Source organism: Sturnira hondurensis, unplaced genomic scaffold (genome assembly GCF_014824575.4).
Source record: "Sturnira hondurensis isolate 20B ecotype Veracruz unplaced genomic scaffold, ASM1482457v3 Scaffold0004136, whole genome shotgun sequence".
In the NCBI taxonomy this organism is placed as follows: Eukaryota; Metazoa; Chordata; class Mammalia; order Chiroptera; family Phyllostomidae; genus Sturnira; species Sturnira hondurensis.
The window spans coordinates 30,972,585-31,033,027 of NW_028076767.1; the positions used below are offsets into that span (position 1 = coordinate 30,972,585).

Genomic DNA, 60,443 nt, shown 5'->3' on the forward strand with positions numbered 1-60,443 from the left:
ATCTCTGACTTATCCCTACTCCAGCCACTGAGAAGTACCTTTCACTGGGCGTGACCTTGCTCAAGGCCTCCAGTAGCCCCCCCCCCGCCCCGCAAGGATCACAGGGGTGGGTTACGATGGTCAGGCCCAAGCTCCCAGACCCGACACTGAGGCCTCCGTGGTCCACCCCCAGCCCCGTTCATCACCTTTTCCACTGCGTCCTCCCAACACCCCTGTCCCAGCCAGGCTGATATCCCCTCCTGTCCCTACTTCAGCCCACCCCCCTCTGCCTGTGCTACTGCTTCTGGACCGCCTGCCCCGCCCCCACTCCACACAGCCAGGTCCACTGGGCTCCCCTCCAGGGCGTGTCCCTGGCCATCGCCATCACGTGTCCCTCCCACCTGGGAAGCCTAGATCAGATGTTCCAGTTCGTTCTGTGACAGTAACCACCTTGTGCTGCTCATGTGTACCGTGGGCTGCCAGCCAGACCCCAAGTTCCTTGAAGGCAGGGCCCACTTATCCTTCCCCTGCAGTGGCTATTTTCAAAATAAAAATTGGAACATGTACTCCAACTAGGATATATTTCTGCTTCCTTATACATTTGTGTGAACAGCTTTCAAAAATAAAACGAGTGTCCAAGATACAGCGTACGCTCAGAAACTTCCTAGCAGCGCCATTGGCAGATCTGAGTAATCAACCTCGGCGCTCCCCTCTGAGCCCAGAAGTGGCTCAGAATCCTCCCACAGACAGACAGGGAGGTCGAGGTTGCCGGCCGCTGCTGCCACCGGCACTTGGCCCAGGAGGCAGAACATTTCCGTGCCCCCTGCTGGGAGCTCCCTGAGGGCGGGGCTTGTCTGTGGGGCTCCAATCCTGGGGCCCAGGGCCCTGCCAGGCACACAGTGGGCTGTCAGTGCCTACTTATTGAATGAGTAAGTGAGAAAGTCCGTCACAGTGACAAACAATGGCTCACTCACTTAAGAGATGGGTGGGCAGGCCGACAGCATCAAATCTGCGTCCTACATCTGTGACGAGGCACAAATTACCCTACCTCTCTGAGTGACAGTTTCCACATCCACAAAGGGGAATGCAGGGACCCGCTTTACAGGCTTGTCCTGAGGATCAAATGAATTAGTCACAAGCAGTGCCCAGGACACCGTGGGGACTCAGGAAGTGCTCTCGTTCGGCCTCCCCGTGGAATCGGTCCAGCTGCACGCTACAGAAATACAAGTTACCTGGTTCAGGTGGCAGTGCTCTTACCTGAAGAAGGGGCAACGGTTGGTTGCTGGACAGAGGGAAAGACCAGCTGTGCCCCTGGGTGGGGTCTGGGGGGCGGCAAAACCGCGGTTATGTCGCCGTGGCCCCATCCCTGCCATTGAACGATGACGACAGTGAGAGACCTTCTGTTGGGCCCCTCCATGGTGGGCGCTGTGCTGGGCCCGCGGCGTAACCCGGGCTCTCCACTGCTCACAGCAGCCCCAGATCCCGACAGTGAGGCACGTTGTCCAAGGCCACATGCCTGAGCGGAAAGGCCAGGCCTTGACTGTGAACTGAGTGGAGCTGCCGGGGCAGCCAAGTCACAGATGTCCTGGGTAGCAGCTGAGGACCCTAGAGGGTCAGAGGGTCAGAGGCCTGGTGAGCTAAAGGGCTACAGTCCCTCACACTTGCACCCCACTTAGTCCCACCCCGCCCCTCAGCCCCTTGCCTGGCAGCACAGGCACCAGCCAGAGACCCTGGCCTATAGTGCCCTCACAAGATGTGACATCCTGAAGGGGGCACAGTGTAGGCTTAAACTCCTGCTGTTAGGCCATGTGACCTTGGGCAAGTGACGTCTCTGGGCCTCAGTCTCCTCACCTGTGAGATGGGGAAAACGATATCACTTTGATTTTATTAGCACAAATAAAGTGCTCGCTTAGTGCCTGGCTCAGGGGAAGTGCTAACTACAGGTGAACTATTATATATCCGTCCATGTTATTGGGTATTGCATTATCCGAGGGAGAAGAATGCACCCACCACGGTTCTCAGTGTGATAGAAGGTGAGCTCCACCAAAAGTACCTGCATCCTTCCCGGGCCATGAGCTCAGGTTGGATTGCCCCTGAGACGGTCACTCTAAAAGCTTCCAGTGAGAGAGGAGCTAACATCACCCCACCCGACAAGGAGGCCCAGCCGTCTGCCCCTCACCCTGCACCCGCCCCCTCAGATTCTGCATTTCTCTAAGTGCAGTGGCCCCAGCCACCCACAGCAGAGGCCTCTAGGCAGGGGACACATAAAAAGACAGATCCCAGGGGCCCCCAGCCTACTGAATCTGACTCACCTTCCAAGTCGATTCTGAAGCAAACAACATCAGTAGTATTTTGCTCCTCCTCACTGAGCCAGTTTCTCATCACATCCAGTGCCCACAGTGTGCTAGGCCTGGGGCAAGGGACTTTCCATCCCTCACCTCCTTCAAACCCGTGGGGTGTGTGACAGATAGGGAAACTGAGGCTCAGAGGTGTGCTGTGGGCCCCAGATCACACACGTAAGTTGCGGAACCGGGGTTTGAACCCAGAACTAGCCCGCTTTCCCCTTGCAAAGGTCTACTCTCCCGTTTATTGTGGCTTCCGCCACGCTGGCCCTGGACCCGGGTTTTATTTCGTAATTGCCTGGGGAGAGCTGGCCGGAGATGCAGATGCAGTATCTACACCCACGGGAAGGGGAAGGTCAGCCTCTCAGAGAACAGCCTTACAGGGAGCGCCCGCAGCCTTCGGGCCTGGGGAGACAGTGGGGGTTTGCTGTCGCCGTCAACTGAAACTGGCCATGGGTGACTTAAGCAGCAAAGGAACATATCCAAGGACACTGGGGAGCGCACAGGCTCAGGGAGTCAGAGAACCCAGCTTGGAGGACCTATGGCCTTGACTCCCTGTCTCAGCCCCCTGCCCCGGGGGCATCGACACAGCAGGCTGTCCTGCCGAAACCCAGACTCCATCAGTCCCTGCAGAACTTCTGTCCCCGATGACTCCAGACACTGCCAGAATGGACCCGCGTGCCCCTGCCACCGTAGGCCATGGATTCCCCCAAAGGTCTGTTCCCAGGGCTTGTGATTGGTAGAACCCAAATCACGTGCTCAGGCCCTCATCACAGAGCGTGCTGGTAAACAGGCTCTCCTCAGTCGGAAGCATCATTAGGTGGGGATTCACCCCTCATGGGGAGAGGGTTTGAAACAGGGGGGCAGTAAGAATGCAAATGTCACTGAGACCAGGAATGTGCGAGGAACGACCCACCCGCTACTGAGGGGCCGCTCTGCGCCAGGCCCCAAACTAGGGGCTCGCGTCCATCGGCGCCAATCCCTGTCTCCAGGAATCACAACGCCCAGTTTGCAGATGGGAAAGCTCAGGCCCAGGATCACAAGGTCATGAGTGGTGGGTCATGCCATGGGACCCAGATCTGACCGACACCGGACCGGGGCTCCCGACCACCAAGGCATAAGTTACTGCTCTTTGCTTCCTGTGACCGGAAGTGACCTGCTCAGCCAGAGCGCACACTGGTCCTTTCCTTCCTCCTGCCTGCCTCTCCGCCCAGAGCAGGGCCCCTCAGCACCCCTGGGAGGGAGCCAGGGTTAGTATCACTGCCTCATTTCACAGACGGGGAGCCTGGATATGGGTTGGGGGGAGGTTTGTCAGCGCAGGGCTGGAGTCCCTCCCACCGGACTTCCCTCCCTGGCTTTCTGCCCCACATCTTGGTGGGGGCGCCTGGCTGCCCTTTCAGAGGCCTCTGGGAGAGCTGGGTAGGGCAACTCTTGCTCTTCCTACGTTTGCTTTGCTCATGCGGCAGAAGGCTGTGGAGTCGGGGAGCATGGGATCTGGGGGCGCTTGGGCAGGAGAAGGAAGGCGAAGCGAACTCTAGAATGTATGTTCCAAGGCCCATTTCCCCAGTTGTTTGAGTTGCTTCGCCCAAGTGGCCCACTCCATGGCTGGAGAAAGTGTCCTCCAGGCCCTAAACTCACCCAGAAATATCTCTCCTAAGCCGCTCCCGTCACTGACCTGATACAGGGGGGCTCCTCTAGCTGGGCATCCCCCTGGAGAGTCAACTTCAGAGGAGATTTGATGGAGCCTTCATTATGTCCTAAAACACCTTCCCAGTCTTTTCCATTTTCACACCTGCTGTGCACTCCCTGCTCCGCCCAGTGTGGCTGCTGGGCTTGCAGAGATGACAACTAACAACTACATTCCAGGCAGCGGGAGGAGGAAGCAGAACAAAAAGTTTGCCTCCCATGAGCTGAGCCAGCCTCCCCCAGGACGCCCATCAGGAGGTCCAGGGCGACTTCAGCTGACACAGTCGGGCGGCAAGAACTTACTCACAGGACCACACAGCTGCGCGGGAGGCTGGGAAATGGAGTTTGTGCTAGGCAGTATCGGGGTTCTGTTAGAAAGGAAAAGGGGGAGAACAGCTGGTAGCCGAGCGTCGGTCTCAGCTGCTCATACCAAGATGTGCTTAGATCCCACAAGGAGCCAGCTCGCTGTCACTCCAGTCCCTGCTGAGCCCAGACTCCACAGATGCCCAGCCTGGACACTGGGCACTGTGCACCCCGAGCCAGGCCTCCTCCACCAGCTCCCACACCCAGGAGGCCACATCCGTCCCTTTCCTCACCTCAGGGCCAGGTACCCGGCAACGGGAGACCACCCGTGTGGCCCAGGACCAACCTGAACTGTTCCCCTGTCCTGCATTGCCCGCAGAAAACACAGTCAGGGCCGAGGTCTGGCAGCCTCCGCCCCAACTCCTGCCTTCTGATGGCGCTGGTCTTTTCCCGTGTGACCCCGTGTGACATGCATGCCTCCTATCTCCAAGACCGGTGAGTGTGAGAAACTTGGATTTCCCGAGGCTCTCCTCTGTGGTTGCACCTGACTGACCACGGCGTGAAAGAACACAGAATAGGTCTCCAGACACAGGGGGTCCTCCGCGCCGTTTTGCTTTTGGAACTCTGGACTAGTCACGGTACGCTGGGTCAAGCTGCGGGACAAACCGCCCCAAACCTCAGTGGCTCCCGACATGAAGGCGCTGGTTGCACACTCCAGGGCGCTGTGGCGGGCTGGCAGGGCCCTTCCCGGCTTCTCGCTCCAGGGCCCAGGGCGCTGTGGCAGCTGCCGTCTGCCTCAAAGGCCGTCAGTCAGTAGACTCCGCAGTGGGAGAGGGTCTCAGCCTGGCAATAAAATGCACCAGGCCGAGGGGCAAATGTCACATTTAATACTTTCTTGGTCAGGGCTAGTCACATGACCCTACCCAATCACAGGGAAACACCATCCTACCGCGTATGTGTGAGGGCAGAGCGTGGGAATAATATGGAGAATACACTGATGACGACCTCAGGGTGTCTACCAGGCCACTGTGATCACCTGGGCAGGGGCAGCGGGAACAGCTGTGTCCTGGGGTGGGGGTGGGGACCCACCTGGGGCATGAGGGCGCTGAAGGCAGCTGACATTCCAGAGCCGGGGGTTGTGGTGCCCGACAGCCCTACCCTCCGATCTGGCAGGAGCCTCAGGTTCCATCACCATAAAATCGGGACGGTGTCTCCTGAGGACCTGTGGAACCTTAGTGACAATGACATGAAATAGATGGGTTACATGGGGAATCGTACCTTTGTATTCCAAACAGCCCTCCACAGAAGGCGACTCTTTTCGGTGGAAGAGCCTGCCCCTACTGAGCCCACTGATGAATCTGGGCCGGCAAACTCCAAAGCAGGAGCCGGACAAAGAGAGGCTTGGAAAATGCCAGCTGGAGGGGCTCATTCCCAGACTGCGTGTTTACCGAGGCACAGTGTGTTCCTAAAATGTCTCTGGGGGTGACTGTATTTGGGATGGCTTTGAGGAAGTGGATGGACATTATGGGAGCATTGAAGCCCCCCGCACCTGCCCCCCCCCCAAAACTGGGAAGCGGCAGGAACTGGAGAGCTGCCCCGAGGGGAGCGAGAAGGCAGGCANTCAGGTTCCATCACCATAAAATCGGGACGGTGTCTCCTGAGGACCTGTGGAACCTTAGTGACAATGACATGAAATAGATGGGTTACATGGGGAATCGTACCTTTGTATTCCAAACAGCCCTCCACAGAAGGCGACTCTTTTCGGTGGAAGAGCCTGCCCCTACTGAGCCCACTGATGAATTTGGGCCGGCAAACTCCAAAGCAGGAGCCGGACAAAGAGAGGCTTGGAAAATGCCAGCTGGAGGGGCTCATTCCCAGACTGCGTGTTTACAGAGGCACAGTGTGTTCCTAAAATGTCTCTGGGGGTGACTTTATTTGGGATGGCTTTGAGGAAGTGGATGGACATTATGGGAGCATTGAAGCCCCCCGCACCTGCCCCCCCCCCACCAAAACTGGGAAGCGGCAGGGACTGGGGAGCTGCCCCGAGGGGAGCGAGAAGGCAGGCAGGCGATGGAGAAGCCCTGCCGCCTCCTGCGAGGGTTCTGGGAACAGGGTTAGGCTGTGAAGCTGCGATGGAGGTTTAAGCCCCTGTTCCTCCTCCTGAATCTTGTGTGAACTCCCTCTGTGGACGGAAGGTTCACCCCCGCACCCCGGGCACTGGCATGCAGTCTTGTGTTGTCCATGTCTTGTCAAAGCCAGCCTGTGGATACAGAGGCGCCCTCTGTGCCCTGAGGCCAGGGCGCGGGGACAGCACAGCAGACACCTGGACCAGGGCCTGCCCAGCGGGAGGACAAGCTGCAAAGGCTCGGATTTACTCTCCAGAAGCCTCTAAGAGTCTGACCCAGCATGTGGCACGGGTCCTCTTCTGAGCCGAGAAGTGGGAAGGGGGCGACAGAAAGATAAATGAAATAAATACCTGCAGATCAGGAGGAATCTCTCTAATCTATGCGGGCATACCATTTTGCAGACAAAAGAAACTGAGCCCTGGAGGGGTCAGCTTTCCCGCAGTGACCCAACCAGCTGGGGCAGTTCGGTGCGGGGGAGTGGGGGAGCCACACCTGCCTTCCTGAGCCAGTGGAGCAGAGGTCCCCACCCGCCCCAGGCCTGGGACCTTACTGGTCTGGGTCCATTAGGACCCCAGCTGCACAGTAGAAGGTGATCTCGAATGTAATGTGCTTGAATCATCTCCAAACCATCCCCCCACCCCTGGTCCATGGAAAAATTGTCTTGCACAAAACCAGTCCCTGGTGCCAAAAAGATTGGGGACCGCTGCAGTAGAGGAAGGAAACTGGGGCACAGAGGGGGAAGGCCTTGCCCAAGGTCACACAGCAATTCAGTGGCAGAGCCAGGATGCAAGGGCTTCAGATCCTGCCTCTTCTGGCAGCCAGCCTGGAAAAGCTGCTCAACCCTTCCACGCACTTTCTGTCGGTGCTGGGGGAAGGGGCTGTAGGGAGAGGCAGCACGGTCTTCTGAGGAACCTGTGTGGGCTCAGACACTAAGGGCTAAATCAGTGCCCTTGTACCCAGCTGCGAGCTGCGTTCTGAAAGCTGGCCTGAGCCAGTCCCTTTGAGGACTGAGGTGCTCACGGCGGGAAGCCAAGCCAAGCAGAGTGCTCAGCCTCCTGCACGTGTGGTCTCACGGAGCCCTCGTGTGTCCCTGTGAGCCGGGCACCTCTGCTGCCTTTTATTTTGGCGGGGGGAACGGAGGCCCCAGGACTCACAGCCTGGTGCTCACACTCCCCAGGTGGGTGCTGAAGGCGGGAGGGCCCTGGCTGACCGCCCACAAAGGAGGGAGAGGGGCGCCTGGACGCCTTCCCTGCCGGGGCTGGAGCCACCCCGGCCGGATTCTCCCAGCGGCCAGCGCAGGAAGGCAGGAACAATGGGCAGCCGGCAGCTGCGGGGCTCGCTGGTTCCGGAGGCCGGGCTGTTGGAGACTGAGGACCCCGCCCCCGCCCCCTGCACAGGAGGCTGACAAGATTAACCACTGACATTGTCTGAGCACTTACTGTACGTGAGGACCTGAGTTAAACACCTTAGACNCTAAATCAGTGCCCTTGTACCCAGCTGCGAGCTGCGTTCTGAAAGCTGGCCTGAGCCAGTCCCTTTGAGGACTGAGGTGCTCACGGCGGGAAGCCAAGCCAAGCAGAGTGCTCAGCCTCCTGCACGTGTGGTCTCACGGAGCCCTCGTGTGTCCCTGTGAGCCGGGCACCTCTGCTGCCTTTTATTTTGGCGGGGGGAACGGAGGCCCCAGGACTCACAGCCTGGTGCTCACACTCCCCAGGTGGGTGCTGAAGGCGGGAGGGCCCTGGCTGACCGCCCACAAAGGAGGGAGAGGGGCGCCTGGACGCCTTCCCTGCCTGGGCTGGAGCCACCCCGGCCGGATTCTCCCAGCGGCCAGCGCAGGAAGGCAGGAACAATGGGCAGCCGGCAGCTGCGGGGTCGCTGGTTCCGGAGGCCGGGCTGTTGGAGACTGAGGACCCCGCCCCCGCCCCCTGCACAGGAGGCTGCCCCCGCCCCCGCCCCCTGCACAAGATTAACCACTGACATTGTCTGAGCACTTGCTGTACGTGAGGACCTGAGTTAAACACCTTAGACTGTCTCCTGGAATCCTCCTCACCTTACCCCTATTTTTTTTAAATATATTTTTTACAGACTTTATTTATTTATCTTTAGAGGGGAAGGAGAGCGGGAGAGAAACATCAATGTGTGGTTGCCTTTCATGAGTCCCCTGCTGGAAACTGGCCTGCAGGGAACCGGCCTGCAACCCAGGCATGTGCCCTGACTGGGAATCGAACTGCGGTCCTTTGCTTCGCAGGCCCGCGCTCAATCCACTGAGCTACGCGAGCCAGGGCACCTTACCCCTATTTTTAGCCCTATTTTACAGATGAAGAAATTGACACATAGGAAGTTTAAGTAAAATGCCCAAGGTAAATAAGAGGTGAAAGCCAGATTTGATTCTAAGCAGTATGGCTGCAGTTCTTAACCACTGTGAGCTTTACACAACACACACACATGCACATATACACACGCACTCTCATGCTATATATACCTTCTCACAATTTCTCTTCTTCACTTATATCATTGATAACTTTCTAAGTCATAAATATTGTCCTCAATCGTATCCTTGTTTAAGGTCCTACCAGGCTGGGAAGATTTTGTTCGGGTCTCACAGGAAAGGGACTGGGCCCAGAGCGGGTCTGCCTCAGGCCGCCGGCCTGTAGTGCGTGGGGTCTTGACTTGGTGCGGGAGAGATTCCACAATGCGACGAGTCCAGCTCCCATTATTACAGCCGGGGACAGTGAGGTAAAGGTGGACTTGGGGTAGAAGCAGCAACAGGAGAGAGTCCAGGCCATGCTCTGCTTTGGCTCCTTAGAAACGTGATAGGAAAGGAGAGAGCCAAGGCGGGGCTGCTGTGAGCTCACCGGGAAGTCAGAGAAAAGGGGGCCTTGGAGACAGGATGGGGGGGTCAGTCCATGATGAGCTGCTGCTGCTGCCGCCCACTGCTCTGCTGGCTGAAAGTCTAGTGGGGACCCTTGGAGTCCAGGGGAACGAAAGGTCACTGGCCTGAGAAAGGGGGAGGAAAGGCGTGGGCATGTTCCAGACGGAGCCTGCACTACAGGCTGGTTCTCTCACATCTGCCTACCCTTTCCAAACCACCTGCGTGTCCCATTCCTGAAAGTTCCGAGGACATGCTCCATGGAGAAGTCAAACATTAGTGCGGGGGAAAAGGGCAGTTTAGACTCACAGCTAAGTTCCAATGTCCACTTCCTGGAGACTCATATTGGTCCTTTGAAAGCACAAAAGAAGAGAAGGAAGGTTTTGATGAGGAAGCTAAACCACACATTTTGGTAGGTCCTCTGCCTGCTCACAGAACGGGGAGAGCAGTGAGCAGGGGCAGCTGCTGCAACCCCGCCCACCGCCAGTCAGAGTGCTGCACCGAAGCCTCCACCCACAGAGGATTTCCAGCCACGGCCCAGCTGGTGGGATCTTGCTTGCTGGGTGCCGAGTGGTGACTCGATGGGTCCCAGCTGAGCCGTGAGGGGCATCGCCCTGGAGGCTTCCTCTCTGAGGCTTCTTGCTTACGTCACTGAGCAGCTCAACGGTTAGCACTTTTCTGCTCTGGGATAATAACCATGCTGAAGAGTCCGCCTATCTAAGTGTTCCCTCTTTCACTGCCATTGACTTTGACTTTGCTGCAGAGTTGCTTTTTGTTAAATCCTAAATGATCACTGTGAGCCTTTGTCTGAGTTAATACCGGAACATGGGAGGAAAGACAGAAGGAGCAACTTCGAAGAGGTGACAGCCGCTCTTTCCCTGCGGATAGTTTCATGGCAGAGGGCGAGGACACAAGGACAAGATTCAATTCAATTACAGGACAGGGGCCCCTGTCATTTTAAGGCTTTCTGATTCAGTCCGGGCAACACCCTTGTTCCTGATAAAGACAAAGCACCCGCTGGCCAGGTTCGAGGAGAACTTTTTGCAGAGGAAGCAGCTGTGGTGCCAGGATTGTCCTTCAGGGGCCGCCACACTGGTGCGCTTCCTGCAATGCTGGCAAAGCAGGCCTTGCGGCAAGTCACACGGTTCAAGTTTGCCCCTTGCGGAAGGACCTCCCAGTCCCAATGACTGACCTGCAGCCTTTGTGTCTGACAGCCTCCTGGTACCCCACATTCTGATCTTCTGCCCCCATCGGTTTGAAGCGGCCCTTGCCCTTGGGGAAGTCCTCCCGGGTGGTGTGTTTGCTGCACAGGATCTTGTGGTCCTTGGCTGCAAAGGTCTCATTGCTGGCACGGTGGGAGCAGGTGTTTGCCAGTGGCTGTTCTCACAGTGCACCTCCTGGGCGTCCTCACTCACCGGCTTGCGGCTTTGCACTCGGGTGCATGGGCACAACCTACCACAGCTCTTCAGGCTGGGGCAGGGTCATCTTTATCGCCACACTTCTTCCCCTCTGGGGCCCCAGCAGTAGAGGCCGTCAAACCTCTCAGTCACGGTGCCCACCTTGTACCTGGAGAGACCTCACCCAGTGGATGGAGAATGGAACGCATTCGGCAAGAGCTGGCTGTAGCTGTCAACACTGCTCTGGGGACACTGGGTGGCAGCACCTGGTGGCTGACTGAGCCCCCTGGCCCACCGCCATGTGTCCCCTAATTTAAATTGGTGAACAACAGTGAGGGAACCAAGGGGTGAGCTGGTGGGTGCTTGACCCCGCTGAATCTCCATCACAAACCCTTCCATCACCCGGAAAAGAAGCACCATTGAGAGAAAAGGTGCTTATTATGCAAACGAAGCTTTAAGACAAACCCCGCCCACCACCACTCAGATTGCTGCAACGAAGCCCCCACCCACAGAGGATTTCCAGCCATGGCCCAGCTGGTGGGATCTTGCTTGCTTGGTTGCAGCTTTGAACGCAAGATGTGGAAACACTGTAGGGGAGTTGGGAGGCATCAAACCTGGGAGCGGGGGTGGCGGGAGTTGCTGGTAGCATGGGAAGGGAGATAATGAAATTCCTTTTTCACTCAAGCCAGTTTGAAGTTGTGGTTTTTTTTTGTTTTGTTTCTAAAAGTTAATTGTATAGAGGAAGGGGGGAGGAGGGGAGAGAAACATCAGCTTGTTGTTCCACTTACTTATGCATTCATTGGTTGATTCTTGCATGAGCCCTGACTGGGGATTGAACCCGCAACCTTGGTGTATTGGGACAGTGCTCTAACCAACTGAGCTACCCAGCCAGGGCTTGAGTGGGTTTTCTGTTGCTCACAACCGGAAGAATATGAGTGCTTTGCTGGATTTACTTGATTCTATGGCATCACCAATTCCAAGATGTTTTTTAAAAGAAAAACATTATATGTATTTAATAACTTTTGGATGGAAAAAGCAACCTATCAGGGGTGCCCCTTTAAAAAACTGACACTGGACACTGGTATGTTTTTAGTTGTGGAGTTGTACATCATAATGTCCTTCAGTGATTTGATCTAAATTCTCCACAGTTGGAGTCTAAACTTTCTTTGGCTGAATTTGGCACTTTTCCGTTCTGACTGCGCTGTCCAGGCAGTGGCTGCCTTTGTGTATACTCGGTGACCCCACATGGTCGGGCGGCATCCTTTTAGAAGTTATTTGAAGTCATTTGAAGTGAAACTTGGGATCTGGTAAAATTCCATCAGCCTTTATCCCAGCCACCCAGGCAACTGGACAGCAGACAGTGGCTAAGTCACCCTCGGCCTGCCGGCTGCCACGTTCCCTCCGTGTCAGCTGTGGGGCACATCCTCACTCCAGAAACGTTAAGCTGCGCGGAGGGGGCCTGGTGTGTCAGAACTAGTTATGGTCATAGTTACCTTTTCCCGTGACTCAAGCGCTGGGCTAAGCAGAAGAGAGGTGTGGCATGGGGCAAGTTACATCACCGCTCTGGGACGCAACTGTCACAGTTATAAATGACAATGATACCTCCATAGTTCTTGGGGAGGCTTAATGTGAACGCTTAGCAGAGTGTTAGCATAAAAGAACTGTCCAATAAATACCAGGCATCATTATTCTGATTAGTTCTCACAACCACCCTTTGAGGTCAAAATGATGACCCTACGTTGTGATTCAGGGTGCTGGGATTAAGGACAAGCAGCGCTATGTCCAAGGTCACTCATCCGGAAAGGAGGTGGTGAATCTGGGACTCTGAACCAGGTTTATGGTTTTTAAGCATGATGCCATCTGGACTTCCATCCAGGGTCTGGACTCCTTATCAGAGGTGCGGGGTGGGGTGTGCCAGGGGGACTTGGGGTCCAGTTCTTAGACATGAGTCAGGGCAAATTCATAATCGCCAGCCAAGGTCACTGCCCAGACCACTGTCTTAGCCTGATCTGTGGAATCTTGGGTCTTTGAAAACTCCAGAGAGGGGACACCACGGCCATATACCCAGGAATTGACAGGGCTCCAGCGGGAAGCCCTACTCCCTGACTCCTCACGTGGTCCTCACGGTTCACTGCCTTGCCCTGTAGACATCCCTCCCAGCACCCCACCCTCCAGGAAGCCCTCCTTGACTGCCCTGGCTCAGGGCCCTCCGCCTTGCTCAGTCAGGGTCTCCACACTCGCTGGCATTTCAGACACACCCTTGGAGCCAGGCCAACCTTAGGTTTGAAGCTCCCTCCTGACACTTACGGTGCAGTCCTAGGTTCACACTCCCCCGTGGCTGAGCCTCGGTTTCCTCACTTGTAAAATAGGTCACAGAAGCCCATCTCCTGAGGTCGAGGTGAGGTTTTTGGGGGAGGGCTGCCAGACACGGAGTTAGCCTTCAGGCAGCAGCTGCTTTCTGTCCCTCCCCAGGCCACATAATTATTGTCTTTAATAATCACAAAATAAAATGAGTAATAAGAATAATGCTCAGAGACAATGCAGAGAGTGAAAATTTTCTTTTATTGAACTTCCCAGACAAACACTTGTGACAGTGAAGAGTAATAAACAAAACAATTACAATATCATAGACCAAAAAGGAAAACTGTAATGAATATTTTGTCATATCAATATCTTTTTTGCAAAAGGGAAAAACGACACGTTAAGAAACACTTGCAAAGACTGAGTCCACGAGGCTCAGGGTGTGGCGGGCGTGCGGAAGGGCAGCCCGAGGCCACCAGGGCTGCGCCGCTGCCTCTCTCCACCGCCCGCAGCGCGGCACGGCTTCCTTCACACCGGCTGCTCCCGCACTGGGCCCTGTGGGACGTGGTGCAGCACCGCCTGTGTCTGGGGCTGAGCTGAACTGCCCCACATCATTACCAAACCTGAAACAAATGCCTGCAGCAGAGCCTGGGTGTGCCAGGGGCCAAGGGTACAGAGAAGTTCTCTGGATCAACTGTCACGTGGAACGCAGTGTCTATCACAGGAAAGGTGGTTTTAAAACATGCTGATATCATATTCTTAACAACAACCCCAGTGGTTGGTTGTTTATTTAAATATATTTACTAATTTGAGAGAGAGAGGAAGGGAGAGAGAGGAACATCAACTGGTTGCCTCCCATACGGGCCTTACTGGGAATCGAACCCCCAACCTTCTGGTGTGTGGGATGGTGCTCTAACCAACTGAGCTACACTGGGCAGAGCCCCCGTGATTGTTCAGTACTTAGACTCACAAAAGATTTCTAACTAGAAGAGTCATTTAATCACCGCCGTGGTCAGAATGGCAAGTGTAGTGATCTTTAAAAACACAGGCCACTTTTTGTGGCTTTGTTATTGGACTCCCCCTTGCTGCCTACAGGGGCGGACCTCCCCCGCCCACCCTCAGTACTCGATTGAGCTCAAGTCCTGGTGAGGGTCTTTTTCATAATCAATCATAACACAGTGTCACTGCAGGAAGCCCAACGGGGAGCCACTGCTTCTGAGCTTTAGGCCTGCCTCAGTCAGCACACGCTGTGTGTCTTTAGGGGAGTCACACCCTCTCTGTGCTGCTGATAGGGTGGGACCTCCTTTCCCTGCTTTACTCAGCCTGCAGGACGGAGCTGTCAGGCCTAGGAGAGTGGCGAATGCATGCCTGCCCCACCCCTGGACACCCCAGTTCACCGATGCTGGCGCTGGCCTGGCCAGGCCCTGCTCACCTGCTGTCACCCCTGCTCCGGCTGCCTCGTGATGCCCAGGCCTTTAATGTTCTGTAGGGGCCGCTTACAGGCAGGGGCTGACCTCCAAAGCTCTGGACACCCTCAACTCCCAAGGACCCTGCCATTGGAGTTGTCTCATGGCTGCCACCTTGGCCACCTCTTTCCCTAACACTCCCAGTGTGCAGCTGTTACGGGGACCCCAGAGCCCTGGGGTGCGGCATGAGGTGACATCTTCCAGTCCTGTCCCCTCTGCCGTCTCCTTCCTGAGGGACTGTGCTGCAGCTGAGGCTGGTTAACAGGTGGCATCACTGCCTGCCCGGAACCTCTGCTCTCTTCCCAGTTTTATTTTTAAAAAGATTTTATTTCTTTGTTTTTAGAGAGAGGGGAAGGGAGGGAAGAAAGTGGGGGAGAGAAACATCAATCAGCTGCCTCTTGTGCTCCCCCAACCAGGGACCTGGCCTCAAACTCAGGCATGTTCTCTGACCAGGAATCGAAACCGTGACCTTCCGGTTTGCAGGACGACGCCCAACCACCTAAGCCACAGCGGTCTGCGTTCCCCTCTCGCTTTGACTCACGTGGCGGCTGGGCCCACTGCAGAGCTGAGGGGGCACCACATTGCCAAATGGAAACAGAGGTCACATCCATGTAGCGAAGGGTGCAGAGAGAGTGGAAGCGAGGGGCCCCCAGGGCAGAGCGGATGCAGCAGGCTAGCGCCCGGCTGCGTCTCCTTCCCCCCAGGCTCCCTCCCAGAGGGCGCTGCATTCATCTGAGCAGGCAGGGTCCTTCCGGAGAAAAAGGCTGAGTTACTGCTGCGACACAGTCTTTTATTATTTACTTTAAAGTTGAGATATAATTGGCATATATTGTAGTTATAAAGTTGTTTTTATCGTTAAAGTGGGTTTCTTGCAGACAACATACAGTTGGATCTTGTGTTTTAAAATTATTTTTATCCAGTCCGACAATGGATTTTAATTAGTCTTTATCATTTTTAAGAATATTTTATTGACTATGGTATTACAGTTATCCCACTTTTTTCTCCACTTTATCCCCCTCCACCCTCCACCCCACGACCCTCCAACATTGCCGCCCCCCTTAGTTCATGTCCATGGGCGGTACATGTAAGTTCTTTGGCTTCTGTATCTCCCACACAATTCTTACCCTCCCCCTTGTCTATTTTGTACCTAGCATTTCTGCTTCTTACTCCCTGTACCTTTTCCCCCATTCTATCCCCTCCCCCCATCACCAATAGCCTTCCGTGTGATCTCCATTTCTGTGATTGTGTTCCTGTTCTAATTGTTTGCTTAGTTTGTTTTTGTTTTTTTTTTATAGGTTCAGTTGTCGATAGTTGTGAGTTTATTGTCATTTCACTGTTCATAGTTTTGATCTTCTTCTTCTTAGATAAGTCTCTTTAACACTTCATATAATAAGGGCTTAGTGATGATGAACTCCTTTAACTTGACCTTGTCTGAGAAGCACTTTATCCGTCCTTCCATTCTAAATGAAAGCCTTGCTGGATAGAGCAATCTTGGATGTAGGGCCTTGCCTTTCATGACTTGGAATACTTCTTTCCAGTCCCTTCTTGCCTATAAGGTCTCTTTTGAGAAATCAGCTGACAGTCTTATGGGAACTCCTTTGTAGGTAATTCTCTGCTTTTCTCTTGCTGCTTTTAAGATTCTCCCCATATCTTTAATCTTGGGAAGAGTTTAACTATGATGTGTCTTGGTATGTTTCTCCTTGGATCTAACTTCTCTGGGACTCTCTGAGCTTCCTGGATTTCCTGGAAGTCTATTTCCTTTGCCAGATTGGGGACCTTCTCCTTCATTATTTTTTTCAAGTGTTTTCAATTTCTTGCTCTCCCTCTTCTCCTTCTGGCACCCCTATGATTCAGATGTTGGAATGTTTAAAGTTGTCCCACAGGTTCCTAAGCCTCTCCTCATTTTTTGAATTCCTGTTTCTTTTTTCCGTTCTGGTTGAATGTTTATTTCTTCTTTCTGTTCCAAATTGTCAATTTGAGTCCTGGTTTCTTTCTCTTCACTGTTGATTCCCTGTATATTTTCCTTTATTTCACTTTGCATAGCCTTCACTTCTTCCTCCATTTTGCATATGTACTCAATCATTTCTGTGAGCATCCTTCTTACCAGTGTTTTGAACTTTGCATCAGATAGGTTGTCTATGTCTTTATCCTTTAGTTCTATTTTTGGAGTTTTGTTCTGTTCTTTCATTTGGGTCTTATTTCTTTGCCTTGGTGAACCTGTTATGTTGTAAGGGACAGAGCCTTAGGTATTTGCCAGGGCAGGGCAACCCACTTCACTGTGTTCTGGTCTATATGTGGTGGAGGGGTCAGAGAGGGAACAATGCCTCTTGCTTGGCTCTCACCCTGCTTTCAGTCACTTCCCCTGCTACCCACAAGCAAATTGTGCCCTTTCAGGTGCTGCCCTGGTGCTGATTCCCAGGTGATCGGCTGTGTTCGTTCTAGGACCCGTGGGCTCCTTCAGTGGACTCTTCTGTCCCACTGAGAATTTCTCCCACCACAATAACCCCCACAGGTTTTTATAGCTAGAAGTTTTGAGGCTTTCTTTTCCCACATTGGAGCTGGAACCCTGGGTTGTGTGGTCTGTCTGTGTCCCCAGTTGCTCCTCCTGGTTTATCCACACACAAATGTGGGACCATCCGGTCTGCTGACTGAGGCCTTGTTGTGGGTCTTCTCCCTGCTGGCTGCCGGTCTCCGCCCCTCCTACCGGTCTGGATGAATGTTTCTTCTATATCTCCTTGGTTGCTGGACTTCCATGCAGTTGGATTTTCTGACAGGTTGCTTTTTTTTTAATTGGTTGTTATCCTTTTTTGGTTGTGTGAGGAAACGAAACATATCTAACTACCCCTCCATCTTGGCTGGAAGCTATTTTACTTAGTCTTTAATTGGTGTATTTAGATCATTCATATTTAAAGGTAATTATCGAGCTCGCTGGATTAATACCTACCATGTTTGTAACTTTTTGTATCCATTCCACTTTTTCTTTGTTTTTCTTTTAAATTTTATTTTACCCTCCCCTCTTTCTGACTTATCTGGTTTTAATTTTAAATGATTCCATCTTCTGTCTTCTTAGCATATTGCTTTTTTAAAACTGTTACTGATTTCCATAGTGTGCAGTGTATGTTTACAATTAATCTAAGTCCACTTTCAAATAACACTATTCCACTTAATGGGTAGCGCAGGTGCATCGTACGAGTATTACCAAGTCCCCCTCCGCTCCTTACAGGGTTGCTGCCGTTCATCCCACTTACCGCCGTGCTACCATCCTTCACTTTTGCTGCTGTTACGTTAGACACAGAGTTCTCAATGCGATTGGGTAGGTGTACGAACAACGAGGTTCTTATTTTCCTTCCATCTCGTCCTTCTCTGATACTCTTCTTCACATACAGTAGATCTGTTTCCAATCTGTTTCATTTTCCTTCTCTCTGAAGAACTTTGAACATCTCTTGCAAGGTAGGTCCACTGGCCACAAATTCCTTCAGTTTTTGTTTGACCAAGAAAGACTTTATTACTCCTTCACTTTTGAATAATGTTACCAGACACAAAATTCTAGGCTAGTGGCCTTTTTTCTTTCAGCACTAAAGAAAATTCACTTTAAAACGATTTTATTTATTTATTTAGTAAAATTTATTTATTTATTTATTTTTTAGAGACAGGAGATGGGAAGGAGGAAGAGTGGGAGAGAAACATCAATGTGTGGCTACCTCTTGCACACCTTCAAATGGGGACCCGGCCTGCAACCCAGCATGTGCCCTGACTGGGAATCGAACCAGCGACCCTTTGGTCCACAGGCTGGCACTCAGTCCCCTGAGCCACAGCAGCCAGGGCTCCACGCTCTTCTTCTTGGCGTGCTTTCTGATGCAAAATCCAGTTTAATTTTCATCCTTGTTCTTCTGCAGGTCTCCCCACCACCCCTCCCTTTGGTTGCTCCCAAGATTTTCTTTTGTCTTTGGTTTCCTGAGGTGTGAACGTGATGTGCTTAAGTGTAGATTTTTCGCTATGTATTCTGCTTGCTATTTTCAGAGCTTCCTGGATTTGTGGTGTCTATCATAAATTTTGGAAAACTGTCAGCTATTAGTGTTTCAAGCATTTCTTCTGCTTCTTTTCTCTCTCTTTTTTCTCCTTCTGGTTTTCCCATTCTGTGTATGCTATACCTTCTGTAAATGTCTCACAGTTCATAGGTTTTCTGTCCTAGTTTCTTTTTTTCCCAGCTTTATTGGTATAACTGACATAACACTTAAGACTGACTTTCTTAGTGACTTTCAAGTACAGAACACAGAACTGAGCCCTGGCTGGTGTAGCTCAGTGAATTGAGTGCGGGCCTGCCAACCAGACAATCACGGTTCAATTCCCAGTCAGGGCACATGCCTGGGTTGCAGGCTAGTTCCCAGCAGGGGATGCACAAGAAGCAACCATACATTGATATTTCTCTTCCTCTCTCCTTCCCTTCCCCTCTAAAGATAAATAAAATATTTTTTAAAAAAGAACACAGAACTGACAGCCACATACTGTGATTAGACCCCTGAAGCTGATTCACCTCATAACTGGACGCTCGTGCCCCCTGACCAGTATTTCCCAAGCTCCCCCACTCGGGCTCCAGAATCTACCATCCTACTCTCTGTTTCTACTCTATGTTTGTCTTTCAATACGAACCACTTCAGGATTTTAAAGTCTTCTTGATTTGGGACTCACACAGCTTCTAAAATCTGCAGGTTTGTCCTTGGCTAAATCTGGGAAGCATCCTGCTATTTTTTCTTCAGCATGTTTTCTGCACTCTGTGCATTCTCGTCTCCTTCTGGCCGCCCGAGACTCGGGTGTGGTTTGGTGCCGCCCCAGGGCGCTGGTGTTCTGCTTGTCTGTGTGGACTGTTTCTCTGTGTAGGCCCTACGGATGTCGCCGGCCTCTGACTTCACGTTCACAGCTTCTCTTCTCAGTCATCTCCATTCTGCTACCGTGCCCACCGGTAAGTTTTTTACTTGTTATTATATTTTTGAGTTCTAACACATTCACTTGTCCTTTATTTTTTAAAGGTTTTATTTATTTATTTTTAGAGAGAGAGAGGAAGGGAGGGAGGAAGAGAGAAAGAGAAACATCAATGTGTGGTTGCCTCCCACATGGCCCCCACTGGGAACTGGCCGGCAACCCAGGCACATGCCCTGACTGGGAATCGAACCAGCGACCCCCTGGTTAGCAGCCTGTGCTCAATCCACTGGGCTACATCAGCCAGGGCTCACTTTTCCTTTAAACCTTCTACTTCTTGGCTGAAACTTTCTATTTTTCTGTTTCAAGAGTGTTTATAGTGGCTTGTTGAAGCGTTTAGAAATTTCTTTTAGTTGTCATTCTAACTGCTTTAACATCCTGGTCAGATAACCCCACTGTCTGAGTCGCGTCAATGCTGGCATCTGCCGATTGCCCTCTCACAGCAGGGGCGACGTTCCGGTCTTTGGTATGACAAGTAATACTTGATTTTATTCTCAGCTTTTTGCATATTATGAGACTCTGGCTCATTGTGAAGTCTCCTGTTTTAGCACACACTCCACTTGTTGACGTTCCGAACGCACCCATTCTGGCTCACTTTGATGCTCTGAGAGTTTGAACGTCGATTTGGTCCCCAATTCAGGGCTATTTTGGTGTGCCCTTCTTCTGTGCCACCCCGAGGCCCCTCTGAACCCCTGCAGTATTCCCCATCGTTTAATTCCGGTGCGTTTCACACATCGGTCCCTTGGGGTTGTGCCTTGGTCCTCGCACGCAGCTGAAAGAACCTCTCCCTGCAGCTTCCTCTTCTCTGTGACCCAGCCCCCCACGCTGTAGCTGTGAGCGGATGGGTGCTGCCTCTTTGTCCCCTTTGTGACCTAGTGCAGGGCAAGGACCGTGACAGGGCCCTTCATTCCCCACAGCCCTCTGGGGGGCTGGAAGGAGAGGGGTATCCCCTTTGATCACATCGATGCAAAGTGGAGAGGATGGAATTCTGGACCACAGTTGTCACTGGTAGGGAGGGGACAGCTGCCCACTTCGGAGAATGGCAGGGAGGACCCACGAGGTCCGCACACAGTCTCTGCAGAGCCTGCTGGGGGAGGGAAGCCCCCAGCTCCTTTCGTGGCGTTTGCCTGGGGAAGAGTGAGTGTGGTCACAGAGTCTGTCCTTCATTGCTGTGCTCTTCTCAGCCCTCTGACCCGAGAGACCCGGCTTCCGTTGGCACTTGGTACCCAGCTGTGGTCTGGGGTCACGGCTTCCTGCGGGGCCCAGGCTGGGATATGGGGAGGATCGAAGCCCCTGAAGACTCCGGGCCAGGTGGTCCCTCGAGACCCAAGCTGCCTCGCCAGCCCGCCTTCTTTTTTCCACTATCAGAGTATCCCGATACTTGCTTTGTGTATTTAATCATTTTTTTTTAGTTGTAATAAGTATAAGGAACATGGTGAAATCCATTTACTCCATCTTGTCTGAAAATGGAAGCTACACACACACACACACACACACACTCATGTTTAAATCCAGTTTTCAAGGTACAATTTATGCAATAAAATGTATCCATTTAAAAGGTACCTTTTCACGAGTTGTGACGCATACACATACCCATGTGACCAGAGTCGAGGGAGACAATACTTCCGTCACCCCAAAAGGCTCCCCCGGGCCCCTTCCCAGCCAGCGCCCCGTCCCAGCCTTCAGACAAGCGTGGATCTGATTTCGGTCACTATGGACTAGACTTGTCTTTTCTAGTTTCGGATAAAGAAAGTCGCACATTTGGTGCCATTTGGGAAAAGTCTGCCTCCTTTTACTCAGTTAACCTGAGAGACCCATCGATGTCACTGGCACCCTGACAGCCCCTCCCCTCACTCTGCTGAGCAGCACCCATTATATTTTCGTCTGTGCTCTCATCCGGGCTGTCACCACCCTCAGCTCGTGCCCAACAGACACCAGGAGCCAGCGGCCACAGCCGCCACCCCCCGGCCCCTGCCATGACCCTTGCTACGGTTCTGCTCTCAAAGTCCCCGTTCTTTGAGCCAGGGAGGAAAACAGTTTTTAAAGAGTGTGTAACCCACTGGCCACACCAGTCAGGGCCGAGGGCAGAAAATCTGGATACATCCCTTAGTCCTTCTTTCAGGGCATGGGTAGGATAAGATTTCAGAATAAAAGGGTGGTTTCTTTTCTGAGTTCCTGGATTGATATGCTACATCATATATTTACTCATCGCCTGCTCAGAACAAAGTACATAAAAAAAGGTCATTTTCTTGCCAGAGGATGTTAGGGGGTTGTAACCTTGGTCTTCTATTGCTGCCTCCGTTCAATGAGTTAACGACAGGAATGAGCTCGACGCCTCCACCGTACGTGAGAGTAACTACCAGGTAACAGTCGTACGTGACTAGCACTGCCCTTCAGGTTGAATCCCTGGTGGTTTAGGGTGAGCCAATCCCCTCACCAAACAGTCTGGTCCTCAAGTTCCTCAAGTTCTGTGAGGTTGGTCTTCTGTCCAGTCCCGCACTCGAACCCCGGCTGGAAGAAGTGTGTTACTCCTGGACTGACTTTTTGATGGCGACCACCAGATCAGCGGGAGGCGACCTGACTCTACAGTCTCTGCGGGCGAGTCACATTTACCTGGCATGGCTTCTCTGACTGCCGTCTTCCCAAGATTACACATTCGGACATCTCAAGGCAGCACTAAGTAGCGTTTATGCTGGGAGACAAAGTCAGGTTTCGTTTCCACCAACACGAGGTTGGATACGGTCTTTTTCAAGAGATGACCGAATATTTCCCATTTAGTCCTAAGATAAAGAGTTGGTTGCCAGGTTTCTGGTTATATTGGTTTCTGTACTATCTGTTCAGACACCAGCTCCTTTTAAACTGTGTCTGGTTGGAATTTCTTCATCTAGTTCCACCAAAACAACACATTGCAACAGATGGAAAGCAGAAGTAGAAGCGAGGGTTGTCTTCTATTAGGCCAAGATTAAAGAGACATGCAAAAATGCGAAATGACTCCCCTTCTCTAATATGTTTGTGGAGAAAAGGGATTTGTGGAGAATACAGCTATCAGCTGAGTAAGTGAAATGTCCAAACTGAAAACCACACTTCCAGATTAAAGTGATTTTCCAAATGCTCAGTAAATGACAATCAGGAGGAGAAAAGATAAGATGACGACCCACACAAGGCCACATTATGAAGTTTCCTAAAACTGTAGGTAAGCGGAGACCCTGACAGACTTCAGAGAGGAACATGGGAGACCGAGGGCAAAGGGGCAGCAAACAGCATCGCCCTTCCCGGCACTGGAAGCCACGAGCAGTGAGGCAATGCCTTTGCTCAGGGAAACAGCGACCCACCGAGAGCACTCACCCGGCCAGACTATTGGTCATTTGTGCTGCAGAAGGCATTTTTGACAGCACGTGCTCGAGTGTTATGATGGTCTCACACCAAAGACTCACACCTCCCGTGGCGACGCCACCTTGTGATGGAACTGCCTTGGCCGTCCAGGGAGAGGAGGTTATTTTTTCGCTCCTTGGACCCGGGCTGGCCTTGTGATTTGTTTGGGCCAATGGAATGTGGCAGAAGGGACACTGTGGGCTCCGAGGCCAGGGCTTCAGAGAAGCCCCGAAGCATCTTCTCTCACATTCTTGGAAGCGAGGCCACCATGCTGTGAAGGAGCCTAGGCACGTCTACCGCAGGGTGAGAGGCCACATGGGAAAATGACAAAACGTGACACAGCAAGATGCAGAAATGTAAAGTTCCTAGAGCAGCTTAATGCTATTTTCCACGGGATTGTCTTTTTATTTAGAATTATACATATATTTAGGGTATAAAAATTGTGTTACACTTTGCAAATATTTTCTCTCCATTATGGCTCTATCTTTTAACTTTGTTTATGTTATCTTCTTTTAAAATTTAATTTATTTATCTTTAGAGGGAAAGGGAAGGGGAGACGGAGAGAAACATCAATGCATGGTTGCCTCTCATGCGTCCCCCTTCTGGGAACTGGCCTGCAACCCAGGCACGTGCCCTGACTGGGAATCGAACTGGTGACCCTTGGTTTGCAGGCCCGCGCTCCATCCACTGAGCTATGCCAGCCAGGGCTGTTTATGTTATCTTTTTTATATATTTTTTCTTTTCCATTTTTCAGTGGCCACATCTATGAGTAATTTTCTTTAGGTCACTGAGGTTTTGTTTTGTAAGTCCCTCCACATAAAAGTTCACATTTATCTTATTTTTTTCTTGAAAAAGAAAACAGTGTAAGCCATTGGTGCTGTATGGTAGTGACTGTAAGAAGAGAGAGCTAAGGGTTTAAGACAGTTCTCTTTACAGAGTGGTCTGGAGTGAGGAGAGCCAGGCAAGTTCTGTTCCGACTTTCTCACGGTTCAGCCTGAAGTTACACTGACAAACGTATCCTGAATCTGAGGACTCGCTAGCCCTGGCCAGTCTGGTCAAGGCCTCCATCATCTCTTGCCTAAAAGACCCCAAAGGCCAATTCACTGCTGTCCTGCCTCTTGCCCTGCCCATCTCCCTTACCCATTGCTATGAAGTAAACCACTTCAAAACCGATTTATTAAATCTCATAATTCTGTGGTTTTCTTGAGCTGAGGGGTGTTCCTCTATTCACGCGATATTGCAGGGCAGAATGTCCGGGAGGTGCGCCCAACCTGGCTGGTGCCGGCAGTTGGCCGGGTCCTCGGATGGGGCGTGGGCCTTAGTTCTCTTCTGTGAAGCTTGGGCCCAAGACCTAGTAGTGTTCCTGGAGGAAGCAAGTGGAAGCTGGCAGTCCTCTAAGACCGGGGCTTGGAAGTCCCAGAACCTCCTCCACTGCCTGTTTGCAGTGGTCAGTGCAGCGATGCAGCCGCCAGGCCTCAAGGATCGCTGGGGGCCCTCTTTGGAGACTAGCTACCAAGATCCCTTCAGGCACTTTTCCAGTTTCCAGAGACATCTTTTAAAAACAAATGGGTATCACCACCCCCGCCCCCGCCCCCCCCCCCCCCACGGCTGAAATCCACCAACTGCGTCATTATGCTTACGTACCTGTCAGGTAATGCCCCGCCTTACCCGCCCCCCCCCCAAATCCATCCTTCACACCTCTGCTTTCCCCATACTGGTCTTAGCGTTTCCGCAGCACCTCTCACTCACCACCCCTCGGTGGACTGGAAGGCCTTCACACCTGCTGTTCCGTAGCTCAGAACAGTTTTCCTCCAAGCCTTTGCCGGGCCACTTCTCTCCCCTCTGGGGCAGTGCTTTCGCACTCTGGGCAGCTGCCGTTATTTATCTCTTCCCATGCTGGGTCTCCGCTAGATCGTAAAGTCCTTGCAGGCCGTGAGCGCCTTTCTCCGTCCCATCCCAGACACACCCCCAGCGCCCAGGACAGCACTGATCACCGGGATGGCATACCCTGAATATGTTCTACGGTGAACTGAAAGTACTTCCCTAAATCTTGGGCATGTTCGGCATCAGGACATATAGATGAGCTCATTTCAAAACAGGAAGCACTACAGCGGTAATTAGCAGAGAGACCCAGTAATACACCAGCCCTACATACCTACTGGCAAATACTTCCACCTTCCTAATAAAGCTGACAGCTGTTTTCCTGCGTGGCCTGTGCGGGCAGCTGCTGCAGCAAGCCCAGCCTCTGACGGCCGTGACCAATCCGCCCTGTGCAGGCCTGAAACTCAGGGAACTTGGAGGAACTCATCAGACACACTCTGGGCAGCAGCCAGAGGAATGCTGCCCTTGACATTTCAATTTTAAATCCCCTTTTGGTGTCAGCTGTCCCTCATTAACTCACTGAATTTAATTAGAGGGCTGAACAAGAATCCCTCAACTATGGTTTCTCCATGGGTCCTAAGAAGCCAGTGTAGTCCCAGGCTGTCGGCCAGAGTGAACCCAAAACCACTTTCACCCAGGAAGCAGGTGCGTGTTAAGGGCAGAATTCTTAGATGCGCATCCCACGTGTCAAAGACAAACCTACATCCAAGACACAATTAATAAGGCCTGTTCATAATAAAATTGCAGCAAAACCCCCTTCTGCTCGCACCGCTGTTTCAGCAGGGGTCCCAAGGCGTCAGGGAGCACGTTTTATTACGGAAAAAGGAAACGCGACACACTGTGTCGGTGGGAAAGGTCCCGTTAGGGGGATTTGTGGAGTGTGGGCGAGTCCAGCTGGTATTCAAGTACACTTGGCCGTGGCGGTCGGCTGGGAGGAGCAGGCGAGCAGTTTGGGGAGATTTCAGAAGAGGAAGGGGTGGTGGGTTTTCTGTGGCCAGCCATTTCCTGGACCAAGAAGGGTCGATGCGGGGGTCGATGGGGTGCGTTTCTGTAGTCCAGTTGTCATCGTGGTTTGGGGTGGGTGGGTGTGAGTGGCTGTCGTGGCAGCAAGTTTCTCAGGCAATCACCAACTTCAAATAACTAGTTTTAGGGGTGGAAGTTACCTTAGTTCACCCGGCCACTCGGACAAGGTGAACCCGTGCCTCAGCCCCGACCCCGAGTCCATTCGATGAGTGGGAAAACTCAGAAGCGGAAATGTCGTGTCTTAGAAGTGAGAAGCACAATTAGAAAGTTTTCCTGAACCCTAGGACTATAACCATCATGTTTCTCAGAAAGATTTAAAACAACAAGGAGAAAAAATAAACAACATAAGCCAGTTCTAGCTGGGCCCGCTGACGCCCCCACTATGTCACTAACAGAACCCCGTTCAGGGGCTCAGGGCGTCAGGGCCCCCGAGCCCTTCCCCATCGCTCGTGTACGCAGGGGTCCTCAGCTGATCCAGACCAGCCAGCTCTTCAGATCCAACAGTGGCCAATGAACGCGGGGGAAAAAGGGGGTCAGGGAACACTGAGACTTTGAGGTAGTTCCCGCCCCTACCAGATCACTGGGTGTCCACCTAGCCCACCCTTCTGAGGGTCTTGCCTTCCTCTCTTTAAGTGACTTTAAAATAATGCAAACAGAGGGAAACTGATAACACAGGTAATTCTCCGCCGCACAAATGCATCCAGTGAACGTTGCCAATGATGGCCCTGTGCATACTGGCCGATACAGCCAGTTCCGTGTCTATGAAGCAAATTCATTTCAGCGTTCCTGCTGGGCTTATCATATGGCAGGCCCGCAAATAGCGTTATTTCGTCTTAACACTGACAAAAAGATCAATCCCAGGCTGCCGCCTGTGTGGGGTGTGCACTTTCTCTGGAGACCCGCTTCCTCTCCCACCCCCCACAGATGTGCCCGTTAGGTGGACTGGTGTCTGAACCCTGCCCATCTGTGTGTGGGGGGGTGAGTGTGACCTGCCACGGGAGGGGTCCTGACCCTGCCCCCTGAGCTGCCAGGAGAGGCTCTGGCCACTCTTGACCCTGAACTGGAATAAGCAGGTTGCAAAATAATTATTTTACTTGTTTTCTATCTTTATTGAATGTTACGTATAGCTCACCTTTATTTCAATGTTTAATATTAGAAGTGTTTTGGTTCTTTATTGACAAGTTGGTGGTATTTTTGTGACCGGAAATATGCCACCGGAACTTAACTCTTATTTACACCAATCAGCCTGTGGTAAAACCGGCTCCGTTACACACGGTTTTGCTTCAAGCTTGTTTCCCAGAATCAGCGGACGACGTTTAGTGTTACTGTACATTTACTTGACCTTTGGATTCTCCTTCAAACCAAATAAAACATCTTCCTAGTTCTCTCATTAACGAGTTAAATAAAAATCTTTGACATGTTCATGGTGTATCTGAATCATTTTACTTTCTAAAAAATGTATCCTTTAATATTTGGTGACTGACCACTTTGGCACATTCATTTGACTTTAATTGCAGTCTTCTTAAAGTGATTATAAAGACCATAAAGCAATATGGATAAATACTCTTGATAAAACATTAAGTGAGGAAAAAAAGCAAAACATGAAATTTGTAGTAGGTTGTGGTTGAAACTAAAATTTTTAAGTGTCTAAGGCAAGACTGGAAGGGAAAGAGGAAACACCCGAACTCCGATTTTCCAGGGTGGTAGGGTCCCAGAGTTAAGATTCTGAGTTGCTGTCATTCTGTTACACGTTCAAACTAAGAAGTGCCCCGTATCCGTTTCCTATTGTTACTGTGACAAATTACCTCAAACTCAGTGACTTGAAACAACACGTATGTGTCATCTTACAGTTCTGGAAGTCAGAGTCTAGACAAGTCTCACTGGGCCAGAACCAAAGTGTGGGCAGGGCCACTTTCTTCTGGAGGCCCTAGAACTTGTCAGTTTGTGGGGGCGACCCTCCTCACGAGTCCTCCCACCGGGTGCCACGGACGAAAGTGAATGTGGCCAAGACACGATGTGAACTGCTTGGGGAGAAGTGAGCTGTGGCCAGTTTCTCAGGGGAGACAAAGGCCCCGAGCGCCTTCCTCCATAGCCTTTCATTGGGTTGTAATACACAGGAATACAGGGCGGCAAGGATCAAACAGTAGATAACATTTCAAAGGTATCTGAGGGCTTCAGAGTCTGAGTCAGTGTCTGTCAGGAAGAGTTGCAGAAACTTTGGGAGACATACTCATTTCCTCTCGGACCCTTATCATAGGAATGAAAGCACTCTTAGCAGAGCAGATTTCACAGATTTATCAGCAAGTCTTTGTGATGCCAGGTTTTTCCCCAGGACACGCTCTAGCAAGGCAATGAGCTACACTCTACCCATCAGGTATTCAGGCTCAAGGGGATTAGAGCCAGGAAGTGCTTCTCCCAGAGAACATGGGGACTCAGGCTTTGTCAAAGCGACGGGAGGGGGGGGGGCGGCGGCGGGGTGTGTGTGTGTAGTTCATTGCTCCCTCTTTGTTGCAGGCTCCCCGCCCCCCCCCTCCCCCGTCCTTCCATGATGGCCTCCCAAGTGATCAAGTCTGGCTTAGGTTGCCCCCCTCTGCGAGGGGTCTTACCCGTTATTGACTTCTGACCAAGCTTTGGGGGCAGAGAGAGGAAACTGAGGCAGCGTTTGCTACCAGAGACAAGCTTTGTCTCCTGCTGCTCACATTCCAAAGGTTGTCCCTCGCCCTTAGCCACAAGGGGTTGAGATACAATTCCTAAACTCAGGCAGAGCGGTCTACATTAGTTTTGTTTGTTTCCTCTCCTAGCTTCTAGCATTCCTGGGCTCCACGTTCCTGGCTCCAGCGTGGAGGCCAGCGGCGCAGCATCTGGACGTCTTCTCCTACTTACTCCTCTGATTCATTTAATGACCCTTGTGATTACAGCAAACCCACCCACATACAATCCACGGTAACCCCCGGGCCCTTAACGTGATCACATCTGCAAATTCCCCTCTACCTGTAAGGTGACATAGTCACAGGTTATAAGAATTAGGATGTGGGCAGCTTTGAGGGCCATGGTTCTGCTGGTCACAGACCCTGTTCCTGATCCAGAGGATTTCTCTGACCTTGAAACTCCACGAAAACCAACAGCTTTCCCATGTGTCTGAGTGGTGGTACCACCCTGAGTGCTAAGTGTGACAAGACACTGTAGAAGCTCATTTAAACTCTGTTAACAGGCAACATTATGGTTGAAAAAGTGAAAACCCCTGTTGCTTCTGGGGTGGGCAGAGACTGACCTGGAAAGGGCGTAAGAAAACTTGAGATGGTGATACTCTACCTTCATAAGGTTTTAGAGTACGAAAGTGTAAACTAACACGGAATCCTAAGGATACATATTTAGGGGGCACTGTATGGATGTCTCCCATTTATTCTGAAATGTAATATAAAAAGATGGGCTGATAGAGGGATGGATAAATATGTGATTGGATGTTTACGGTAAAAGGTAGATATGTGTATTCACTGTGAAAATCATGATGACTATTTTTATGAAAGAAGTTTTTGGGAAATATGATACAACCCTGAAATATTACTCTGGTGACTTAAATTAATAAAGGGATAGATCTGGAATATTATTGAGCAAGTCCTTAAACAACCTATTAACAATCAAAGGTTCTTCTCTTCCCGAAGGCCACTCCGGAAACGTCTGCACACGGGTGGGAGCGCCCCTGGTGGTCTCTACAATGACAGGGGGGTCGGGGGGTGTACAGAGCAGGGCCCAGGAGGTGGCTGCCACCACTCAGCCAGTCCATGTGACAAAACGTCACTGAGGGACACCAGTTTAAAACCACATCTTCCCTGCTCTGGCCAGGTGGCTTAGTTGTTTGGAGCGTCGTCCCCTACACCAAAGGCTGTGGGTTTGATCCCTGGTCAGGGCACATGCCTAGGTTGTAGGTTTGGTTACCAGTCAGGACGTGTACGTGTGACATCTCTCTCTGACATTGATGTTTCTTTCTCTCCTTTTCTCACTCTGAAATCAATAAAGATATCCTTGGATGAAGATTAAAAGATAATAATAAAAAACCACTAAAACCATATTGTCTCTTTGTAATTCTTTATTAATTTGCTGGCAACACACTTTCAACTTCTCGGTAACCCCCCCAGATAACCTAGCACAGTGCTTGACCCAGAACATGTATTTAATACACATTCGATGAGGGGTGAGGGGTGCTCCCCGAGGACCCCAGCCTGACCTCAGGCAGCTCCCTCCACGGGCGAAGATGCAAACCCAGGCCACCCCCACCCCCCAGAGACATCAGTGGGGAAGGATGTCCCTGCTGCGGTCCTGCACCCTCGCTGTCACACCTCCAACCCCATCTCCCCCGCACCAAAAGGCAGGGGGGCACCTGAAAGCAACCACCGTCACACCGAGCTGAGAAAAGCCAGCGTAAAGCACTTTTATTGCAATAATAAAACTTGAAACTCATATGTAGTGCAGGAGAGGAGGGTGGGGGTAGGCAGCAGTAATTTCTCTCACCAAATCACTACACAGGACAGCAAAGGAGTGAGAGGGGGAGGAAAAGCGAGGAAACTTTGAGATCGGCAGGGGGAGGTGAGCATCAAAAAACAGGAGATGCCGAAGCTGTGATGACCAGCATCGTTTTCTTAAGACAGCACTCAGGGATTTGTCGTGGTGGCTGGGCTTTCACTGGGTTTTCAGTGTCTACGAACAGCACCTTCGATTTAAACTTTCGACTAAAGTTCTCAAAATTTAGGAAGTGGAGCCTGGATAGCTATGACATTATAAAAGTCCTGAATATCTATTAGAAAAGAACCACAGGGTGGGGAAAAGCCAGGCCACGAAGAAGGCTTCAGAGGTCCCTGCTGGCCGGGACAGATACCTGCAGTGTCCAATGTCGCAGTGAAAACGATTTGCTTTAAAAGGCAGAGGGTTTAAGGGGAGAGTGGGATGGAGCAGTGGGGGCGAGTCCCCCCCACCTCACTCCAGTTTTGGGTAGAGCTCTTGATCCAACCCAGAGACATCTCTCAACCTGGAGACCACTCGGCCCTCCGCAGCGCCCGGATCTGCTATGGCTTCGCAGCGCAGCAGCAAGAATGGTTAATATATAATAGATAAAAATTTCATCCAAAAAATAAAATAAAATAAAGATTCTTGCACCCCCCCACACCAATTCCTAGTCTAAAGTTAACCCATTACTTGTGCTGTTAATACTTGACTAATGCGATTGGAAACCTAGGTCCGAAAGACTGAAACTGAATCTTCACCCCAAAAGGAAACGAAAGAAAGTCAGTGAGGTTGGTGGCGGGTGGTTCAGGCCGACACACAAACGGGGAGGGAGAGGAGCGAAGCTGGGTGACGGAACACATTCAGTCGGGCGGATGTCTATACAGAGTGTAGTGGGACATCAGGAAAGCTCCGCATAGATTCGCGTGTGCGCGTCGGGGGCGGCAGGTCCCTCCATGGCACATCTGCTGGGGACAGAAAACTCGTGAGTTCCAGAGACTCAGGCCTCTTTGTGTGCAGTGGGGACAGCCACAAGGCTGGCTGCCGAGCCACGTCCCTTCCCAACAGCTGTGAGGTCTTCCTTGGACCCAGCCACTTCTGCCCCGGCTGGGGAGGGCCAGCTGGGCAACCCCTTCCTGCTTAAGCTGCTCTTCTTTTTAAAACCCAAGGTTAAGTTTATCCTGCCGAGGACGGCAGGAGGGGCAGTCCACCAAGGCCACCCCTACTGTCACTGGCTGCACATAGGAACTACCTCGAGGCTTTAAAAAACCCTAACACTTGGGTCCCAACCCAGAGACCGTGCCAGCTGCGCCCGGGCCCCAGAAGAGTCTGAAGAGCTCCCCAGGCGCCTTCAGTGCGCAGAGCCCCAGGGTGGTGTCCCCCACGCTGAACAGTCTTTGTGCATCGACCTGAACCTGTAACTGCTCTGGGGCTTGCCTTCAAGACCCTCGCAGGAAGCTCTGAGATCTTTGGCAACGCACAGGGAGGCCTACACCAGGGTACCTCGGAGCCCTTCATTCCCTCTCCTTTGTTCCCCATCCTGCATCCTCCCAGATTTACAGAAGCCTGTTCCCAAATGGGAGTAACTCCAAGGCTCCCTCAAGTACATTTATGTTCAAAGGACTTGGCTTTCAAAGAACAGGAGAGAGGGTGTGGACTAGGTGTACTTAGGGCAGAGGGAGGCTCTCTGAACTGTTGGGAGTTCCCTCCTGGCGGGAACGTCAAATGGAGAAGCCGGAGTCACCAAACCTGAGCACGCCTGCCTGAGCCGGGTGTGCAGGGCTCAAACCTCAGACAGAGAAAATACCTATCAATCAGCAAAGCCCCTCTCCTGAAAGCAGGCCACAGCAGGGCAGGGCTGTGCCACAGCAGACAGCGGGCAGCCACTCAGTGGAGCTTTCAAACAAAAGCACTCTTCCGGCCCCCGGCTCCGCCCTCTGGGTCCAGGGGCAGGAGGGAGCAAACACTGAGGTCCTGGGCCCCTGGAAAGGTGACTCGCGCTCCCACACAAAACATTTTGTGTCACTGGGATATGAAGTTTGGTTTCCCAGAAGAGAAGGTAATGGGAAGGAAAAGTCCAGGAAAGAAAGGCACGAAAGGGCTTCTGGTTGTAGTTCGCCACTGACTGACTGTGATCCCGTCAGGCGCTTTTCTCTGGGTCTCAGTTTCCTCACCTGTCGCACAGGAAGGCTGACTCAGGTCCCTGAGAGTCCTTCCCAGGACTGTCTGAGAGCACCCTCTACACTTCAGTAACACCCTCTGGCCTCGCTTTCCACCCTCTGTACACTGGCCTGCTGGCCCCCACCGCCTGGACTTGCTCCCCAGCGGACAGTGCCCCTCTTACGTCATCCGACAGGCAGAAACCACAGACTACGGGGGAGGGAGGGGCACAAGCCAGGAGAGGCTAAGCAAAGCCATCACCAATCTTACTGCTAAAGATCTAAAATATGGACACTAAAATTCTGGCCTGTGCTTCCAGCTCCCACCTGAGGTTTAGTTTATAAGCTACACACAGAAATGCTTCATTTAAATAGCAGTCACCCTCGGCTACCCCATCCCTGTGAGTACATTCAAGAACATACGGCCCCCTCTCCCACCTAGCCTTTACATTCAAGGTGCACACCGATCACCAAGCCTGCAGGCACACCCACAGAGGGGAGTGGGGGCGGGGACACCTGCAGGCACACCCACAGAGGGGGAGTGGGGGAGGGGGCATCTGCGGCTCTCTCCACCACCCATCGAATGCTGAGCGAGACACAGGGGAGCAGAGGGAGTACAGGCCCCACAGCAGTGAGTTCCTTACCCAAGAACAGGGAGCTCGGGGAGGAGGCTGTTCCTGTCATTCCAGTTTTAGAAGCTCCACGTCAAAGACCAGAGTGGCGTTTGGTGGGATGATGCCCGGGTGCCCAGTGGCACCGTAGGCGTAGTCTGGGGAGATGGTCAGTTTGGCTCTCTGGCCCACACTCATCTGTGAAAAGAACGAGGGAAAAAGAATCAGCTGGATGCACTCAACTGTCTCCGTAAGAAGCTTGAGTGTCCTTTGTCCAGGACGGTCTGAGTAGCACGTACAAGCAACTGTGCAGCTGCCTGGGCACCGGGCGACGCCCCTACCTACGCAGGACGAGGGGGTCGGCAGTCAGGTGAGATGTGCCTGCAATGGCTACAAGGCCCAACAGCAGGGAGAACGCTCTCGAATTCCCCACCAGTCAGGCCCCGAGACTGCCTGCCGAAGTCTACTGACCCGACTCCAGCGGCCAACACTCCAAAGGTGTCGCCACCTTAGTCCTTCAGTGGCTTCCCCCCAGTCAGAGGATGTGGTAAGTGCCATCAGTGCTCTTGACAAAGGAGTGCTGGGAACAAAACTTTGCTTAAAAGACACAGGTGTCAGGACCCAGGACCCCGAGAGAAAGTGGGATCTGGGGCAGTCTCCTTTTCTGCACTCAGTCCTCATGCTTCATAAATACAGAAACACTTCAAAAAGGACAGCATAATTTTACGGAGTACAAAGTAGCATGGTATAAAACCTACCACCTGTGTGAAAAAGAAAAATATTTACATATTTGTACCCGCCTATATAAACCACCTATATAAATTTTCTACAGTGGCCAGGGTGGAGGAAAGATTTTCGATTTAAAAAATGTTTGTACTTTCTTCATTTTCAAATCTAGTGCAGAAATGATTTAAAAATCTATTTTATGAAGAGCGAGCAGGCTCTCTGCTGCATCTCTGCCCTCTAACCACCTCTCTGAAGACCCCACGCGAGCACCCTGGCACTCCGACCCCACCCGAGGACGCGGCGGGCTGCGACGGGGTTTCCCACACAGCGCCGAGGCCACAGCGCTGAAGCCATGCTTCCTGAAGCTCCCTTCGGAGACAGGGACGTGTGAGACCAAGGTGGTAGGGACACTCAAAAAAGCATGTGGCTTAATCTGATAAAATTCACAACTATCATATCCTTTTGCCCAGCAATTCTACTTCCAGAATCTTCTGCTAACAACCCAAACATCCATCATAAGGGGAGACCTGTCAAAGGCACATCTCACTACGGATCGGCCACTAGAAAGAATGCAGTGGCTTTAAATGTGCTAACACGGAAAGAAGCCCGAGCTGCCCAACACACTTCTCTGATAAGCTGCTGAGTCGGCACCTGTGGCAGGATTGCACACCTGTAAACAGGCAACACCAGAACAGTATCAACACAAGGGGAACGGGGTGCAACATGATCCCCCGCCGCCCTTCTGTGCGCTCTGCTGAAGAAACTCTGGTCAGGTGTTTAAACAAAGACGGCCTATGGAGGTCCTGAAGCACCCAGACTCTCACGAATGAGAGCTGTGATTGACCCCCAAGTACACTGGGTCCAGGGGAGACTGGGCGTCAGGCCTTGCCAAGCCTGGAATGTGAAGCAGGCTGATAACACTATCTTGGTGGCAGTTACGGCTCTTGGAACACACAACACAATTACTGTTCCGGGGCTGGAGATGGGCTGCGGTGTGGACAATGGTTGGCATGGGAGATGGGGGCTGGGCTGCAGACCAAGAGCTAGCCAGACGCGGGGGGTGGGGCACAGGATGAGACAGAACGGTGTAGCTGGCAGGGCTTCCAAAGGGAAGTAAACCCTTTTTTTACTTTGTACACAAAGATCCTTTCCTTCCTACACTACCAAGGCTCTGCCCCGCAGGGACAGAAATCCAGACACCCAGGAATGGGGTGCCTTAGAGTTCCTGAAAGGTAAGCAATTTATTTGGTGATAAATCAGTGATTATATAGAAGTGGAGCAATGTGTATTCTAGAGAAATCTTTCTTTTCACTTTGGCAAAGCTCCAATCCTCTTGGGTCAGAGGGAAACAGACTTAACACTGACATGCGGGGCCTAATTATAAAGGCCACGGGGCCTCGGGTCACTGTGATCATCCCTTCAGCTGGTAGGGCTCCGTGGAAGGACAGCATCGGGGTGGGGGTGGGGGGTCTGGCAGCCCTGGGTCCCCTATTGTCCACTGGGAATTCCTTCGCTGGCAAACAAAAGCTGTTTACACAGCGGGGAGGGGAGAGGTGACGAAACAGACTCCAGACAGACAAGATGCCTTTATCCCTGAATGTGACCTCTCAGAAGTGGTCTGACAGAAGGGCCCACAATAACACAGACACAAATGAAAATGACCCCAAGATAACATCTGTCACTCACTGTGTCTCCCTGAAGCCCCAAGTCTAACAATACACTGCTGGCGGGGCTGAGTGGGGACAGGCAGCTTCAGAGGCCACTGGTGGCGGGCGGCTCACAGTGTGATCCCCACCGGTGGCAACTCGGCAGTATGTTAAAGACAGCGCGCACAGCCACTGAACCACTCGCTCCATTACTGGGGCCTCGCCTGTGGCAACGCGGGCTAAGTAAAGCCAAGTCCCCAATTAGTCGCTGCAGCCGGTTTACGATAGCAAAACACTGGAAACGCCCCAAATGGCCACCCATAGGGTGCTGGTCAAATAAATCAGAGCACACCCACCTAAGGAAACACTACGAAGCTGCAAAGAGAGCTTATATTTTATTATTTCATTTTTTTCCTGGTATGTAAAGTGTTTTAAAGACAAGCCCTGGCTGGTGTAGCTCAGTGGATTGAGCGTGGGCCTGCGAACCAGATGATTGCGGTTCGATTCCCAGTCAGGGCACATGCCTGGGTTGCAGGCCAGTTCTCAGCAGGGGACTCACAAGAGGCAACCATACATTGATATTTCTCTCCTCTACTTCCCTTCCCCTCTAAGGATAAATAAATAAAATCTTAAAACAAAAAACACAGATTAGACACAATTTAACAGATAGACACTCAGAAACAAAATAGAACACATGAGAGCATACCTGGGCAACCCCTTCTTCCCAGCCTCGGATCACCTCCTGCTTGCCTAGCATAAACTTAAAGGGCTTGTTTCTGTCCCGGGAGGAATCAAATTTCTTTCCGTCTTCAAGCATCCCTGTGAAAAATGCATTGGAACATGAGCAACAAGGAGTGATGACACAAGGCAAGCCAGAAGCCACCGGCGAGTGTGAGCCCCAGATGCCAGCACCAAAGGCCGTGGCAGGGTGTCCTAGGCCCGAGAAGAGACTTCGGAGTCCGGGGAGGAGTCCCTGTGTCCTCAGCAGGTCTCTAAGGAGTCAGGGTCGTCCCTCTACCCCAGGCTTGTGGCTGCTCTCCCCTGGCTCACAGCAGTCTGCCCTGGGTGGAGAACAGGGGCATGTACACTCTCCTTGCGTGAATTTCCAGTACTCTGTGGACTTCCTCCCGGACTCCCTGCGGGCCCTTCAGGCACACACAGTGGCTGGAAGTCATGCACAGTGTAAGAAACAAAATTCCTTCCTTAATCCGCCTGTCACCTTTTACAGAAATGTGGGCAGTGTTGAAATTGAACTGAGTTGCAGGGCACCACCTGTTGTCACAGAACCAGAGGAGCAGCACTGGAAAGGACACAGAGCTCTCACCAGTGAACCGCTGACAACTCCAGCAGAAATGTGGGCAGTGCTTCCGCCCCCAGTCAGGGACTGAGTTCGGCACTTTCCATATACAAACCTATCAAGCCCCCCCGGGACTGTCCCCTTTTCCCAGATGAAGGAACCGAGGCAGACGGAAGTTAAGTAACTTACTGAAGTAGTAAAGCTGGACTATAAATCCAAAAACCATGTTCATTTTACTATTCCGGTTTCCTGGAAGCCAGACAAACCACCACACACCCTCCACTAGACAGGAGATTTCCAGGGCCAGAGGGGCCAGAGGGTGCGTGCCCAGAGAAAAGAGTTAACAGACACCTGCAACTCCTCGTCCACAAGAGACCGCCAGTGTTGGTTTCTTCAGAGGCCAGCATCAGCCCACTGTGGCCACTGCCACTCAGGTCCTGAAAACCCTGGAACCAGGACCCCAGACAGGGGGTCAGCCAGCTGTTGCCATATAGTTAACAAAAGTTGATTCCACTGGAGGCCAAGGGAGGCACCCACCATGGTTCTGGGCACCACTGAGAATGCCCGGTAAGACACAGGATTTCGTTGTTTGCATTTTTGAGAGGAAGAGGAAAAATTCCAACAAAACCCCGACCTAAAAATGTCAACACTTTGACGTGGGAGGGGGAAGCAGAGATCAAGTGAGAGCTTTATCACAGGCACCAGACTATCTGTGCTTTGGCAAAATAGGAAACAGGGAGGGGGGCGGGGAGCAGGGCCACTGTCCTTACAGGCCAGGAGGGGAGACAGATGTCCTGGGGGCAGGCGCCTGTGACACTGCCTGAAGCCTGGGGCTGAGAGTGGAGGACTGAGGGACAGGAATCTACCCCTGCTAAGTCGGTGCAGAGCCAGGAACTGGCACCCCGGAACCAGCATGTTGGGGTGTACACGAAGCTTGTCTCTTAGCCAGAACAGAATCACTACCCGATTCAAGAAATGACAAATGGCAGGACTTAACAGTTCCTATCAATGAGTAACTGGGAGAAGAACAGGTCTCTACTCCCCATGCTACTCACTGCAGACGCCCCCTTCAGTCCACCTGTGTGAAGCTGTACTTCATACACCGAACTTTAGCATTTAGAGTGAGAGTAGGCAACGAAGAGCTAGGATCCTCAGATTCTTTTTCTGGCCAGACAGCACCTTTCCATCCACCCTCCTGAGACTGCTTGTAACAGAAACGAGGGAACCAATTCCCAGGCTCAGTAACCTGCTCAAGGTCAGAGCCAGTGAGCAGTAGGGTCTGGCTGTAGCAGCAACACTTCATTTGCCAAGGGGGACTGTGAGCTACAAAGGAGACTGAAGACCAGAAATAGCTTCTTCTGGGTCTGCATTCTTTATAGAGCAGACCTTGAGCAGGGCTCTGCGGCTTCCTGAGTAGCCACAGGGGTAAGTCACTAGGTGAGGAGCCCCTGTGGGAAAGAACCAGGGACGGAAAGGCGGTCCCTGACCCCTGGCTGTCTGCAAACGCTAGCTGGACAAAACCCACAGAGAAAAACCTGCCCAGAGAGGCACCTGGAAGCCAGGCTGTGGCACACTCCAGACTTTGGAAAATCCAGACTCAGCAACAACCCCTCCCCCACCCTGCTCTTTATAACCGACTATCAGCTTTCCAAGAGCAGCAACAGCCTAGCCCAGTGGGTGAACGGCAATCAATCTAAACCTTTCTCCTATACCAGGGTGGGGGTGGGTGGGGCATACGGGTCAGTTTGGGCACTCAGACCAACTGTGGTCTCCTGGAACCTTGCAGGAAAAGACATGTCTCACTGGTGAAAAAGACAAACACACTCAGGAAAAAAGCTGCTGCCTTCCCTTCCTGCTGAATGCTGCTATGTGAGGATGTGATGTCTGGAACCATGGCAGCCACCTTGTACTATGAAAAGGTCAGGAGCACCACAGACTAGTCCTTCCACGGATCTGAACCAGACCCAAACCACCTCCCTCAACGCTTCTGCTCTAAGGTGATTAAAAGTCTGCTTTGCTCTAAGTCAGGTTTTCAGTTACTTGCGGCTAAGAGTGACCTAAATGGTGTATGAGGTACGCCTTTACGTGACGCTTCCTTAGCACGCCCTGCTGTTGTGCTGCCAGGAGAGGAGTAACAGAAATGAACTCCAGAACCCACACCACGAAGAGCTGTCACCGATTGTGACGGCAGACCAGCGTGTTGTGTCAGGACCCAGGACACACATAAAAATGTGTCAGTGAAACACTATTGTAACAATTACCACATGCAGCACACTTCTCACTGTTAAAGAGAATGCTGACTGTGACCCCTAAATTTATGTCATGATACACTAATGGGTTGCCACTCACAGTTTTAACAACACAGTACACCTGTGAAAGGATTCTCCTACTTCCTGCCAAATTTGAACGTGCCCCAAACCTGGGCAAGGTCGCATCTGACTGCTGTGAAAAACTACAGGGCACTGAGACAGACTCCCTCACTGCCCGCGCACTCCTCATGCTCATTGCCAAACAACCTCCCGATGTCATGTGCCCCCATCCCACTGTGCGCACAGGTGAGATGCTTCAGTGTCTGACGGTACCAGACTGGGGGCAAAGGCGGACCCTGCCTCTCCCTGCCGCTGAGCCAGCCTGGAGAACTGGATACTCTTCACCAAAGAGACTGTCGGCCTGGGAAAACATCTAACCCCAGTTCTCTTAAGCTCTTCTGGGTCATTGAGGGGCGGAGCCTCTTTACGAAACCATAAGCGTCAAGTAGAATTTCTGAGTACGAGGGCGTTAAGTAGGAGCTCTGGCAAGGATCGCATTTGCCTACCCCACTTCAGATGAGCTGCTGTGCCTGGGAAGAGGACGTGAGCCTTCCTCCAGAACGCCAGGCCACAGCGAAACCTGAACCCTGAAGTTCTCTAATGCAGTCTCACCCACTCCCTTGGAGGAGAAACCTTCACGGGGAGGGGCCGAGTGCAGGCGCTGGTACTGGTGGGACCCCTTCGGCCAAGGAGGGATTTCCTATATCTAAGTCTGGAAGGTAAACAATATCCCCAGACTGAGCAGAAGGTCACACAACTGGCACAGGCTGCAGGGCAAGGAGGTGCTAGGGACAGGCTCCCTTGGATGGGGAGGAAGAGACCACTTCATATTGTGTACGGCTGTGGGCTGTCAGCAGCGGACGCAGCACAGGAAGCAGTGCCCACTGAGAAGCAGGAATGAAAGCGCTTAGAGGACTTTCTGCAGGGGGAATGGGGCTGGTCAGTGTTGAACGCACGATGAAAGACAAGCTGTGACATCAAAACAGGTCACAAGTTTGGCCAAGATGGAGGAATAGGGATCATATTTACCCTCCCACCTAAACAACCCAAAGCAAAACAAAACCAAAAAACCCCCAAACAAATAAGAAACATAACAAACAACCTCGCCCCCCATAACAAACAACCCTGCCCCCCCCATAAAAACGGAGCAAATCAATCCAGATATTAGCTTAAACAATGGTTTTTAAGACACTGACCACCTCAGCGAAGGACAGTGATTCTGGAGGGATGGGAAACCAACAAGGCGAGCCCTGAAACCGCCCCCACTCGCATCCTTGAGAATTTCCAGGGAGAGGGAACTGGGATGGAGCCCAAGGCAGCCCGAGTCCACAGATACATACCAGGGAGGAGAGCTACAGAGAAATCTCCAGAGCGTTGCAGAGGGTCCCTATGCAGTGTTCAGAGAGGAATAACGAGCACGTGCCTGAGGAAACTACCCAAGGCCAGGAGAACCACCCCCAACATTTAGGAGGGTCTGTGCCTGTTCCTACTCGCCAGGCAGGAGAAGGTCACGAAGCACTGGGGTAGGATACTCAGGAAGGTCTGAGGCAAGATCTCTGAAACTGTTTCCAAGTAACTTATGTGCTTCCCAATACAAAGCTCAGGATCATTTACAGGAATGAAAATACCCAGTACCAGCCCTGGCTGGTGTAGCTCAGTGGATTGAGTGCGGGCCTGCGAACCAGAGGATCGAGGTTCGATTCCCAGTCAGGGCACATGCCTGGGTTGCAGGCCGGTTCCCTACAGGCCAACCAGCAGGGGACACACTAAAGGCAACCATACATTGATGTTTCTCTCCCTCTCTCCTTCCCCTCTAAAGATAAATAAATAAATTTAAAAAAAAAGAAAATACCCAGTACCCCGAAAGGTACAATTCATGTCTATCATCCAAAGATTACCAAGTATGCGGAGAGGCAGGCGAACAGACCCACAATGCAAAGACTTAATCAACCAACTGAAACCAACCCAGAACCGACACAGATGTTAGAATCAATAGAGGAGGAGAGTGAGATTCAAATCAAACTTCAAATGCCTGAGACTAAAACTACACGGGGCTGGAACGACTGCATACCCACAGGCAGAAGGTAAAAATTCGCATCTGCACTTCACAGCAGGACCTGTATCAACTCAAACACAGGTAACAGATCTAAACACAAACAAGAAACCTATAAAACTTCTGGAAGAAAATAGGGAAATAATCATTATGGCTGTGGCTCAGGCAACAATTTCTTATATATGAAGTCAAAAAGCATAATCCATAAGAATAAATGGAACTTCACCAAAATTAAAAACATCTGTGCTTTAAAAGAGACTTTTAAGAGAACCCAAAGTTAAGTCACAGACTGAGAGAAAACTCTTTGCAAAGTATATATCTCATAAAGGACTTATGTCCAAAATATATAAAGAGCTCTCAAAACTAAACAAGAAAACAAACAATTCAAAAAGGGGAAAAAGTTGAACAGCTGTGTCACTGAAAAAGACACACAGATGGCAATTAAGTACATGAAAAGACGCTCAACATTATTAGTCACCACAAAAATGCAAATACCACTAGGAGGCATGACTATTACTGATTAAAATGAGTACAACTAAGAAGACTGATCATACCGTGCATTGGTAAGGATACGGAGGGACTACTCACAGATTGACGATGGGATTAGATAACGGGAAAACCACTGTGGAAAAGAGCCTGGTAGTTCAGGTGAAACCTACACCTCGCATGGGACCCAGCCACTCTACTCCTGGATATTCATACACGAGAAATGGCAGCCTGTGTGCACACAAAAAGACTCACATACAAATGTTCATAGCGGATTTACTACTTGTAACAGCCCATACCTGGAACAACCCAATCATCTGCTCACCGGTGAATGGATAGCAAGTATATCCACACAGCAGAAAATTATTCAGTAATAAAAAGGAACAGACTATTAACAGATGAGGATAACAATAATCTCAAAATAATTATACCAAGCAGAAGAAACTAGACAAAGATTACAACTGACACCTGAAATTAATATGATATTGAATGTCAACTGTAAGTGAAAAGTTTAAAGAGTATATACTGTACGATTCCCTTTACATAAAGGCTCAGAAGATGCAAATTAATCTATGCTGACAGAAAGTGTATCTGTGATTGTTGGAAATGGGAAGTGAGGTTCCAAAGGGTAACAAAGAAACACACCAAACTTACGAAATTGCAGACGTCATAGATGGCCAGTTTATCGGATGGCAGTTACGCCTCTGTAAAACGGTTCTTCTTCGTAAAGGGAAAAATGGGTGGTTTACTAAAATCCCACACGTTTACCTACTACACCCAACCTGGCAGTCGACGGTGAGGGCTCCCTGCGGCGCCTGGGGCAGGAGCGTGCGGGCGGCGAGTCGAGCCCCCGCAGTTGCTCCCACTTTAACTGTGGGCAGCTCCGCGCCAGGCCCTCGAGCCCTTCACCGGTGGAACCTCCTGCCAAGCTGGTGCCACAATTTCATAGAGAAAGCACGCTCTGCTGAGCAGAGGCGACTGAAGTTACAGTTCAGACGTGACGGCTGACACTCTTTAATCCCCAAAGTGGCCACTCTTAGCGAAAATCATCGCCAGAACAACTTTCTATTTCTAGAACTGCCCAATTTCATTTCTGACCACACACAAACCTATACACCTTATGTCCCAGAATCTGCCTGGGATAGGTCCATATTCTCCATTTCAAAAACTGTCTTGAGGTCATAGACCTGGGCTCAGAGCCCTATATCCCTGTGGCCCTCCGTTCAACTCCTGGCACTCACAATGCTGGCACTCAGGGGCATTCTCAGATCTGCTCCCCTTGCACGGTTTTAAGAACCAGCAGGACAGGCACGAGGCTTCCGTATTTAGACCTCTCCCCTCTACGGTCGTAAGAATCTGAGGGGCAATCCCAGAATGACAGTTTTTACGTTCAGCATCTTTAAATTACTGATCAGTGAGAAAAATGTGAAAATTTGGGGTCTCCAGTTGAAACCGCAAGACCATGAGAGGAGCGAAAGGTACAGGTGGCCCTGGCTGAGGGACTCACTTGATTGGAGCATTGTCCCATACGCCAAAAGGCTGGGGGTTCAATCCCCACTCAGGGTATGTAGAGGAGGAAACCAGTCAATGTTTCTCTCCCCCTATTCCTTCTTCTCTTTCTCTCTTTTTAAAAGATTTTATTTATTTTTAGAGAAGGGAAGGGAGGGAGAAAGAGAGGGAGAGAAATATCAACGCGTGGTTGCCTCTTGAGTGGCCCCCACTGGGGACCTGGCTCACAACCCAGGCATGTGTCCTGACTGGGAATGGAACCTGTGACCCTTTGGTTCACAGCCTGCACTCAATCCACTGAGTTACGCCAGCCAGGGCTCTCTTTAAAACCAATAAATATATCATCCAGTGAGGATTAAAAAAATAGCAAGCAAACAAGTTACGGTTGCATGAGGGACTGTTCTCTGGCTGCAAAGCAGTTGATGTCATTTTCGTCTGGGTCTCCTCCCAAACTGTTCAGCTGTTCTTGGGGAAGAACCAGACGCCAATCCTTGGAAAGGGAGCATGTGGGCTTTAACAACAACAACAACAAAGGGCGTGGGGAAGTGTCCTGAGTTCATCCCCCACTCGGCACGCTGCTCTTTCCTGCTGCTCATGTCTTTGAGGCTGCTCTTGCTCCGCAGGAACCAGAAGAGGTAGACCCGGCCAGCAGCTCCTGAGCTCAGCGCCCCAGGACTGTGCTCCTGGTGCTTGGCCCACGTCACAGAAACAGTGGTTAAGACCCATGGCCAGGATTTAGAGATTGGAGAGGACCACTTGGTTATTGTTTTGCCTATGATCCCATAGAAACAGCGTCACGTCCAGTGTATTCTGCTTCGCAGAAGGCAAAGTCACCGCACACCCACAAAGGGATAAAGGAAGATGACGGAAGGAGGCATCTGTAGTTACGGTTCTAGCACTCGTAGTTACAGCTCAAGACTCACAGTGTGGTTTTCAGTTGCTGATGCATCTTTGCAGGTGGTTTTCACAGGCAGCATGTTACAGGGTCCAAATATGGGAAGTTTTAAGATTAAAAAACAAAACACTCAAACCTAAATCAAACCATGGCAACAACAAAGGGGTACATCCCAAACCCCAAACTTTCATAACAAATAAAGTTCTTGCCATTTACAGCTGGGAGACAGAGAAAAGGTTTCTATTTTTATCTCAATAGGTAGTTTCTTAAGCACAAAAAGTCCAGTGGTTGAATGGAGGTGGAGGAACCAAATTCAAAGTTGCCACTGTTTCTGTAGATTTGCACTTGAAGCCACCGGGAACATTTCCATGTAAATGGACAGACTGACTCAGGCACAAGTGGGTATACTGACTTAGACATATCTGTTTCCCTTCCTTCTTAATATATATACACACTCTCTCAAACACCTTTTACTTAACTGCTTCACCAGACTCCTATAAGACCCACGGCCTGCCCTGGCTGGTGTGGCTCAGTGGATTCAGCACCAGCCTGTGAACCAAAGGGTCACCAGTTCGATTCCCTGTCAGGGCACATGCCTGGGTTGCGGGCCAGGTCCCCAGTAGGAGGTGAGTGAGCATCAGCAACACACTGATGCTTCTGTCCCTCTCTCCCTCCCCCCTTCTCCACCTATAAATAAATAAATCTTTAAAAAAAACCACCGCAGCCTGCATAGCCCCAGTGCGGTGAACGCTCCCTCCCCACCCCAGTCTCTAGCTCACCCCCATTCCCTTTCCCACCTGAGTTCTATGCTTACCAAGGGTCAGTCAGCAATGTTATTCCCACGTCCACTCGTCTCAGTTTTACTTGCTGAGTATTAATAACATAATTAAATAGTATGTATATAAATGACAGATGAGTGTGGAGAGTTTGGAAGACTCAATAAACACGAATCTCTAAAAAATATTGCTGGCGAATGACTGTGCGCAGGCGGGACCAGTGTGTTTGGAGAAAACCTAAAAATCTAGAAAGGCTGGCATTTAAATGACCTTACAACGGCTTCTGCTCTATTTTGAAAGAAGCCAAAACTAGGTTTTCCAAGAACCTCAATGGTAAACTCTACCAGAAGAGACATCCTAAAAGAAAAACATGCTCATTTAGCCAATGAGTTATGTTTGGATTTGAAATGTTTACATACAGCATGTCATTTTTATGATTAATGTTATCAACTATCCACTTGTTGTAACCATGATGGGTGAAGAGATTCTACCCACTGAGGGAGCTAAGAGGTATTAATTCAAAGTTCATGTCTCTGTCCTGTTTCCGAGTCTCTGAGGTTGCACCCACAGGGCCCCTTCCTGAACCGGAGTTCTGAGAGCTCATGGAGTGACCGAAGGTCGAATGCCTGTCCAAAGACAAGACCAGGTTCCTTCTCCCCTCACACAAACCGAGTATAAAAATACTTCCATCTGGAAATGCTTCTAACCTTTGGCTAAATCCCTCTAGCTGGAAAATGTGTTTTCAAAGGAGGACCCATGACCAAAAAGACACGGCAATCCCAGAACACGAACCGGAAAGCATGTTCTTTCTGGGGCTTGCCTTTCCATTTTCCACTTCATCACAAGACACATGGGACTGCCACATTAGCCACAATGAGGTACATCTCACACTAGTCAGAATGGCCGCCATCAAGAAATCAACAAACACACGCTGGCAAGGATGTGGAGAAAGGGGAGCCCTTTTGCACGGTTGGTGGGTGCAGCCACTGTGAAAAGTAGTAGAGAGATACCTCAAAAAATTAAAAATGGATCTGCCCTTTGACCCAGTGATCCCACTTCTGGGAGTATATCCAAAGGAACACAAAACACTACTTTGAAGAACATAAGTGCTCCTATGTTCACTGCAGCATTATTCACAATTGCCAAGATATGGAAGCAGCCCGAGAGTCCGTCAGTAGATGAGTGGATAAAACAACTATGGGACATTTACACATCAGAATTCTGCTTGGCTGCAAAAAAGAGAAAATTTTACCCTTGGCGACCCAGCATGAATGGACCCGGAGAACATTATGCTGAGTGAAACAAGCCACTCAGAAAAACACCATATGATTTCGCTCATATGTGGAATCTAATGAACAAAGTGAACGAACAAGCAAAACAGAGACAGACTCATAGATGGAGAGCAGATGACGGCTAATGGAAGGGGGATATTAGGGGGTGGAAGGACTGGGCAAAAAAGGAAAAGGACTCGTGGACATGGACAACAATGTGGTGATTGCTGGGGAGGGCAGTATACGGGGACTAAATGGTGATGGGGAAAAAAACATTAAATAAAAAAACCCCAAACTGTCACATTATGTTTCATGGGGGGGAGGGAAGAACAGATGCACAGAAGGAAACACACTGGAAATAGCAGAAATACATACGACCTTTACTTTTCTTTTGTTTTCAGTTTTCCAGAAAACACAGAGGCAGGAGGCTATAGAGTACAATGGTTAAAAGCATCGGTTCTGGAGCTTGGCTCCAGATTATTATAGCAATTCCTTCCCTGGCCCTCCATGCTTCTTTGCCCTTGCTCTCTTACAGTTTAAACTTGACACAGCAGCCAGAGGGACATTTTATAGAAACATAAGTCAAAGCCTACTACCACTCAAAACCTTCCCACGGCTCCCATCTCACTCAGAACAGAAGCCCGAGTCCTCGCCACGGCCTACCAGACCACGTAAGAGCCACTGCCCAGCACGGCCACCTCTCGGACCTCACCTGGTTACGCTCCTACTTCTCTACACGGAGAACTCTGTTTCCTGCTGCTCGGTATACACACCAGCGGCGTGCCCACCCTGGGGCCTTTGTCCTTGCTGTTCCCTCTGCTTAAAACACTCTTACCCAGAGAGTCCCATGGATTATCCCTTACTTCCTTCAGGTCTTTGTTCAAATGTCACTTTCTCCTTGAGGCCTTCATCAAGTCTGTCTAAAACCTCAACCTTCTACTGTCTTCTCCTTAGCACTTCCTGGCTAAGGTACAATGTATTTTTTTTTTAAATTTTTAGAGAGGGGAAGGGAGAAAGAGAGGGAGAAAAACATCAATGTGTAGTTGCCTCTTATGTGGTCCCCACTGTGGACCTGGCCTGCAACCTAGGCATGTGCCCTGACTGGGAATTGAACTGGCGGTCCTTTGGTTCACAGCCAGAGCTCAATCCACTGAGCTACACCAGCTGAGGCTGTACAATGTATTTTTGCTTATTAATCATTGTTGCCATCTGTCTCTCACACTACAGAGTAAATCTACGACGGCAGACTGTCTTCTTCACTCCCACATCCTTGGTATCCAGAACAGTACCTTGCAGAAAAATCAAAGCATCTTCCCCCCACTCAAGGCCTTGCACGAACTTAAACCCTTTCTTCCTGCCTGACTGAGCCATACACACCCAAGACCGCGTGGCACTCACAGCCCCAGGTGTCTGCTGCTCCACGCGCCGCTCTTGTGAGGGCAGGCACCAGGGAAGGCACCTCCCACAAGCTAAGCATCTCGAGGGCAAGACTGAGGTGTCCCCTTCATTTCTCACCCATTTACTGAATGACTGAGAGAGGGTTTGGTGTGCTGACCTACGTGCAGTGGGTGTGAAAGGAAGAAGTGGTCACACTTTTATTAATCCATAAGGATTGGGCAAAGTCCAAAATGATGCAGATATTTTCTTTCTTATTCTAACTTAAAGGAAATAGAACGTTACAGCAATCATTATAGGAATGAGGGCTTTTCACACTGCAGCTAGAGCCTATGCCAGAATCATCCTAACGGACCACTCATTCAAACAGCTACTGAGTACCTACCTGCTCCACAGCCGGCAGAGATGGGGAGACCCGGGAGAATACCACCAGTGTGGGTCTGGCCTCCTAGAGGAGAGTGAGCGCCGATGTTAACTACACACGGGCTAACTGTGAGGAAGGCTAAGAAGGAAATAGGTGCCTTGTAGGAAAATCAGAGAGGGGTGTGCACATGTGCCTGTGTGAAGAACCACTTTAGGAAAGGGTCAGGGAGACCCACTGAGGATGTCACTTAAGCTGCGGTAAGGGCCTGCCTTGTGGTGGGGAATGGGAGCAGTGCGGGGACACCTAAGCATAGGGGCAGAGACCTTGCTGGAGGGCGAAGCTTGGTATGTGTGGGGAAACGAACGCAGGCCAGGAAGGTCTGTGCTCCGGGGAGGGGACGTGTACAGGCCACGAGAGCAAAGACAGCAGCATGCAGGAGCTGAATATTCCGCCTGCGTTCCTCCTTTCCTCCCACTTTTCCTGAACTGCTAGAATTTGTCTGGCTCAAGTTAAAAGGGGGTGGGGAAAGGAAAGCAAAGGCCCAGTTCAGTTCCTCGGCAGCAGGCAAAAAAAAAAAAAAAAAAAAAAAGAGGACTGGAAAAATAAAAATAAAGACAAGTCAACATTACCAGGATCACCAAAGGGATCACCGAAGAGCGCATGCTAAGTTATCCAAAACACCCCTGGCCTTTTCCATGGGAAATAGCAGGTGACAACACTATTTTTAGAGAAAACCCCAAGGCAGGCAAATGAGTCCCTGGTTTGCGAATACAGTGAACCCATTAGCACTTCACAAAAAAATCAGTTTTTAACCAACAAAAACCGTTCAAGTTAAAAGACCAATGGGTAAATCAGTGAATTTTATGGCACATAAATTGTGTCCAATAAAGCTGTTCATGAGAACAAGTCTGTGAGACGCACGAAAAGGAACCACGGCTCTTTGGGGAGGAGACCTCCACCAAGGCCGGAGCAGTGAGCCCGAGGCAGTGACTAAGGAAAAGTGGGGGCCCGTCAGAAAGGTGCGAAGGGACTCCTACTAGCAAAATTTGGGACCATGCATCAAAACCAATAACGAGCACCAATGATTTAAGGCCCTGAGTAAAATCTGTGAGTTCGCAGTAAACTAAAAACAAACCGACAGGGGGAAAGCCACTCACTGCCACTGGGGATGACTATAAAACCAAGTTCTCACTTTAAAAACTGGAAATTCAAGGAAAAGAATGAAGTTGTACCCTACTTTGCAGAATGGCAGCTAACAAATGCAGAAGGTATGAAAGAACTTGAAAGCGGCCACTTCGTAAATGCCAATGAAATGATTCACTGGTGTGAATACCAGCAGCAGGGAGAGGCTGACGAGGAGCCGGGCGCTCGCAGGATGTGCAGATTCCGCCAGACCGCCTGCTCCTTGCAACGGGGAAAATGTACATTTACGAGAAAGATCACATTTAGCATCACAAATAATACCGTCTCCCACAGGGTTCTGAGTATGAAGTATGCAGCATCATGTATGAAGTCTTCGCACTCGAACATCTGACCAGAAACCATACAGACACTCAGTTTCCAGGGTAAGGAAATTGGGGTGGTGGAAGGAGTCAGACAACACCAGGAGAAAGCAAGGAGGCAGACGTGGGTATTCGATAAGATTGAGTCTGCTGTCTTTGGAACAACAGGGTCATTAAAAGAAAATCAATGAGTGGACTCCTCTAAGTTGACACTACACACACAATATCCAACTGCAATGAGTAAACCTCAACTGGAGCCTATTTTTTTTTTAAACTATTAAAAACACTCTGAGGACAACTGGGGCAGTTTCAATATGAACTTGGTTTTAGATACTATGGAATCATTTTCATTTTTCTTAGGTGTGGCCAGCAAAATAAGGAGATTATTCTTACTCTTAGAGCATGCTCAAGTATCTGAGGTCAAGTGTCACGCTGTCTGCAACTGTAATGGCTCATCAAAACAAAACAAAACAAAGCGATGCCCCCCCCCCAACACAGCAGTGCATATCCTATAAACCGACAGAAACGGCCAATGTGGCAAAACGTCAGCCACCGCGGAGCCCAGGTGGGGAGCACCTGGGCATCTGCAGGAATCAAACCTACTTGGATTTCCGTCTGTCCCTGAAGATTTCACAAATGAGAGATGCATACACACGACAACACTGTGGGGGCCTCTGATCCATTCATTCAAGACCAGCAAGCCTCCTGCTCTCATCTGTGGGGTTCTGTATTTGGTGATCACTACCCAAAAGAAAGAAAATCACGTGTCCCTAGCAAGGTCTATTTTCAAAATGTTCAAATCTCATAATGTTAAGAAGACGTGGGGAGATAGAGGACTGGTCTCTTAACTTGCCCTCATAGGGAAGCTGGTACAGCCCAGCGCCGTCCCTCTCGTACCCACAGGGAACAACGAACACTATATACCTCCTTTGGTCCTCAGACCAAAAGAACAGCTACAGCTTTCTCAGCCATTATATCCTGTAGGCAACTCGTAGGACTGTTTTAAGAGGAATCCTAACTCAGATTCATCTCTTTTCTGTAGGTGCCTATCTCCCCATGTGTAAAACAAAAGGAGAGTGAGGTCCCCACCGCTCCTCCCCGACCCTAGACACCTGTACACAGGGGCCGCTCCGGGAGCTGCAGTGCTGGGGCCTGGTCTCTTTCTTTCTCCCGCTCTAGCTCAAGGTCACAGGGTGGGCGACCTGGACGAAAGACACGGAACGGAGGGGATACACTGCCCAGGACCGGGACACAGCAAGTCTCAATGACAGTACATGCAACCACAGCATCACTGCAGCCACGGTTCCTCCCAGAAGGCACCTGCCCCCGCAACTCCTCACACCAGGCACTGACCCTCCCGTTTAGAGATGGCACAGGGGAGCTTAGATAAGTGGGACAGTTTTCCCAAACACTCATAATGTGTCACAAAGGGTGGAGGCAAGGTGTGAACCCAATGAGGGACTCACATCCGCTCGGGGATGGCATCTACCTCTGTGTGCTCCCCAGGCTGGCACACTTTACACACTCAGAATACGAGCAGACGGCCCTGTGTCTGCCCTGGCCCCCCGAAGTTCAATGTCCATACAGTAGCCAGAAGGCAGTGGCCTACTACACCCAAGCCAGCTCATGATGCTCCAACGATCCCACCTTGCTCTGAGAAAAAGCTAATGTGCCTGTAACAATCTACGAGGTTCTACCATCCCCTCCTCTTTACCACTCCCCGCCTTACACAGCCCACGGCAGCCACGCCGGTCTCCTGGCTGTGCCCCTAATATACCAAGCATGCACCAGCCTCAGAGCCTCGTAACTAGCTCTTCCCTCCACCCGGAATACTCTTCTCCTAGACAGCCACGCCACTCACTCCCCAACTTCTTTTCGGCAAATATTAAAGTCATTTTGTCAGAGGCCTTTTCTCACTAAAAGTGGCAAGAACCCTCCCCAAGCCCTCACCCTGCTCTAATCTCTCCACAGTGCTTGCTTCTCGCCACTTCACGGCACGCCTTCATGCTACTGGTCTCGTCACCCAGGTAAGCCCCACCAGATCACGTCTTTGTCTGTTTAGTTCACTGTTGCTCATTCAACATCCGCTGTAGGAAATGAGGGCCCTATTGCAGCCCAGCCCGAAGAGCTGCAGCCGGCTACCTAAAGAGAGCAGGGGGAAGCCCCCTGAGGAGTCTCTGCTCAGGGCATGCCTTCCTCCAGACATCAGATCAGCTGCCAAGAAACACCCGGCGGGGAAGTGGATGGAGTAAAACAGAGAGGTGAGGGAAGACTGAGGCTAAAGGGCGGCTGCGGGCTAGTGACCCACGCCTGCTCTGAGAGCTCGGGTGCCCTCCAAGTGGACCTGCTGTGGGGATGGGCTGAGCGACCCTTGGTTTTCCTCAGCCAGAAGCCAGGCTACTGACAAATCCGAATCCAAGGACGAGATGTCAGCTACTATTAAGAGGATAAAAAAAGAATGCCTTCACAATCCACCTGAGGTTGCTCTGACAATGGCAGGCACGTGGCCTGCCGCTGTGAGTAGAGGGATGTAAGCCTCGCTCTGCGTCAGGGCAAACTCAGCAGCAATCGAGGGGACAAAGCTCCTGGAGGCAAGGAAGCAGCCGTGAGAACTCACCTGACCCTCAAGGCACACAGGTGGCCGGCTACCTTTCCACCTCCTCCCTCCCATCTTGGTGCCTGCCATGCTACTAGGAGCTGCCTGGCAGGTGACAGTCAAGTTTTCATTTTCCCTCCTGGCACCACCAAAAGGTGGCACAGGCCTTTCTTGGAGGCCATGCTCACGCTGCGCTCAGAGGGAGCCTGGAGAATGCCATCAAGTCTACTACTGGAGCCACCTGCAGTACTGAACATGTCCCTCTGGAAAAAGCCAGCCTGGCTATGCATACCTCTAGCAGCTGAGGGGGGACTTTGGAAGCACCTTACTACACTGCTCGTCCTCTGCACTGCCCCCAAATCTGCAGCAGCGAACACCTGGCCAGAGAGGACCGGATGAGCACGTGTTTACCGGACCTGAATCTGGGCCATGCAGGTTCTTCCTCCCAGAACTGAAATCACTGGGGTCACATGGCCCAGCAATCTGTGCTGAGACACTCAAAAGGAGACACACAAACTGAGGACAGGATTGGGGGGTGTGGGGCGGCGCTCAAAGGGGACTTCCACCATCCACCACTTGGGAAGAGAATAACTACTCTGTAACAGGAAACGACTGGTGCAGCCAGGCAGGAAAAGCAGACATGAAAACCAGGGTTATCATGAGAATTTCTTCTCCCTTCTTAAGGACCAGTGGGCTTCCTGTACTGGAAGACTCAGATTCTCCCACTGCCCTACTCCCAATCGTATTCCCTCCTTCACAGTGGCTTAAAAGCCTTAACTACCACAGATGAAATCTCAAAGCACCTACCCATTCCTCTCACACCCCCACAGCTCTTAAACAGGTTCTTCCTGAAGGCTGGTGGCAAAGGCCCACAGGAACAAAGCCATCGGCCTGAGAACAACCTATTCTGTGAGCACAAGCAGAGCGGACTTCTCACTAAGGCGTCTTTGTAGGGCTTCTCAAAAATGAAGTAAGAAAAGAAAGGTTTCGTCCTAATGCACGCCCAGGTCCTGATGCTGTTCTGGGAACGTGTGAGTGGGCGCCACCCTCAGGGAAAAACACAGACTCGGAGGGGAAGCACTGGGAGCTCTGATGGTTCTGGGTCCCACAACCATCTGCTCTCTCTGAGAGAGGCTCCAGACACGCTGTGTTGGGACAATTCCTCAAGAGGCACCGTGAAATGTGGTTCTGCCTGCATGCTGGTGTCCAGTCCTGCCACTGGCGCCAGGAGATGGGTAAGGGGCACAGACTTGGGCATGGGACTGATGTACAATAGTAGCCGACAGTCAGAATGTGGCAACTTACAAGTTGGAGGGCAGAAGGCGGGGTGCAGAAGTCACCTTGTCACCTGAGTCCAGTCTCTACTTAGCGGGCTGTGAGAACTGAATGAACTGCCCACAGCCCCAGCACTGTAAAATGCAATGGCTCCTCTTCTCACCCTACTGATCAAAAACAACCTACCCTGCGAGCTCTTCTCCACCAGTGCCCTAGGTTCAGGTGCTGACTGTGCCTTACAAAGACAGTTATTTAAAATGTCAAAGCCACTTTGCAGTTTCATTCACAGGCACAGAACTGTTCCCTACAGGGATGGGTTTCCTATCTCCTCCTTCAGTAGCCTTTCAAAAGGTTCTAGACCTTAACTCCCTCCACCCACTACCCTCATTCCTACCAGTAAAGGAAGACTTGAGAAATAAAAGGGCCAGAGAAATAAAAGGCTGCTGGAGGGGGGTTTTAGTTGCCCCCCCCACTTCCTAATGAAAGTCATTTCCCTCAACAGAGGGCTCCCCATCATGGTCTGGAAAAGAAGGGTAAAGCTTAGAAGGGTAGACCTGAGCAGCTCAGTCAGAACTGCCCACGGCCTACTACCCTGGAGGGAGAAAAGCAAGAGAAAGGAGAGAAGAAACAGAGGAAGTAGGAGGAGGAACAGAAGAAAGGGCTGGAAGGGGGAGAAAGGGGAAGGAGGAGGGGGAGGGAAAATGATTCATATCAGCAACTCCAGCTACACCAATCCCCCCTCCCTCCACCCACAGCCATGGAGTCTCCGCCTGCTCAGTCTCCCCACCCCCCTCCCCAATACAACCCAGAAGGACCTTGTAAGGGCATGGAATAAAAGATGGTCTCAACGCATGGACTCTGATGTCTGAATCCTGGCTGGGGGTCTACGATTTCCTACGCCTACATGATTTGTTTGTTGCCCTACCTGGGCCTCAGTTTCCTTATCTTTAAAATGGAGATGAGAAAAGTCTACTCCCAGAATCTAAGTGACACGTTCTACCATCCTGGGCCATCACTGCCACTGAAGCTTGGATGTGGAAGTGTCTCAAAAGTAAAAAGAGGTGGAAGACCGTGCAGATCTAGTTTGTCCATGGGTCAAAGCAATGCCTTGGGAACTGGGACGTTTCTCTACCGGCTCCACCCGTGGTGGAGGGACTGAAGCCCGACTTCTCCAGGGCGGGGAGAGAGGCGCCACCGATTGGGAAGTACCTCGCCCTTCTTATCTCCATCAAAGGGAGGGCCAGAACCGGGCTGGGGTAGGGAGAACGGGGTGTCAACCAGGACACAGAAATGGTGCAAATCCTTTCTGATGGTCCCTGGCCGGGGCTCTGCCAATTCCTGAGCGCGACCTGGGGCAAGTGACTTAGCCTACTCAAGCCTCAGTTTCCTCATCTGTACAGTGGGCATAAGGACAGCATCTGAAGCACAAAGTTGCTTGCGAAGGGCGAGATAATGCCAAGTCCGAGGTCTGCGCTCACAAGCGCTGGCTCTGACGGTGGCGGGTTCGGCAGGCCCAAGGCTGCCCCCTCAGGGGCGCTGCCACCACCCAGGCCTGAGCCTTGGGCCACGCGGGCCTCGCCGACGCCACGCCCCGGGCTTTTGCCCCCAGGCTGCGACTGGACCTGCCCCCCCCACCGCGGGCCCCTCGACTCACCCGTGTAGTGCACCACGCAGGTCTGACCGCGCTTCGGGAAGGTGCGCCCTGAGGAGACAGACAGACCGGTGCGGTGAGCGGATGTGCACGGCAACGGGGGGCCCCAGCACCATCTGAGGCGCCTACTCACCGTCTCCTGGGGAGATGGTCTCCACCTGCACTCCCATTGCGGCGGCGGCGGCAGCAGAAGCGGGACGGGCTGTCGGCGCGACGGGCGGTGTGGACCAAGACCAGACCTGGCGCTGGTTCCTCTGCTTCGCCTCCTCCCTCTGAGCGACGCCTGCGCACGCGCGCGCCCCCGCACGGCCCGCCCTACGTGCGCGCCACTTAGGACGTGCACGTCTCAGAGCCGGGACCTCGGAGGCCGGGAACCGGAAGCCCGGAAGCACCGTGCCTGGCGGGTGCCACTGCCTAATGGCAGTTTTTCCTACCCCCACTCTTATTTTCTCCTAGCGTTCAGCCAGGCTGGCATCTCTTTAATTACGTTTTGGCATCTGAAAGATGGGAAGAATATTTGGGGGTCTGCCGATGATTGGGAGACTTTCAGCAGGTTCACACTTCTGTACACGCTCATCCTGTAAAAAGGTGACTCTGAGAGGTTCGGCGCAGATGTGTGTTCAGGTTAGCATTCAATATATAGTTCAAGATAATGAGCTCTGCTTTTCTGTTGGAGGAGCGGTCATTAGGTACACTGGAGTCATTCATTCATACGTGCATTCCTAGCTTACATATATTCTTACTGAGCACCTGCTATCTGCCATGCATTGTGCTAGGTGCTGGGGAAACAGTGACCTCACAGAACTTACATTCTGGTGAGGGAGAGGTAGCCAATAACCACCCGAGAAATGTAAAGCTTCAGATCTGTCAGTATTGCGAAAGAGATCCATGGTGTTACGCTCTGAGAGGCATGGCAGAGGTGCCTAACTTAGCCTGGAGTGTACGGCAATGTTCCCCTGAGGTAGCCAGTTCTCCTGAGGTTAGCCAAGGTCTTAAGGAGTTGGCCGACTGTATGTGTTGGGCTGGGGGAGGCAGAAGGAGCATGGGGAAGCACTGTGGCAGGAGGGAGCATTGTGAGAGTGAGGACCTGAGGGAGGCAGATGGAATCTAACTAATCCTTTCCTGGGTCTCCCTGCATGTGCTCCTCAGGTGTTTCAAACATGATGTCAGAGTTCTTTGACACTCTTCCCATCATCTGTGTCCTGTTCCCTAGAATCTCAGGGACCTTGTGACTGAAGTTGCTGTCTCTTTAACAGTCCAGAGGCAGATAGGACAGTTAGCTTCACAGGCTCTCGAGAGACTCATGTTCCTTCTACTTGTGCCTCTCCATCCTTAGGACTCTACCCTCCTCCTCGTGGTACAAGCTGATGCCAATGTACTTGCATTCCAGACAGTGGAAAGAGGGCATGTGGAAGCACATCCCATCCCCTCTAAGTGCATGACCTAGAAGTTGCATACATTTCTTTTCCTCGTGAATCATTGGCTGCCACCTATTTGGCCAAATTTAGCTGCATGGGAGGCTGGGCAACATAATCTTCATTCTGGGTGGTCGTGTATCCAATGAAAAACAGGAATTCTGTGCCTATAGAAGAATGGAAAAACAGATATTAGTAGCCCCCCAAAAAGGTGGGGAGTCCAGCAGTTGACAGGACATTATCCTTCACCCCCTGCCCACATACACCCCTGCCACTCCCACCACTGCCAACACCACCTAGAGAAAGACTGCGGAGAGTTCCTGGGTTCAGTCTTCCCTGAAGCCCAGCATATGTGGCTCCCCTCATTTTCATTCTGGGATCTGGGGGCTTTCTCATGGCTCTGAATTGGGCATCAGTTCAAAACAGAGACCTGCCTTTGAGACGGTGTTCATCTCAAGCCACAGATAGAAGACTCTGGTTATTCTTCCCCATGGGGGCGTTCACCAAGAACTTCGTGTTTGTACTACCTCTTCACTGCTTTGAGAGAAGAACACGTGTGACTGCCATTCCAGCTACCAGTGGTGAGGTGTGGCCCAGGCCTAACATGAACTGGGCCCCAGGACTGGTGTCTGCTGTGCCACACAAGGGTCACCAAACATTTGTTTGATTTTTTTTAAAGTAATTGACCCTGGCTGGCGTAGCTCAGTGGATTGAGCGCGGGCCTGCGAACCAGACGATCGCAGTTTGATTCCCAGTCAGGGCACATGCCTGGGTTGCAAACCGGTTCCTTGCAGGCTAACTACCAGCAGGGGATGCACAAAAGGCAACCATACATTGATGTTTCTCTCCCTCTCTCCTTCCCCTCTAAAAATAAATAAATAAATAAATCTTAAAAAAAATTATAAAAAGTAATTGAGAGCATTCCTTTCCAAGTTAGTTTGGACACTATGTTCATGTATAGCCTAATTATTTTTTTTAAAAAAATTGATTTATTTTCTTATCGGGAAAGTTATTTTAAACCTAGATACTAATTAACTAAAAATATTAAATGTTCGCATCCTTTCAAAATACCATTCAGCAACCAAATGAATTTAAAACAGAAATAGTGACTCTAGGAGGTAGGACTGAGAAGACGTTCACAAGATTTGACTTTTTATGTCAAATCAATATCATTCTGAACTGATTTAACTTATTTTTACTGTGTATTATTTTTATGGTCTATAAAGAAGACAGAGAGTCACTTGTGTCTTAAGGTGTAAGAATCCCTGATGACCGGGGGAAATGATTCCTTCCCTGGAGCTCTGAAATCTCAAATAGAGCTTAGGTTTCTTTGGGTTTATCCCATTTGTGGCTCATTCAGCTCCCTGAATATGTAGGTGTATATCTTTCACCAAATATGGGAAGTATTCAGCCATCAATCACAAATCTCTTGAAACAAAGGAAAAAATAGAAAATCCCAATAATGAAATAGACATTATTTAAAAAGCCTTTGGTAAGAACTCATTTAACATAGATACAAATGGTTACATATAGAAATATTAATGGATATGTGTATATTTTGGGTTAGCATACAGGCATATATGAGTATTTCTTTGCTCTGTTAGCTAAGATGGCCTAAAAGAAAGATTTCCAAAGAGCAACAAGCTTACCTAGTGGCCAGATCTTGGTTTCTCACACAATTCTCCAACGAAAGAAAACGGCTCCTTGGAAAAATGGCTGATTCTTAAACTGGATAGGAAACACACAAGATGAGTCTGGAGCATCTTGTTGTGATAGAAAATAATAAGATGCTAAAAAAAACCACACCCCAAACCAAATAAACAAAAACAAACAAGGATCTGGCAAAGGAAGCTGGAAGAGGGCAGGTGAGAGGGACTGGAGTGTCCTGAGAGAAGATGGTGGAGACTGTGGAGGTGGTGGTGGTGGTGGACATGGAGACAGAGGTACTGGTAATTGTGGGGACGGTAGTAAAGACGACGGTGGTGGAGTGGATGCTAGGAGAGGATGTGGAAGATGGCATAGCAGGTGGAACAGGAAGTGCAGGTACTTACACATTTTACCTTGTGACCCCTTGGGAATAAACACCTTATTATGGGATCCTCCGTCTCTGAGAAAGGGGCATATTTGAGGATTTCTAGTGAGTTTCCTTGTGAGTCACTCATTTCCTTGTGCCCCCCCCACCCCCCTGCCCCGTGTACAGACAGGCCCCAATGGCCCTCACTGAAACCACTCGGAAGAAGCTACTACAGATTGTCCCTTGGCCTAACTCCTCCTAAAGCCAAGGGCTCAGGCAGTTGGGGATTTAAATCTTGGCTCTATCTCTTACTTGGTGTGTAACTTCAGTTAAGTCCCTTCACCACGCTAAGCCTCAGTGTCTTCCTCCATAAGATGAGCTAACCATGGTACCTTCAGGTTGTTGCCGAACTACAGGAGGTAAGGCCTAGCACAAAGTTGTGCTCAAATAACGGCTGCTGCTGTCATCACGGATAGAATCAAAGACCAGTCTTAGCATTGAGTCTCAGATACTCAAGATGGCAGGTAATTGGCCTGAGTCCAGCCCTGGCGGGGTGAGGAGTGCTGTGGCATCCCCTGCACACCTCACTCTCCCATCCCACATACACATCTGCTCTTAGCTCCACCTGCTCTTCATGTCTTTGCTGGAAGAAACTGGAAGCCTTGATGGAAGCTCCAAGTGCTCTTTAGAACCACGTGTCCCTGGGGGCTGAATGAGAACTGGCTTTGGGAGGTAGGGGGTGACTGTAATTACCTAAGCAGTACTACACAGGGCACTTTAAGCATCATCCCCTTTATTCTTTAGTCAGGTCTTATTTCCATTTCACAGGTTCATCCAAGACCTACTACGTGATAGACACTGTGCCAAGCGTTCAGTGCAGAGTGAAGAATGCAAGACCCCCCACCTTCCTGGGGGAACAAAGGAAACGGACGCATAAGGAGTGCATAATGCATCAGATGGAGATGGAGTAAGGAGGAAGATAAAGCAGGGCAAATGGATAGTGTGAGTGATAGGCAGGGGCCAGGTCTCGTAGGGCTTTTCAGGGACTAACGAGGAGTCACTGCAGTTGTCAGTGTGAGATGACAGAGGTGGACCTGGGAGATCGCAGGGGAGGGATGAGTGGCTGGATTTGGCATGCTTTTGCAGGAGGACCTTGAGAACTTGCTGAAGGACTGGACGTGTGGTGGAGATGCAGTCGCACAGCTCGGCCTGGACCAGACTGGACACTGGAAGTCAACAATGTGTTTTCTGCTGCTTCTCTGTCCTGGCCTGAGAAATGAGTGGACCTGGAAGGAAGTGTGTGTGTGGGTGGGGAACAGGAGGCCACAGCTATAGACCATGACACAGGAACAAACCTATTTTACAAGTCCTTCTTTTATTTGGCCCTGGAAGGCATAAGTCCTGACAGCAGTTCCTCTGAAATCCTAGCGGTTGGGCCAGAGAGCAGCAGGGGACCCGCCCTTCTGCACCAGTAGCTTCCCTGGAATTAGCTTGGTCAGCTCTCAGGCTTCCTGGTGGGGACCTGCACACTTTGTTCTGCTGGTGGGCACACACCAAAGGGCACTGCTGCTCTGGAGGACGCTTTGGCAGTGCTGTCCGAAGCCATAAAAATATGCTCAGCTCCTGATGCACGTCTGCTTCCTCCAGTGGCCATCTTCTTAAGAAGCAACCAGATGTGCCCCCAACTGTACCTACAAGGTTGTTTGGCATGGTGTGGTCTACAAGACCAAGCAGACACTACCTATATCCCATAATGGAGACTAGTTTAGACAGAATTTATCAGAAAGGGCATCATTACAACTAACGTACCTTTTTCACTATAAACTTTGGCTCTCTTCCCATTAGGACATGTCCTATTCGTTGCACTGTGCTCTTGGCCTGGTCTTTTTATTTAACTCCAGGAGGTTCCCTTACTTGCCAACTAATTTTTGGGATAATCCAAAATGCCCCCACCAATTAACAAAATGCTTCAGTTGAGAATGAATGCTCTGCATTCTGAAGTCCCAGAACCGGTGGCTGCTGAGTACCCTTTCTGAAACAAAGTCTGTGAAAGCCTATCTGGGTGGATGAACCCTTTCTCTCTGGACCACCCAGAGAGAACCAGGGCTGAAAACATCCTTAGCCAGACTGGATGCAGTGCCAGTGTGATGCCTGGCCCCACGGCAGACAAGCCCTCTGACCTTGGGCCAGACACACCTAGCTGGTCTGAACTGTAGGTGACGGAATTCCAACAGGCCTTGGTAATTTTCTACATTTGTAGAATTTGAGTAGTGT

General features: G+C 50.9%; 1 protein-coding gene and 1 long non-coding RNA gene across 3 annotated transcripts; both read right to left on the reverse strand.

Annotated features, from left to right (window-relative positions):
* Window positions 1–545: 545 nt before the first annotated feature.
* LOC118985597 (uncharacterized) lies at window positions 546–1,325 on the reverse strand. Its single transcript, XR_005066150.1, has 3 exons — window positions 1,237–1,325; window positions 954–1,091; window positions 546–864 (listed from the first exon to the last, which is right to left on the reverse strand). It is a non-coding gene; the product is annotated as an uncharacterized LOC118985597 (long non-coding RNA).
* A 28,802-nt stretch (window positions 1,326–30,127) lies between these two features.
* On the reverse strand, window positions 30,128–55,032 carry FKBP1A (FKBP prolyl isomerase 1A). 2 transcript variants are annotated; one of them, XM_037044277.1, is made up of 5 exons: window positions 54,874–55,032; window positions 54,744–54,791; window positions 36,068–36,180; window positions 33,023–33,187; window positions 30,128–31,187 (listed from the first exon to the last, which is right to left on the reverse strand). In XM_037044277.1, exons 1-4 carry the CDS (start codon window positions 54,908–54,910, stop codon window positions 33,059–33,061), a joined length of 327 nt encoding a protein of 108 aa, XP_036900172.1. In that variant the 5' UTR covers window positions 54,911–55,032; the 3' UTR covers window positions 30,128–31,187; window positions 33,023–33,058. The 2 variants fall into 2 exon arrangements, with proteins under 2 accessions (XP_036900172.1, XP_036900171.1); XM_037044276.1 differs by having other exon boundaries at window positions 30,128–31,184; window positions 54,874–55,031.
* Between the last annotated feature and the right edge of the window lie 5,411 nt (window positions 55,033–60,443).

Bases quoted from the DNA above. Each gene is read 5' to 3' on its own strand.
- FKBP1A (XM_037044277.1), bottom strand. From the start codon at position 54,910: ATGGGAGTGCAGGTGGAGACCATCTCCCCAGGAGACG. The intron at 54,792-54,873 runs GTGAGTAGGCGC...CTGTCTCCTCAG, and splicing joins GACCATCTCCCCAGGAGACG to GGCGCACCTTCCCGAAGCGC. The intron at 33,188-36,067 runs GTATGCTCTCAT...TTCTTTTCACAG, and splicing joins GGGAAGAAGGGGTTGCCCAG to ATGAGTGTGGGCCAGAGAGC.